At 46.4% G+C, this 72089-nt stretch overlaps 1 non-coding gene and 1 pseudogene across 1 annotated transcript; both read left to right on the top strand.

Moving 5' to 3' along the window:
* Positions 1-23940: 23940 nt before the first annotated feature.
* LOC147665149 (5S ribosomal RNA) lies at positions 23941-24059 on the top strand (annotated as a pseudogene).
* Positions 24060-25521: 1462 nt separating this feature from the next.
* On the top strand, positions 25522-25626 carry LOC147665150 (U6 spliceosomal RNA). Its single transcript, XR_015305026.1, has one exon. It is a non-coding gene; the product is annotated as a U6 spliceosomal RNA (small nuclear RNA).
* The last annotated feature ends 46463 nt before the right edge of the window (positions 25627-72089 follow it).

A 72089-nucleotide genomic window follows, 5' to 3' on the forward strand; every position in this document is an offset into this window, starting at 1 on the left:
GGAAGTGCATTGGGTCTTGCAGCTTTGGTTCCATCAAGATGGCTTTGGGTGTGACACACTTTTGTCATGAATACAAATGTCACACCAAATATACAAAGGGGTTTGCCCAGATAACCCTCCACTCTCTAGGCTGTAAATATGCATGCAAAAGATGATGTGGAGGAAAAATTATCCTAACAAATCATAATAGGGTACATTTAATTACTCGTATACGTTGGGTCAATATCCCATCAAATTCACATATATTTCAAGTTCATATATTTCAATAACGTCACATCCCTTGCTCATCCCAGGTCAAAACCACATTTTATTTCTTTTAATTTTATATCTGGTTAGGACCTTTCCTTTTGTAATTTTTTATGTGTTGTAAATGTTTGTTGTACATATATTCTTTGGATTATTGCATCAAGGTCGACATATAAAATGATTTTTGGTCCTAACAAGATATGAAATTAAAATGAATAAATTGTGGTTGTGACTGGAATGAGCGAGAGATGTGACTTTATTGAAATATATGTGAATTTGATGGGATAATAACCCAATGTATAGTAGTAATGAAATGTACTCTGCTATGAATTGTTAGGATATTTGTGCCTCCAAATCATTCTTTGTATGCATTAATACAAATGTCAGCGCTCCAGTTGTAGATTAGAGCACTGCAGAATTAAGGCCTCATTTTAGCTTTCCAGAGCAATAATCTTAGTTCTATGACAAAAAGAACCCTGTTATTGTATATAATTTTTTAAGTAAATACTTTACGTTTTATAGCTTTGCTTTCATTAAGACGGCTTCAGGTGTGCCACACGTTCATCATAAATACAGACACACTCATTTATACTTTCCTTTTGCAGAAAACATACGGAAAATAGGAGGAAATAATGCAGTTTGGATTTGCAGTTATTCCTTATATTCTCAGTCACGCAGTTGCAAAAAATGCGTGGTTTTTTTACTCCAAAGGTTGAGGTATTTTGGAGTAGAAAGTGGGGATAATGTGCAGAGAAATTACAAATGCCATCTATGCAGTTTTTGCTCACATTATCCTCTTCCCACACATTTATTGAAGAAGCAAAGACTTCCTCAAAGGTCAGAGAGTGCATTCTTAATCTGCGTTGCAGTTGCAATAGGCGAAACATACTTCTAGTCCACACCCTGACCTATGTTGCTTGCCAGGAGTGCCACAGAACAAAGTGAGGAAACCACACTGTGGCAGCTCTGATGGTAGCGCCACCACCCTTTATAACGCATGTGCACATATGCAAACTTCTACTCGCGCGAGTTGCAGGGATTATCCGCCAACCTAACGCGCCAATTTGCTGAGGAGAAACTTGAAAGAAAACTGCATCTTTTACTTTAGATGTACTTTTTTTGTTAAATATGATGGAAAGCCATGGTGCACTCATGCAGAATCATTATCTCCACATGAGTGCACAAAGGGTGGAAAAAAGAACCCATGTGTGACACATAAGTATAAAAGAGGGTGAGAAAGTTAGAAGTCTAGTTGTTCATTAGAAGACTGTGGAATACTGGGTAGTTAACTGAAAAACTACTATTAGTGTTAAAAGAACACGTTTCAGTCAGCATGTCAAAAAGATTTACTGACATAGATGAGGAAGAAATTTAACAATTCAGAAAATGTGTCCTCATTTTAGGTTTCTAATGCATTAACCACAATTTCTATGACAAAATGAACCTCATCATTTTGTTCAGTTCTAAAGGAAATGCTTTTAGTTTTACAGCTTTGATTCCCAATGTGCGTCACACTTCAGCCACAAAAAAGAATGGCAGCACTCTAGTTGCTCTTTGGAACTCTGTTTGAAGCTGCTGTAGAATCCTGAGAAGTCAACTGACACGATGCTGCTGTTGGAAGTACAATTTTACTCAACATATCAGAATATATTCTCACATGGCTGAGAAAGATAGTGTGAATTTATTGAAAATGTGCTCTCAATTTGCATATCGTAGCACTTTTCATAACCTCTAAAATAGAAAACAGTTTTCTATAAAACATGGTTCACCAAATCCCAGCATAGGGTAAGGATTTTACACATGATAAAATCTCATGAGAACTAACCATAATTCCTAAAATGAGTATAACACCACCAGCAATTGATTTATATTATGACTATAATCTCCTGAGAACCTTGATTGTTTATTTCTTTTTAAATTTGATCTTTATTGGCATTTAGCTTCAATGGTAAGACATATTATTGTACCACAAGTCACCGTACTATGATTGTCCATATTCCAAACACAGTTTAGTGCCAATTAACAGGATTCCCATGTGAAGATATTCTCGTACATTATATAATCAGAGATACATACATCTCAAAATATTGTGGTGTATAACAATTTCAATGTCATAAAGGTGTATAAACATAAACAGTAACCCTCCCCGCTTGTCGTGTCGTCCTGTCCCTTGTAGCAACCTGGCTCCTAGCGGTAGTCGGACCCTCAATGTAATCCGTGCCAATTACTGATGTACTGACCTTTCCAGGCATGGGCTAATTATGCTCACGCCTACTATGAGTCATGTCCTCTTGCTCTGCTGGTAGGGAGGTCTGATCCTGGTACCCTTAGAGGTCGATTATCATGGCATTCCACAAAAACCTGTCCTCTTCTGCCTTGTCATCATGCCTCACAAATTTCATTCTGATGAGCTCCGCAATTGCTGACTCCTTTATATCTATTAGCCAATCAGTATGTGTCAGTGGTTGGGGTTGCATCCATCGTATAACTACTCATCGCTTAGCCAATACTAATCCCAGATTTACAAATTTCCTACTCAGTGCTTTATTTTGGGGCCTGGGTAGTAGGCCCAGGAGTACCTGCCTGATTTCCTGTGGGATCGTCCAAACCGCAGCTTCCTCTAGACATGTCAGGACAGCGTCCCAGTAAGTCTGGAGTCTGGGGCATTGCCAGATTATATGTACAAATTTGGCTCCTCCTGTAGCTCACCTGGGGCAAGCGTCCGTGCAGTGTGGGTATATCGTATGGAGGGTGCGTAGGGTCAGATAAACCTGATGAATGACATTGTAATGAAGAAATTTAAACCTTGCATTAGCATTCACCTTGTGAACCCCTTCATGTACTTTCCCCCATTCAGAGGGGAGTGCAGTGTTATGTCTCATTTGTGTTGCATACCCAAGGGTTCTTGCGGACTGCATTTTGTAATGCTCGTAGAGGTGAGATATGAGGCGTCGCCCCTGTGCCAAGTACAACATTGTTACTAGAATATTAGTGGCGGTGGTTCGGAGGGAAAATTCGGTCCCAGCCCCCGGGCCAGGAATTGCCCCATTCCCAATCCAAACCCAACACAAGCATCTTCCTGAGTTCTAAATTGCCCCTCCCTATAAAGGTCTCCCAGAATTAAACAACCCCCTCCTTCCACCGTCTAATCAACAAAGAGTCTGCGACTTCGGCAAAGGGTCAGATTTCCTGCAGGGGCATGTCCGGCGCGAATGGAGCGTGCCAGACTACCCGTCGAACTGACATTTCCCATAGGGTAGCAACATGGCATATTATGTATGGGTAGCTGTTTGACTTGGCCCTTTTGGCAGGTTCACCCTGTTTCTGTAACCTGATGTTGGTGATTTTAGGCCTCTGCACATTTTAGCACTGTGGCCCAGTGTAAAGTGCATGCGCTCTCTCTGTATGTGTGGTGAGACTGGCCTGCCCTCCCATAGAAATGCATGGGGGAGATGTGTGTCCCTGGTAGTTCCTGATATGAGAGGAGTGCAGGGGCGAGTTTAGTATGTGTGAACTCGTGAGAATAAATGCTGCACGATGGTGTGCACAGATTTATTGTGACTAGTATAGAAGTGCCACTTTTAGAAGTTGGCATTCCTGTGTGCAGTGTTGCTGCCTGCCTGATGTGAATTGCGTTTCTGGCTTGTGATTGACAGGGGCTGGCTTGTGTGGTTGGCTCCAGGAGGAAGGATGGGTTTGCCCGGTGATGAATAGGGAGATCTGCATGTAGATAGGAGGGAGGAGTTGCATCTGGGACCTGATTAGGGCAGTGTCTTCCCTCCAAAATGCTCGCTCCACCCCCTGCGGTGTGTCTAATGTCTCTGGCCTGTCCTGTGAAAGGGAGAGAGGAGCCGAGCAAACAAAGTGCTCAGGAGCTCCCCTGAACTAGTTGTATATGGTTCTCCCATGCCCTACACTATTAGCATAAATACTGTATAAAAGAAGGGGCTGTGGCCCCATGTAAATGTTCAGTTCTTGGAGTGTGCTGATCCTGCTGGGGGCATGCTGCTGGGGCTCAGGGGGGGCTGCCATGAGGGCTTGCCTCCCTGGGCCCTACTTTGCCCCTTGATGCTTCCAGGACTTATCCTTTCTTTTGCTACAGGACCTTTAGTGCTTGGTGTTCTAGCGCCCTGGGAGCGCTTTGTTTCCATTGCAGCCAGGCGTTGTAGTTGTTCGAGGAAGGAGCACGAGGGTTCCGCAGCACAGGGCTGTCTGGGCGGGAGGGAATCCCCGGCGTAGGGATTCCCTCGCGTTCAGCCGACTTCGCAGTGGGTTCCCACCCCGCTTCATGGCCGCATCTAAGGTAGAGAAGTGTGGCTCAATGGTAAGAGCAGCAGACCCTGATGCAGAAGTCTAGCCCGGGACCAGGGTTCAATTCCTCGCCTCGGCGGGTCTTGGGCTCAAAATTCCATGGACCTGACAATTCTCGCCTCGGTGCCTATTCCAATCATGGAGTCCCACTCTACAACTCTGGGCAATAGCTTGCTTAATCTCCACAATGGCCCCCACAACGCTAAGGATGCCTGGCCTCCACCTTGGGGGTGCCCAGGAGTGGACGCCTCACAGGGAAAGCCAGGATGGGTTCCACAGTGGTATTCGTACAAGCGCCTTCAGACCCTTGCGGGTGAGTGGTGCGCTATACAAGTATCAATTTACATTTACATTACATTACATTACATTTACATTTACTCTTAGACGCGGGTGCCCACCCCGCTTATTTTGCCTTCAATTTGGGTGGCCATGGGGGGCGTGGCTAAGCGCCCGATCCGAATGGCGGTGCGGCGGTAGGGCTCCGTCCGCGCAGGGACTGACAGGCGGGCTGCGCTCACCATTCTTCACCGCGAAAACAGCGTCAATCATGGGACAGTGCCAGGCTTCCAGCACGAGATCTTATGCAGTGGTTTGAAGCCCCTACTCCCGCAGGTTTACATTTTTGTCCCGGTCGCGGCTCTCCAGCGGCCGCGACCGCCATCTTGTCTGCCGCCACGGAGCTGCGCACCAACGCGACCTTCCTTCGTGTCTGCTTTCCAGCACCACGCAGCCTCCTGGTTTCTCCTCATCTTGTCTGGGGTTATTGGGACAACGTGTGAATTACCTCAGGTGACTCTTCATTGATTTCTGGCTCCACAAATGGAACATACTTGGCTTTTCATATTCTCCTCAGAGCGAGGCGCCATTTTGTAATGCGCTTCTCTCACTGCCACTATTATTGCGCTTTATATTAGGAGCTTCCTTTCTCCTTTGACCATTTTTGATATTTTTACTGCTCCTCTATACGCATTGACTCTTTTTTGGGCTTCCTGCTTTTCTTTTTAGACGCCTTTTGCTTCTACTACCCATTTTTTGCTTGTTCAGACTCTTCTGTAATCCTTTCCACGCACATTCGCAATTACATCAAAAATTCCAAACTGTTTTCAGCGTTAGCTCATTTAGAAGATTCCACATCCGTCAACACCTGTGATTCAATGTCTACGATGGATCCTTCTCCACAGGCCTCCTCTAAGACCACTCCAAAGAGATTAAAGAAAACCCCCCCTTCTCCCACGACTCCCTCCTCAGCCATCTCCATGGAGCTTTTACTTGAGATTAGAGCACTGCGCCCATACATGGAAGAGACTAACGCCAAGTTGCAAACGCTCACTGACAATTGGTCTCAGATGAATGCCAGGGTCTCCACTGTGGAACAGTCTATCTCAACTCTTCGAGAGTCAGCCATCAAAATTCACCACATGGATGCGCAGCTGTCTTCTCTCCAGAAGCAGGTGGAGGACCTTGAAAATAGAAATAGACGCAATAATCTTCGTCTTTACGGCCTGAAAGAAGGTTGCGAGGGGAGTGATCCTATCACTTTCTTCCAGTCCTTTTTGCCCAAGCTTCTGCATCTACCCGAAGGCACCACGCTCAACATTCAGCGTGCCCATAGGCTTGGCCGACTCCCCTCTTCTACTTCTCCAACTGCGAAGCCCAGAGGAGTTATTATGTATTTTCTGGAATACACAGATCTTTTGAAGGTACTCTTGGCTGCTAAAGCTTCTCCACGCTTAACTTGGTCTGACTCCATCCTTTTCTTCGCCCAAGATTACGCCAAAGCCACAGCAAGCCGACGTAAAGCCTTCCTGGACATGAGAGCAGAACTTCGATCTATTGGAGCAAGATATGGCCTATTCCATCCCTGTTTATTCAAGGTTACCCACAACAACAAAACCACGACCTATGAAGATCCGGTGCGCCTTCGCAGTTTGCTCAATTCCTGTGGTCCTGGTAACATGGAATTCTCCAGCTCTGGTTCTTCATCATCGTTTCCTCCGTGACTTTTTGCATAATTGTCTTTGGATTTCCTGATGCTCTGTTACCTTTTTTATCCCTGTTTTTCTCGTCATTCTGCTTGTTACTCCTTCACCCGGTTCATGACTGGCCTTTTTTGCCAGAATCCCTGTTTTAAGAATCCCTGTTTTGATGTTTCTTGCAATTTATGACACGTTTGTCTTCTTTTCATTGTTTTCTTTGTGATATTTCTTCTCATTTAATTATGCTGTTTTCCTTCTTTCTGCAGATGCCTATTCTAGCGTCCCGTCTTGTCTCCCTGGTTGGACGTTTCGTTGCCCCGTTTCACGCCTTCGTTGGTTGGCCTTACCCCCCTCGTCTCGTCTCCGTTTTCATCCCTTCCGTCCTCCTTCCAGATTTTGTACCCTCACTTCTTCACCCTTGTAAGTATCTGGTCATTCTTCTTTTCTAGTTATTAGTCTCCTCATCATTGTTCGTCGCTTTTGTCTCCCTAAATCTGTTCTTTACATGCTCCTTTTTCATGCTCTCTCCCTTTTTTTACTCTTTCGGTCATTTCTGTATCTCTCTTCTAGTCATTTTCACATTGAACTTTCCGCATACTTCCCTTTGATTCTTCTCTACAGTGACCTCTTTTCCTTTTGATTCACTTTTCTCTTTCTTTCCTTCTCACAACTCCATTATCTTACCGTACCACTCTTTTTTTTCCTCTTCTTTCTCACATTTCTCGTTATGGCTTTTCTTGTTACTCTCTTATTCTGGATCTTTTCCTTTTCCTCCTTTTCACTCCATCAGTTTTCTCCACTTTTCCCACAGCCTTTGTTCTCCTCTGTCGTCTTCTCTTGTATTACTTATACTACATTCTCCTATGAGCTCTCTTGTCTCCCGCCATTTTCTTCTCATCTTTTCTCCATTTTCCTTCCTTTCTTATCCTCCTTTTTCTTCTTTTATGAGGCTTTCTAAAGTTCCTTCTTTTCATTTCCACTTACTAATTATTCTTGATGTCAGTACGCGTTATTTCCTGGAACGTTAAAGGTTTACATTCGCCCATTAAGAGGCAAACAATCCTTTCCCATCTAGCTAAATTGAATATTGATGTCGCCTTCCTGCAAGAAACCCATTTATCTGATATTGAGGCTGCTAAACTTCAAAGGGGTTGGGTTGGAAAGGTTTTCTCAGCTCCTGGTGATGACAAAAGAAATGGGGTTGCTTTGTTACTCCGAAAGTCTTTCTCCCATTCTGTGGTGCATTTCGAGTCTGACCCTGATGGTAGATGGTTAATTGTCAAATTGTCCTCAAAAGGTGTACCTATTTCCCTACTTAATGTTTATGCCCCCACAGGTGGGAACCCTATTTTTTGGAATGCATTTGCCTCTCGTATTACTGAATGTATTGATGACAATTTTATTTTAGCAGGTGATTGCAACATGCCATTGGATCCCTTTTTGGATAGACACTCCAAATCTTTTTTTACTCCTAACAAGTCCCATAAGCTATTCACACACGCCATCTCTCAACATAACCTAGTCGACGCATGGCGTATTTGTAACCCAACCAGTAAAGAATTCACATTCTATTCCCCGGTTCACCATTCCCAATCACGTATTGACTATATTTTTCTTTCTCACCATATCTCTCAATCCCTCACCCATGCTGAAATTGGTCCCATTGTTTTTTCTGATCATGCCCCAGTTCTGATTCAGATTGACATTTTACCCAAATCTACCGGTCCTAAGAGATGGCGTTTCAACAACACCCTCCTTCTAGATCCCAAATTTTCTGCCTCCTTTACTGAGTTCACTACCGAATTTTTTGCCATCAATTATACCCCCTCCTTAGCTACTCATACTATTTGGGACGCTTACAAAGCGGCAGCCAGAGATTTTATCATCAGACATGTTGCCGCTAAGCGCAAGCTTGCTCGTCAACGTACCACCGACCTGTTAGATCAAAGCTCTAGAACATTCCTTCTATACCTCACACACCCAGAACAGTTTAACAGCCCTTGTGAATGCAAAAATGAATTTCAACAAACAGTCTACTGAAGATGCATCGTTGTACTTATTAAAATCCAGTTCTAAATTTTATGGGGGGAAAAATAAGGCGGGGAAAGTTCTTGCTAATTATCTGAAAGTTAAACAAAACAAATTGAATATTGAGTCTGTTTTTGATGTTAATTCTGTCTTGCAACATAAAGATACTGCTATTTTGGAGGAATTTTCTCGTTTCTATTCTACACTTTACTCTTCTGAAACTCAACCCTCTGCTCAATCTCTTTCCACCTTCTTTACGAGTATTCAACCTCCTCCCAACTTTCCTGTTGAATTGTCATCCCTTGAAACTCCCCTCACCATTCGAGAATTACATGCTGCACTTCACTCCCTTAAGAAGGACAAGGCCCCCGGTTCAGATGGTTTTACGGTCGAATTTTACCAACACTTTGCCAAGATTTTATTACCCAAACTACATCACCTTCTTGATTCCTTCAAAACCAGTGGTGCCTCCTCCGGTACCTTTTCAGATGCCTATATATGCATTATACCGAAGGAAGGGAAGGATACCCAACACTGCAAGAATTATAGGCCGATATCACTTGTCAACATTGATTATAAATTATATGCCAAGTCTTTAGCCATCAGATTGGATCCTTTTCTCCCAGATCTCCTAGGTCCTGAACAGTCAGGATTTGTTAAAGGTCGCTTTATCTCAGATAACACCAGACTCCTCTTTAATGTTCTCTCTAAATCGTCACGATTTAACGATTCCTTAGCCGCAATCGCCTTAGACGCCGAGAAGGCATTTGATAGGGTTGAATGGTCTTTTCTTTTCTCCGCATTAAAATGGTTTGGGTTCGGCCCTAACTTTATTTCCCTCATCTCCTTCCTTTATACCAACCCCAGAGCAGCAGTTTGTGCTAATGGCCTGATCTCCTCCTTTTTAACCTTGGCAGAGGCGTTAGGCAGGGCTGTCCTCTTTCTCCTTTTCTTTTTAACCTTGCCCTAGAACCCTTTCTGTCCAAGCTACGTCAAAATCCAACTATCCACGGTTTTCCTTTGTCTCATTCACAAGTTAAGTTGGCTGCCTACGCAGATGACATTTTACTGTTCATTTCGAACCCATCTGTTTCTATCCCAGCTTTCCTTGCCGAAGTTAACGTTTATTCTCATCTCTCCGGTTATAAACTGAACGATGATAAGTGTGAAATTCTTCCCCTCACTAAATTCACCTTTAAGCCGGACTTTGTGACATCCAACTTTAAATGGACTCACATAAAATATCTCGGTTTGTATATCACCCCCTCTATCCCAGATACTATCTCATTATGCCTTACAAAATGTACCCAGAAACTATCTGACCTTACATCCAGATGGCACCCCCTTTATCTCTTTTGGTGGGGTCGTTTTGACACCATCAAGATGATGCTCACCCCAATTGTCCTCTACACCATATCTAATATCCCTATTTCTGTCCCTGCCAAATTTTTTGCAAAAATCAATACAACTTTATCTTCCTTTTTATGGTCTGGCAAGAAACCACGCATGTCTATATCACGATTACGTCTCCCCAAATCAGAGGGCGGGGTTAATTTCCCACATTTCCCTGCTTATCACAAAGCTTTCCTCCTGAAACAAGCTTCTATTTGGCTTAAAGATCCTATTGAGCCTCTTCCCCTTTGGGCTGAACTTGAACGCCTTTCTCTTTCCCCCTTCTCTTTTGCTGAATATCTTTCCTTCTCTCGTAAACCCCAATTCTTATCCTCTCCCATTCACAAATATACGGCGAAACTACTTTTAGCTTCCGCTCCAGCTCCTCCCTCTTCCACCACTGAACTTCTTACCACCACTATATGGCATAACAATAGCATTCTCATCAATTTGAAACCTTTTTACTGGAAAACTTGGAGGCAACGCGGTTTGATCTGGGTTTCCCAACTATTCACGGGGTCTGCCTTTACTACTTTTTCTGATCTTCGCCGTACTTTCTCTCTTCCTTCCTCCTTTATTCATAAATATACCCTACTCAAGACTGCAGTTATGTCTGTATTTGACTCCCTCCCTCACTCTTCTCCACCTACCATCTCTAATACCGCTATTTCTTCGCTACATTCTCAACTGCGCTCTAACTCTTCAGCATCCTCCATCTACCATTCTTTCCATCATCCTCCCTCACCTTGGCCAAAAACCTCAGTGGAAGAGCATTGGGAATCTGACTTAGCCGTCTCTTGGCCCACCTCCCTATGGGATAAAATATGGACCAAGCTTCGCAAATCCTCTAGAGCTGCCTCTCTTACTCAAACTCTTTTCTTCCTTTATAATCGTCTCCTTTACACACCATCTATCCTTCACAAAAGATTCCCTTTGGTCCCGGACATCTGCTGGTCCTGCTCTACCCCTAATGCCACGCTTTTTCACATGCTCTTTCTCTGTCCTTTCACGCACGCATTTTGGATTAGGGTATGGAACCAAATTAACTCTATTTTCCACACTTCTATCCCCTTTTCTCTCCCTGACCTTTTCCTTGGCTCACTCTCTTCTTCCTGGTCCGCAGTTGACATGAATGTTCATATTATTGATTTGTAATTAGCTGTTGCGTTTCAACAGATTACTGTGAATTGGAAAGACTCAAAGGGTATTACTTTCAAAGCTTGGTGGTTTAATGTATGTTATAATCACAGACTGGACACTGCCTCTGTTTATCCCATCAATCTAGCCCCGAAAAGACATGCGCTATGGCTTCCTGTCACCCTCTATCTGGATGTTTGTGCCAAGCGTACCTCTCACTTGTCCCCATTTCAGCAAGAAGTTTCGAAACCCCCTTGAGTTGCCTTTCGTTCCTTCTATTTTCTTCAGTATTTACTTCTTTGCGTATATATGCATTATTTCCCTTGTTATTATGCCTCTTACAATGTACATTTTACGTCTCTAGCCTCATTCCCTTCTTATTTCCCTATTCCCTTTTTCTTCTTTTTCTTCCTTTTCCCCTTTCGCATTCTTTACCTTTTGATACTTATTGTGCCACTCTAATCCATTATACTGATTGATGATACTGTTTATCTTTCATTTTTGTATTACCAAATTTGTTTCTCCTAATAAAATTTTACCTGAACTTAAAAATAAAATTTGGGTGGCCATCCTGCTGTTATCGCTGTTTGAACTAAGAGGGAGCCTACCCCTCATTGTGACCGAGAATGCCGCCGCAGCCCAGCCACGGCCGCCCGTGTCCGTCTTTCGAAACACGGTGACCGGGAACACACAGAGGAGGGATATCACAACTTTGTTCGCAACCTACAGAAAAATCGAATCTTCTCCACTGTCCTGAAACCTTATTGGATCCCCTCCCGGTACGACTTGGTACACACACGTATCCAGTATACCTTTGCGTTCATCCACCATATCTGGTTTGGAGAACTTACAAACAGATGAAAAACCAATTGCTCTAAACTCAGAGCGGAGATTCATTGTTTATATTCCGATGTCTATTAACCTCATATACTGAACTATCCACCCGAAGTCAAAGTGTCCATTAAGTCCGACCTATTGATCAGTGGATCATACCACTAGCCCTGAAGAGTCGTGTTGACTCAACTTTAAACACGACGAAACACGTGTCGGCTGAATGAGGATCAAATAAACAACCTTCCTAAGGATAAAGATACAAGGATCTGCTGTTGCTTATTACTGAACTGTCATTTACTTTGTTGAAACGTTTTCTATTCCTGATCACACTAATTTGTGGTTGCGAGAGCTTTGCTTCTTTACGGCCGCCCGGAAGTCAGGCAAGTCTGCCTGTGACATTGGCGGGGCTGTGGCAGGACCGGCAGCAAGAGAGCAACCAACATGGCAGCGTCGGGTCCAGCATGGCTCCCGTGGGCAGATGAGAGCCCTGCTGGTGTGCTGTAAATTCCCGGGTTCCAGGAGGGGCCCGGGTGAAGAGGCAGCGCGGGAGAAGAATCCGGAGCAGGATTCCCAGCGGAGCTCATGTAACGAAGACGGAGCCCCGCATGCTGCCCCGGTGAAGCCCCGGTGAAACCCAGGTGAGTAGTGCCGAGGAGGGGGGCAGCCTTGCGGGAAGTCTGGAGTCCCCATGGTGGGAGCTCCCTGTGCCCAGTGTGGTGCCCTGTGAGGCACAGCGCCGGACTCCCCTGTTTCTGAGCGGGCCCACCATTGCGGGTCGCTCCAACGTGATGGGCATATTTAATTAAAGGCCCCAGTGGGGGTCCCCAAGCACAGTGGTGCCAATTCTTTATGTTTAGATATCAAGTTAAGAGGATGATTCAATTAAGGTGAACAGAGGCCAGAATCAATAATCAAAGAATTTAACAACAGTTTTACCTCTGATACCATAAATCATGCAAAGTTTTTTTGAACATAGATGTCCCTTTTATTGACTCTGTGATTGTGCTTCTTGTTTGTTTTACTTTGACAAAGATTTCTAAACTCCTAGGTAACCCTACATCTAATACATAATGATCTCAACAGTGTTTCATGTCATAGTAATTCACAACATATATACAAAACATAGGGCCCGATTCACAAAATGAACTTTACTGAATCGGAAGAACAGTTATTGACAAATGTGTACACAATCAAAATACATACACAGAAAAAAATCAAATAGTCAAAGACAAAATATGTTCACCCAGGATTCTTTTGAGTTCTACTATTTTTCTGCCTGAACCATACATTTTTTGTATAAATTATTTAATTTTCATGATATAGAAACAATGTACTTGCGTCCTGTAATGGCTTCCACAACATATTGTTGATTGTCCAACGTAACAGCCTCAAGTGCAACTCGGATAAATCAGAGGTACTCTTCTTCGGGTGCAGTTCGGATCCAGATTGGCAGGAGTGGTGGCCAGAAAACATGTTCCTCCTGCGGGCTCTTCCCAGGTGGCCAAGAGCCTGGGGATTAAGATCGATAATGGCCTAACAATATGCTCCCAGATAATCGGTCTCACTGGCGCCTGTTTTGGTTTGCTCCGGATGTTGCGTAAGTTCCTCCCCTTATTATCGGAGGAGCATAGGAAGATAACAGTGCAGGCTATAATTGGCTCGAGAATTGATTACTCTAACATCCTTTACCTCGGGCTGCCAGAGTATTTGTTACAAAGGCTGCAGGTGGTACAGAACTCGGCAGCACGGGCCATCTTTGGATTATCTGGCCGTGCTAGAGCCTCGGGCCTCCTGCAGTCATTGCACTGGCTTCCCGTCCGGAAGCGGATAATTTTCAAGGCCCTGACTCTGGCGCATAAAGCTCTTTATGCCTCAGGAGCAAAATACTTGCAAAAAAGGCTAGCCTTTTACCATCCTGCCAGGTCCCTGAGGTCCGGGTCCCTGTTCCTGGCCACGGTCCCTCGTATAAAACGGGCACGTATCGGAGGCCGTTCTTTTAGACTGCTGGCCCCGCAGCTTTGGAACACGCTACCAGTGACACTGCGCAGCACGTCGAATTTATTAGCGTTTAGGAAGGGTCTTAAAACTTGGCTTTTTACCTCTTAGTTGTCACCCTTGTGGTTATTTTGGATCTCTTTCTTCTCTGTCTTTTTCTTGTTATGTTGTGATACAGGTGTGCATCCAAAGCGCCGGGACACTCTTTGAGTAGCTGTGCGCTATATAAAACCAACATAACATAACATAACATAACATATTGTGGACAGTCAATCATGATTGACCAGTCCCCTTTCAGTTCGCCAATCAGAGCATGTTCGAACAGAACCAGTACCTACATTTTTAGCCCCTTGATGACCTTCTGCGCACCAATTTAAAAAAAACAGCTGAACACATTTAAACAAAATCACTGTAAGCATGCAGTCTCAGTACAGTGCTGAACGTTTTGCCAAATTTGGTCTAATGCTATTCTGACTTTTTTTTGTAGCTGTGACAGAATTTCGCTTGAGGAGTTGCATAGTAATTCAATGTTTTTGGAACCCTACGTTTTCTTGACCCTCACTTGATGAGTCAGCCTGAAACTTATTAATTTGGTACTGGGGTTGATGAATTTAAAAAAATGTTTTGTGAGGATTTGTAAAGCAGTGCCAAAGTTATTAGCAAAACAGATAATATTCTACCTATAGAAACTCTGACCTAGCGATAATTACAACATGGTAGAATATACTGGATGAATCTCCTCCACAATACTATGCCTGTAGTTTGAATATTGGAGGAAATTCAGCTGATAGATTCCACACTATATATTTCAAGTTAAATTCACAAATTGAAGAGTTTTTTATTCCCTCCAAGCTGTAAATAAGACCCTAAATTATTAAGCGGAATATTGTCCTGGGTAGAATTAAGCAGTAATCATTGCAGTTTTAAATTGTGTTAATTCTGGAAATAGTGAGCAAATAAAAAACTGAGGCATTACAGGAGATGCTTTCACATAACATATTACTTACTTCTAGTGGTAGGTTCCAGGCAATGTAAACATGAGATTTGTAATCATCCATCCAGACTTCAGCTACCCTTAAAGCATTCCTCTTGGTGTAGAAGCCAATGTTATTGTTGTAAGGTTTTTTCTTACGTTCAATGTGAGCAACTCTTGAGCATGGCAGGACTTCCATGCTTCCACCACATAGCCATACCTGGAAGAAGAAAGAAAATTCAACACGTAAGCAATCATAGTTTTATATTTATTTAAAGAATCTGTTCAAACCAGGTCAATAATGAGTGTGCTTGAAACATAAATACATAGATTAGTCCATAATCTACCATGTGGAGCACTAAAGACTAACATTTAGAGTTTGACACAGTAGGATCATTGCAAACCTGCGCCTTTGATATGCTCAATTTAGGGTTTGTGAAGTATTGTGTTTAGACTGCTGGAGACTCCACTGGGACTGCTGGTGTACACCACAGTCCTGGTAGGCTGTCCACCAAGGTCAAAAAAATGGCTGCCCCTCCACATTGAGGGCAGGATGACCGTCACTCCTTCTGTCTTCTCTTGTCTGCTATGCAAGGCATGCAAGACAGTTGCCACGAAAATGTAGAATGGCCCTCTAGCACAGGGTGTGTCTTGGCCTTGTGTTTTTATATTAAGCTAAAAAAATGCTTACAATAGAAAAAGGTTGCCATGCAGGTGCTTCAAGCATAGTGCCCCACTCTGCAAACCTTCAGTGCAGGAGCGGGAGCCTTGCCGGCGTTGCCCGTCTTTAGTTCACATTGATCGCCACCTTGTTTTGGCATGATGCATGGTGCATGGATCGCTAAACTGGACTGTCTACCAAGCCCTAAATGGTCTCAAAGCAACAGATCATAGTAAAGAAAATGTGAAGTGCATCTTTTTTGTGTAGTCACCCTATTTTCTCTGTCTGTATTGGCATATTTAACTCTGAGCACCGGGGACAGCCAAACAGATCCCTGGGCATTTGCTCTGCCACTGAAAAACTGCTCCAGTCCTTAACAATACTTGGCATACCTAATTCTTTGTTAAAGCCACAGTAATGTAGTGCAAATTGCACCAATGGTATAATGCTTAGAGGTCACATGCGCATTGCTGTGTACAATTTCACCATACGCCAAAGTAAACTGTTTTGGCAAGTGACAGAATTCAAAGTGTTATCTGAAATATAACCCGCACCAGCCTTTTCCCATTGTAAGGTCCAGAGATTAGTAATAAAAGTCACATTTTCCATAAATTAGCCCAAGTCCAAGTTCCCAAGCCCAAAAAATATTTGAACACTATAGGGTCACATGCATCAACATGGCCATTTGCGATTCCTTATTAGCGAAAAATAAGGAATCGCTAATAAGGAATCGCAAATGGCTGTGCATTAAGAAATTGCTAAATAAATTGCGATTTCTTAAAATTCCTTAATTGCGACTCGCAAATTGAGAATCGCAATTAAGGAATAGCTTATACACTGCATCTTAGGGCCGAAGGCCTTCTTCAGGGGAAGTGTAAACTCTACCTAAAGTAAGGCCAAATAGTTAAGATTATTGATATATTCACACCTCTAAGGGTAGTGATCTCAAAACTGGGATACCCTAGTTATCGGTGTTTAACTCCTCATGCTCAGGAGGAGGGGCACCCTCTGTAGTAAATTCTTCTTCCAAGGTTTGTGCTTCATTTCTAGCACAGGTTTCGTACCCTTCCAATATATAATAATATGCTCAGACTAACTTTACAGCTTTTCCCACTTTTTATGTGTGCAGTGCAGCACGCTTGCAAAGTTTGAAAAGGTTGTAGAAAAAAACCTTTTCTCCTACATTGCACCTGTCCGAAGAAGCAATATTTTCTGTCTCAAAGCCCTGTTTACTATTAGTATCAGCAAGGGAGTTGCCTGAAAAAACAAGCACTGGCGTTGCCAATAGGTCTCGCAGTAGGAAAGTTGGAGCTATTACAATTGCAAATAACAATGCCTTTTATTTTTGTTTTCATTTTAAAAACATAAAGGGCTTTGTCATTTACAAAACCAATAGCTCCAACCTTCCTACTGCGAGACATATTGTGACCTGCACAGTGTGGGTGTGAGTGGCGTTGCGTGGGTGAGTGGCGTTGCGTGTGTGAGTGGCGTTGCGTGGGTGAGTGGCGTTGCGTGGGTGAGTGGAGTTGCGTGGGTGAGTGGCGTTGCGTGTGTGAGTGGCGTTGCATGTGTGAGTGGCGTTGCGTGTGTGAGTGGCGTTGCATGTGTGAGTGGCGTTGCATGTGTGAGTGGCGTTGCGTGGGTGAGTGGCGTTGCGTGGGTGAGTGGCATTGTGTGGGTGAGTGGCATTGCATGGGTGAGTGGCGTTGCGTGGGTGAGTGGGGTTGCATGGGTGAGTGGCGTTGCGTGAGTGAGTGGCGTTGCGTGGGTGAGTGGCGTTGCATGGGTGAGTGGCGTTGCGTGTGTGAGTGGCGTTGCGTGTGTGAGTGGCGTTGCGTGTGTGAGTGGGGTTGCGTGTGAGTGGGGTTGCGTGTGTGAGTGGCGTTGCGTGTGTGAGTGGCGTTGCGTGAGTGAGTTGCGTTGCGTGTGTGAGTGGTGTTGCTTTGTGTGAGTGGCGTTGCGTGGATGAGTGTCGTTGCATGTGTGAGTGTTGTTGCGTGGGTGAGTGGCGTTGCGTGTGTGAGTGGCGTTGCGTGTGTGAGTGGCGTTGCGTGTGTGAGTGGCGTTGCGTGGGTGAGTGGCGTTGCGTGGGTGAGTGGTGTTGCGTGGGTGAGTGGCGTTGCGTGGGTGAGTGGCGTTGCGTGGGTGAGTGGTGTTGCGTGGGTGAGTGGCGTTGCGTGGGTGAGTGGCAAGTTGGAAGTTCGGTGGTATTATATTTACATAAGGCAGAGTGAAGTTCCCTCCTAATTCTGGCATATAAACATATATTCCCAGCATAGGTTTTATTTCAAATGCAGTGCTACGATGAATGAGCGCCAGGTCTGCTGGTGTTTTGAAAACACTGGCTGATTTGAGTCTTGGGGTCAAAAACAACTGTGTAAGATGCTAATAATTTAATTCACTTGTGGTGGGTGCTGCACAGATGATGAGACAACAAAAAAACACACGTCTGTGAAGAATAAAGCTCTAGAAAGACCCTGAAAAGAGATGCGGCCCTGAGTCAGCTTCTTCAGCACAGCAAAGGACAGTTGACTTCCCCACACTGGCAGATCTTCAGGCACCGCCGACTAAGGGGTCATTCAGCTGCTGCTGCAGGATTATACGAAAGACATCCCTGCCTGCTTCACAATACTACCAGGGAACCCTTGTACTCGGATCTCTCTTTGGATAAATCAAAGGCACAAACTGATCACGGTGAAACATCCTTGGCGAGCACGAGAACAAGATGAAATCGAGTCAGAGACCTTGGGGAAAACAAGCTCATGGCATTGCTAAGATTAGGGGGGGGGGGGAGAAATGCGGCTCGGGAGCAAATGGTAACGAGCGCGTGAATGGGAAGAGCCGTGGGAGGTGGGAGGGGAAGTCTGAAAGTGCGAAGTGCAGGCGGGGGGCGGGGAGTGGAGCCTTTGAAGTGTGTGTGGCTTTCATGTGGAGTTGTGGGTGGGGTGCAGCCTGCGTGAGGAGGTGGTTGGTGTGGTTGATGCATAGATACCGGCCTCTATCTGTTTGGTAGGTGTGCGGGCAGGTGCATGTGTCATGAAATCGTATGTGGCCGTGTCCCTGCCTACCTACTCTGGAAATCGGAATGGCCCGAGGGTGGGGAGTGTGGGCCTGGAGGGGTTTGCCGGTGATGGGCAGATGAGTCACTGCTGTGGATGAGCTGTGCCAGCGTCCCTGAGATAAGCATTAACCCTTCACTGCCCAGGGCTGCACGAGGAGGATACTGCCAGTGGCGTGAGGCTGCGAGAGTGGATAGCAGTAGAGAATCGAGGTCTGCTGCGGGGGCACTCAGTGGTGGGCGAGGGGAAGTTGAAAGTTCTGCGCAGCACGCGTGCCTCCGCCTCGAAGCGCTTCCTGCCCTCGGGCAGGCTGTGTTTTGGCCCCGCACGCGCTCTGGCCCTGGTCTCGGGAAGGCCCGGTATGAATGGATAGGAGGAGGGCACTGTCACAGGCTTGTGAATGGACCTATCGATTATCAGTGACGCTGCGTGTGCTGACGTCTGGCACCGCTTCATTCACCCTGTAGAGCGGTCTCGCGGCTCGACGTGGTGCATCCCGCGCACTCACGTCTGAGGAGCGCCAAGAACAGTCAATCAATGCGAGCTACGGAAACCCTGGAAGCAGCAATGATCTAGTTATTGAATCTGCACTACACACACGCAGCTGTGCGCGCAGGAACAATGCCACAGTCCTGCCCAAGTCTCTGATGGTAATAAAGAGTTGAAATGAATCCATATTTCTTTAGTTTTCCATGCCCGTCTTGCATGGTAGGGTGGTGATAGCTACACAGTCCTGCCCCCGCCCAAGTCTCTGATGGTAATAAAGAGTAGAAATGAATCCATATTTCTTTAGTTTTCCATGCTCGTCTTGCATGGTAGGGTGGTGATAGCTACCCATTCCCCCTGACGGTTGTAAGTCTGAGAACTGTGCTGGCAGAGGCTGACGGGTGACATATTCTGAACCCCAGGAAGCCGCTCTCAGGGCAAGGCTGTGTTTGCGGGGAGAGAGAGGGGATGTGCTGGTGTGGGAGGGGGGAGGTGCTGGTGTGGGAGGAGTGCTGCTAGGGCAAGGCTGTGTTTGCGGGGAGAGAGAGGGGAGGTGCTGGTGTGGGAGGGGGGAGGTGCTGGTGTGGGAGGAGTGCTGCTAGGGCAAGGCTGTGTTTGCGGGGAGAGAGGGGAGGTGCTGGTGTGGGAGGAGGGAGTTGCTGGTGTGGGAGGAGTGCTGCTAGGGGAGGAGAAGCCCTGGCCGTGAATGCGCGTGCATGTTTGCTCACGTGATTCACGTGAACTGCATGAAAACCGCGGGGCTGAAAGCCCTTGGTTTGACGATGATTTTCGCCACTTGAATTCTCGCTCCGCTCGATGCGCTTGCTTACATCGATAGGTCGCGAGACCTAAAAAAATAACCAAATTGACCAAATTTCTAAGTGGTGCGAAGCAAGTAACCCGGGCCCTTTCTTTAGTAGTTTCTGTCACCCTTACATCCACTCATCTATCCATCCATTCTGCTGCGCTTACACCCCTCTATCATCTTTTTATCTTACCAACCTTCCTCAATCCTCATTATTCAAAATATACACTGATATTCCATCCATCTGTTCCCCATAGAATCCCTCCTTTCACCTTTCCATGTTTTCATCCATCTATCCGTCCATCCAATTACCACATTCTTCACACATTAATCTATCCATACTTCCAATCTTCTAGCTATTCATCCTTTCACTCTTCATCCCCTCAAACATCAGTCCTTGCATTCATCCTTCCTTTTTTCTTTCACCCACCATTCCTTCCACGTTACATTTCACCTTGCCTCCCTTCCAACTTTCCCCTTTGTCCATTCGACAACAATTATTTCTTTTCAGGCAATATTTATTCTCACTTGCCTTTCGCTCTCTCACTATTTCCTGCTCTTTCTGCAGGTTGTTTCCTTGTTTCCATCATTTCATTTTGCTTTACTGAACTGGGCTTACATGAAAAATACTTGACCCGACATCTCAATCATGTCCTGCTATTCTATCAGATCGTGTTTTGTCTTTTACTGGTTTCCTCTACTTAATCTGCGAAAGTGGGCGCTTCACAAAGCCACTTGTTCTGGCTCTTTATCAAAACACATGGATGGTAGCATGGAAAGGCCCATGTAGTATCCACAGCCCATCTCCTTGATGCAAAGTAATACATGGTAGCGTAAAACTCTATTGGCATTACATTTAGACCAGTTTCCGACTAAAAATAAAATGAAAGTAGTTTAACACGATTTTGAGCTAGCTTGCTTATTTCTATTGGCTTTGCATCTGGCAAGAACCTTGATAAATCTGCCTCTTTTTCAATATAGATCTTGTAATCCTACCCAAATATACCCGGGGTTCTCGTTTGCGTGTGGCAAAACTTTGATATATCTGCACGTTTTTTTCTATTCTATATAGATCTTGTAATCCTTTTCATAAATATTCTAGGTTCCTGTTGACATATGAGTTGCCAAAACTGCAACTTCTCTTTTGGAACTATCTATTTACTCCTTATTTTCATGTCATACTTTAACCTACACAGAGACATTTTTTTTTTTATTTCAGACAGTATATAATCTCTAAATTTCTTATAGTTACATTTGTATCTCATACTGTGATGCTTTTCTGTATTTAGCCATTGTTAAACAATTCCTTTAATTTTGAACATTCCCTGGTTAACTGGCTATGGTTTTGTTAATAGGAACTGCTCTCTCTAGATATATTTATTACCTCCTCGTTAGTCTTCCTCGCCCCCTGAGTTACATAGTGAGCTTCAGCTCCACAACAGAACCCTCCAAAGCAAAAAGAAACCACCTCCCACCCCCTCCCAACATGGCCGACCAGTCCCACCTGACCTCTATAAGAGGCGGGCCGGCCCAACCAATCAGCCTGTTTTTTTTGTTGTGCACGATTCTCTCCAGAGCACTGTTCAGGTAAGATGGGCCGGCGTGAGCTGGCCCTTGGGGTTTAGGGTGGAGGACCTGCTCTAGCGGTCCCTAGTGCCTTAGGCCTACTAATCCCCCCCCCCTCTTCCTTCCCCCGGTCCAGGGGGCCGGTTAGGTGCTGCTATAGCGTGCCATGGGTCTACAGGGGGGGGGGGCGGCCGGGGATGATGGGGTGTTTAGTCATTCCTTGGTTCCCCAGGTCGTTACTGAGGAGCCCTGGCCACTATGTGGGCATTTGGGTCCTACGCAGCAGATTACTTCGTGTGTATGCTCATATGTGTGTGCTGGTCTCCTGCTCACAAACGCAGCTGTTGTAAGTAACCTGAATCTAACATTCTGGCTGTCTAATGAGTTGCACAGGGTATTGGTCTCGAGCTGCTCCCCTGTCTGCCGGCAGTTTGTCGATCACGACATGTATTATTGCTGTGGTAGGGGGATGTATTGAGAGGGCTGGCTAGGCGTGCCAGTTTCCGCCTCTCCCGTAGAGAAATTATCAATTACATAAATTTTTTTACGGGCAGGGCATTTGCCGGCTCTGGGCTTCCGTGGTAGTGGCTCAGTGGTAACGTAGCTGGGGCCATGCCTGGAGCGGCAGCGCCCCGGCAAGGCGGGCGTAATCACTGGACGCGCAGCGTGTGTTACCCGGCCTCGAGGCGCTAACACTCCCTCACGGAGGTGTTGGGTTTCTGCCCGTTCCGGTTTCGACGGTCCTTCCTGATCACGGATGGCCTACCTTGCCTGCCGACGGGTCCTCGGGGGCTCCGCTGTCCGGTGCCGGTTGCTCTCTCCGCGGCTGCTGTGCGCCGCCGCCTCCCAGCGTGTCTTTTGGCCCTACGGGCCGCGGCGGTTTACGGAGCTGAGGTTGACTCCGAACGCCCCCCGCCCCCCGGGGGCGGGGATTGGCTGCGCGGCATTCCCCGGCTGTCTCAGTTGGGGGAGTGTTAGACCGACCATCTAGGGTTCAATCCCAGGTTGCGGCACTGACGGGAGGTTCCTAGTTTCTCACGAAGTAGGTCTGGGAAGCAGCTGTGGTACTTTTAACGCTGCGTGCAACAAAGGAGCTATAGCTCAGAGGTACGGCTTGTTCCTTTGGTGGGGACAGCCCGCACAGGCCAGGGTTCGAATCCTGCCAGTGCAGTAGAATTATCCCAAGGGGGGAAATTTTCAGGACTGTGATTTAGGGCGCGTCTGTCTCCTCCTCGAAGGGTCCGGGGTTCATTCCTCGGTGAGGGCAATTTTTTATTTCTTTGCTGCGTCACTGGCACGATGTGGTTGCTGTTTCACTACTGTTGAGGTGTCCGGCCCAGCATGGTCTGGCTGTCGCAGGCAACACAATGTTTGGTGTTAGCATTGTTTGATGTGGCGTTTACTACTGACAGTTGGAGTACGGACTTTGGTGCTGACAAACCACGGTTCGATCCTCGGGGTCGAATGCACATCCTGTACTTCTGAGCTACTGTCTTACTTGCCTTGTGTAAATTTGAACAAGGTGTCATGTCCTGCTTCTCTGTGGTTCACTGGCGCGACCTATGCGTGCGCGGTGCGACGTAGGGTCAGATCCCTTGTGTCTGTTTTCCCATTCTGACGCCCTGGCTCTTCCTAGGCCGTCCGGTTGCTCCGGACCCGAGGAGTTTGAGTGGCCGGGTGGCTGGCCTTCTGGTCTCCTTGGGGGGGGGAAGATGGATCCCGTCTGTCTCCATCTGCGGGGTCTCCCTGTTTGACGACGCTTGCCCTTCTGGCCTTGTGCGGCGGGGGCCCCTTGACCCCTCCTCGCCTCGTCGTCCAGAGGGGGGGTGGCCCGATGGTTGGTGCAGCGGTCCCGGGCAGGCCCGGGCCCTGTAGGCGGTTCCCCGCCTCGACGGATCTTGGGGGTCGGTGGCGTCCCCGGTCCGGGGATTTCTAGGCCTCGGTGCCTAAACCGACCTGGAGTCACGTCCTGCGGCTCTGAGCGTTGTGGTGCAGTTCGGCAGGGCCCCTACGCAGGGAGGTCACGCGAGTGCGTGTTTTTTTTGTCCCGCGTTAGGGCGCGTATTTCCCTCGGCCTGCGGCGGGGGTATTCCCGGGTTTTTTCTCGGGGTGCGTTCTCTGCGCATGGCTCCGGTCTCCCGGGCCTCTGTCTGCGTCCATTGTGCTGGGCGTTGGGGAGGTGGACTTGTCTCCTTTGCACGCTCGGACGCAATGCTGGGGAAGGATATGCGTCCCTGTCGACGGTGACGGCTTTTCCTTGGGGCCCGCTCCCCCGGACCTTCCTTCGGGCTCCCCATCCGCCTGTGGATCCGGGCCCGAGTTTCGGCTCTCCCCGGTCTTCCTTGGGTCACCCCTAGGTTCTGGCTTGCGGCCCTCTCTCTCCTGGGGGTTCCCGGGGGGGGGGGGGGGCCGTGGCCTCCATTCGTCCCGTCTTGGGTCGCGGCTGTCCCCGGGGCGTTTGCCTTCTCGACGGCTACGGCCATACCACCCTGAAAGCACCTGATCTCGTCTGATCTCAGACGTTAAGCAGGGTCGGGCTTGGTTAGTACCTGGAAGGGAGGCCGCCTGGGTATGCCAGATGCTGTAGGCAGGGCGCCGTCCTTGGTCTCGCCTGTTGGTTTGTCCGGACACCTGGGGTCGGCCTGTGGGGCTGGCCGGCGACTGGGGGTTCCCTCTCTCAGAGGCGGGTACTTCCGTTGGCCTTGCCTCCCGGCCCGGGGGTGGGAGCTGTGCTCCTGGCCCGCCTGGGGGTTGTTCTTCGCCGGGTGTGGGTCTTGTCGCGCCCGGTCGGGAGGGGTGATTCCTCTCGGCCTCTTCTTTTTCGTGGACTTCACATCAGGCGGTGTCTCTCCTCCGTCGGGGTCCCTTCGGATCCCGTCTCTGGCTTGTGCGCCTTCGGGGGTCGTAGGGTGCTCGCTTCGGCAGCCCATTTTGCTGTAGTTGGGGGCCTGGCGGAGAATAGCATGGCCCCTGCGCACGGTTGACACGCGATTACGTGAGTTCACGCGGCTCCTCGTGCTTCGGTGGCCGAGGGGTCTTGGGCGCTGTGTTTCGGCCGCAGTCTCCTCTGGAGGCGTGAGTTTTGAATCCCACTAACGTCCCTCCGGGCCTGCCATCTGTCGCACCGGTGCTTTCGGTGTCCCCAGGTCTGGGTCGGGTCGGTCGTCCGGCTGGTGTAGGTGCCACCGGCTTGCCCCTTCGGGCTATCTTTCCCCCGGGGTCCGGCTGGGTGGGGGCGGTCCGGCTGGGTCGGATCTAGCCTTCGTTGCCTGGTCTCGCTGACCCCCGTGGTGTTTCGGCGCCTGGGGCCTCGACTCAGTCTGCCTCCAGTGGCTTTGTTCACAGGGGGGGCCTCGGCCCTCCGGCCCGGATTCTGCTCTCTCCTCCCGGGTCCTTGTGGTTGCCCTGTCTGTCGCTTGACCTTGCGGTCTGTTGTTCGTGTTTCCCCCGTGCCATCTGAGCTGCGGGATTCGCTTGGGCAGGGCCGGAGTGCTCCTGGGCACTTCGGCAGCGCATGGACTTCTGTTGGACCCCTGTGCGTTATCTCGCATCCTCGGGGGGGCGTTTCCGGTTTGTGGCTCCCAGCGGGGCCGCCGCCCATGGTACCCGCTCCTTTTGCGTGCAGGCGGTTCAAGCCTACTGGCCGGGCGGGGCTCTTCTCATTCCAGGGTTGGGTCCCCCGCTCCTGGAGCCGGGGATGAGCCGGCCCTTTCTGCCGGCCTGCCTCCGTCGGCAGGCCTGATTCTTGGGCGGTGGTCGCTGCTTGCTCGGGGCTGAACTTCTGGGGCGGTGGTTTTGCTGCTGGGCTACCACTGATCTTCCACTCGTCTTACTGTGCCTGGCGGAGGGCTTCCCTCTGGCTTTGGTGCGGTCGGCTTGGTGCTGTCCGCGCCTCCGTGGACCCCTTGCGGGGCTTGGTCCCGGTGGGTCCGTTGGGCTGCCTTGCGGGCCTTCCACGGTCCGATGTTCGACGGGCTGGTCTCCCTGGTGGCTCGCTTGGCTCCGTTGTTATTCTCCTTTGCCCACGGGCGCTCTGCCGGTCTCCCCCTTGGGGGCTCGCTTCGGCTACACATATACTTCTGTTGGAACGTTACAGGAGATTTGCAGGGCCCCTGCGCAAGGGTGACTCGCAAATTCGTGAGGCGTTCCACAGGAGCTTCTCGCTCGTTCTACGAGCTCTTCGGGGTCCGCCCGGTTGGGCCCCGGCCCTCGGTGGCTTTGCGGTTCCTCGCCTTTCGGGTGATTTTCCCTGGTGGCGATGGTGTCTGCTGGGCGGTTGGGCGTGCGGGGGTCGTTACTCCGCTCCCCGCCCTTCTTGCGGGTTTGCCGGACGGGGTTGCTCCTCCGGCTTGTCCCCCGTGTCCTTCCCGGGGTCCCTTCCCTGGGGCCTCGGACTCAGGGGTATCTTTGCCGCTTTTTCCGGCCAACGTGGTTTCTCCCTTGTCCGGGCTGGTTGTTCGGCGTGCTGTTTTGGCTTCTCTTAGCCGCACGTTTTTCCTTTCCCGGTGGGAGGACCTGTGTTCTGCCTTTTGGGCCCGGTTCGTTCGGGCCGCTAGCCCTCGTTCCTCCTTGGTTCGCGGGCTTACACAGGCTGGCGTCCTTCCCTACGCTTCGCTGGGTTCGGTGGATCCGGCGGGGGTCCCAGGGTCGGTCCGCGAGGTGTGGCTCTGTTCCCTGGGCCCCCTTAGTGGGGATCTCCTCTGTGGAGTTTTGTCTGACTCCGGCGTGGTCATCACCCGCCTGGTACGTGGGTCTCTAGCAGTCCCGGGGGGGGACTTCGCTGGGGCCGTTCTGTGTGCTGGAGCTACGACTCCTGGTTGGCCTTCTTTTCCTGGAGGTCTTGATTTCAGGTTTCCTGTGATCCCTGTTCTCTTTTCTGTTGTTATACATCAACCTTGGGTTGGTTTCTCTGCATCACCGTGTGGTGTTGTTGTTATGGTGGTCAATGAAGCCTTGTTGGCTTGGGTATTTGCTCACTATGTAACTCAGGGGGCGAGGAAGACTAACGAGGAGGTAATGCCCCGGTTACTTACCGGTAATCTTCATTACTCCGAGTATAGTCTTCCTCGCCACATGAGTTCCCTCCCCCCCTCCCTGTCTGGCTATCGGCTTCATTGTTTGCTTGGTAGATCAGGCTGATTGGTTGGGCCGGCCCGCCTCTTATAGAGGTCAGGTGGGACTGGTCGGCCATGTTGGGAGGGGGTGGGAGGTGGTTTCTTTTTGCTTTGGAGGGTTCTGTTGTGGAGCTGAAGCTCACTATGTAACTCATGTGGCGAGGAAGACTATACTCGGAGTAATGAAGATTACCGGTAAGTAACCGGGGCATTATTTGCAATTGTTATTCTAAAAATCTTTACAGTCAAGTCATGTTTTCTATTGTAATGTATTTTCAGTTCACTGAAACCGGGTGGAGTGGAGCTAATAATATACTATAGAAAGCAATAAACAAAACTTTTTTTTCGCTACATACAAATCAGCTTTAATATTTTCTTTACAATTATGTCCTTTTAAACATAGAAAAGGGCAATTCCATGATGGTGTCCTCAGCCATTTATATTGAAATCATCATTTATTCATGTATTTCATATGAGTATTCAAAGCAGGTGTAACTCATTGTTACTGTAGTTGGATGATCGATTAAAAAAGGGAGTTATAATTTATTTATATCAACCTTCACCAACCTTTCAAAATGCATGTGTCTTTAAAACCTATCTTCTGGCCTGTTTATTGTAATTCTCTTATGCGACTCAGGATTTTCATTTTGACTACATTTCTAGTACTAAACTATCATTATTATTTTAGATTTTAGGTTGTTAATGCATTTTCTTATTTGATATGCTTTCATATATCCTCATGTATGCTTCTGCTGCTCCCATTTATTTATCTATTGGGAAGTTGTGCTGCATGTATCCTATTGGTTACTTCTGAGGTCTTTATAAATGAAAACAAAATTGGCTGTGCAGGGGAGACTGGAGACTATCCAGTGAACATTGTCCGAAATGATTGCTTGTGAAGTCTCCTCTTTTATATACTTAATTGGAGCTCTGCCTGAAAAGATCAGTTTCAATATTGTTCTGAATCTGAAGTGGTTGGGTTCAGATCTAAGGTAGGCTTAAGGTGCATTTAAAAGTCTAAGTCATTGAGGCCACAGAGTCCTGCCTCTATGTTTCTTCCTATTGAATGACTGTAGGCGGATGGGTGTAGGTTCAGCAGAGGACTCTGACAGGACTGTAGTAAGGTGCCCATTTCTGGAGATGTGTGTTTCATTTGCTTCAGGATGCTTTGTACTGAACCAAATTCTATTGTCTACAGGGAACCAATTGATTGAATACATGACATGTTTGATGTTGTACCACAGTGCAAACAAGGCTGCAAAATGGGAGTTTAGCAGTAATTTGCGGGATTTGTTGGAGTTTTGAAAGGCCCTGCATAGTGTTTTCAAGAAACTATTTAGATGTGAGAATTTAGCATGTGTATGCGATAGTAGAAGGAGATAGAAAACATCTGCAATATGGAAACATCAAGACCGAGTCACATCAGGAACACTGTGACAGATCACACCTCATATCCATTAATCTCAAATATATTTTTTGGACACATTTTGTTGCCGACTTTGATTTACAATATCTTGATTCACCGACATTTATGTAAGCAGATGTCAATTGTGTGTGGTGTGGGTGAGGCGGTAAGTGTGCAAGTAGATAGTGGCAAATGAAAATGATGTGAACACTAACAAACTTATGACTTCGTGAGTATTCTACCGTTTTATAAATGCCTTTCCCAAATGTATTGCACCTGTTATGTTATGTTATGTTATGTTAAAAACACTTTTATAGCGCACAGCTGCCGCAGCCAAGGGGCGTCCCGGCGCTTCATAGAAAGTACCCAAACACAACACAGCAATACAAGGACGAGAACGCACAGAACAGAGTACTAAACTGAATGGGGAAACAGAAGCGTTTTGATAGCTCTCCTAAACTTCAGGAGCTCATCCATTTCACGGATATGGAGCGGAAGAGAATTCCACAATTTGGCAGCCAGAACTCGAATGGACCGGCCTCCAGCTCTGCATAGTCTAAACCGTGAGACAACCACCAGATTTTGCCCCAGAGATCTCAAAGAACGCGAGGGCACATAAGGCACCAAGAGATTATCAAGAATCTGGGGGGAGGCCAACTTGAGGATCTTGAAAGAGAGGCACAGGGTTTTAAAATGGACCCTCTGTGCCATTGGCAGCCAGTGCAAAGAACGGATGGTACCTACCAGGGCTCTAGCTGCGGCGTTCTGGACATGTTGCATCCGGGCAATTTTGGCCTGGTTGGCTCCCAATATGAGAGAACTGGCGTAATCGAGCAGAGATAAAATGGATGACTGTATGACCAACTGCCGGGTGGAAGCATCAAAAAACCTCAAGATAGGTCTCAACCCTCGTAAGATGCCAAAACAGGTAGCCGCCACTTTTTTAGTGTGACCACTAAAACTAGGGGCAGGATCAAGCCAAACCCCCAGGTTTTTTTACCTCTGAGACTGGAATAGGAGTTACACCCAGCTCAGGGGGCCACCAAGTATCACCCCAAGGTCCGTCCGCTTGCCCACAATCATGACCTCAGTTTTTTTAGCATTCAGCTGGAGACAGTTAGCGTTCATCCAGCTAGCTACTGCCAACAGTCCTTCCCGGAATCTGGGGGCATCAAGGTCGGAGTCATCACTCAAGGTGACTGCCAGCTGCGTGTCGTCAGCATAAGAGACCATAGTCATGCCCCAATGCTTGACGACAGCCGCCAGCGGTCTCACATAAAGACTGAATAATGTGGGACTCAACGACGAACCCTGGGGCACACCCAGCTCCAGTGGATAGGACTTGGATCAAAAGGCGGGGTAGCTACTTTAAAGGTCCGATCAGCAAGGAAGGAGCTAAGCCAATCGAGTGCAGTGCCCGTGACGCCCGCCTCTCCAAGACGTTGGAAGAGGATCCTGTGCGAAACCGTGTCAAACGCGGCACTAAGGTCCAGTAGGACCAGTGCCGCAGTCTGACCAGAGTCGAGCACAGAACGAAGATGTTCTGTCATTGAGAGCAAAGCTGTTTCAGTGCTGTGGCCAGCACGAAAGCCATTCTGGGAGGGGTCCAGAATGGCTGCTCTCACAAGATGTTCAGACAACACCCCATTCACAAAGGCCTCAATGATTTTAGTGGCCCAGGGGAGGAGAGAAATCGGGCGATAGCTCTCGGGTTTAAGGGGGTCCATGGTAGCCTTTTTCAGGATAGGTGTCACAACCGCCTGTTTCCATTAAATTAGAAAAACACCGGAGGCGAGAGAAAGATTTATAAGGTGGCACAATGAAGGAAGACAAATAGCCGCAGAGTCTCTGAACTGGGCTGGTCTCAGAGGGTTCGCTGGCGAACCAGATTTTATCTTATAAGCCAGCTTGAGGAATGTCTCCATTGGCAGACTAGGAAATGAGGCTAAGGCCTCACATGTGGTCGATAGTACCACATGTGAGTACCACCTGTAGATGTACTTTCGGATTACTCAGGCATAAGTGGTACAATAGCCGTGGGAAGGGGCATTTACCGGTCCCAATGCCAGGTATGGTGACTCAGTGGACTAAAACATCCACTTCAGAGGCCTGTGTTCAACCTCATGGTCACTGGTTCAAATCCCACTGAGTCCACTCAGCCCTTCATCCATTTGAGGTCAATACTATGAGTACTGATGGGTAACAATTAACATCTGTTATTCCGCGCCATACCCTTCTGGGTGAACGTGTGCTTTACAAACACATATGTTGAGTAATGGGTGTAAGTGAAGGGTGGTCTTGACATAGAAGAATATTTTTCAAATGTGGAAAAAGTAGAGAAAGACTAGACCCAGAAAAAAATTAAATTATGCGGGCATTATTCACATAATTTTCAGGAATTTTCAATTAAAACATTCTGCCACATATTGTAATTACACTGCAGTTTGTCACAAAATTATAGTGCGGGAGCTTGAAACAATACAAACAACGAGAATTCAAGTGGCTGATGTTTTTGTAGATGTTCTGTTTAATTTGTTTTTAGGGGAAAATGCAGTCTCAGGGCACAAATGACTGCAAAGAAACATTTGTTTGCATTAAATGTAGTGCTAAGTGATGGATTTGCGTTTTCGGTAATTATGAATAATAATCGTCACAAAACATCCAGTGATTACACAATAGTAAATCACTCACATTTTGGACTCCCCTAAAACAATAGAACTCTCAAATTCAAGTGCGATGCTAACATAGACTTGAAGGGAAACTGCTTTCCAGATGACTTGTGTAAACAGGGTTGGGCAAATTGAAACAATCAATGGTTTCAATGTCTTACAATCAGGAAATTGTGAATCAGCAAAGTCATAAGTCTGTACAGTTTGGAAATCCATTGCTGCAATGAATGGGAGGCTCAGAGACTGCTGTTATATTAAATATACAATCAAACATGATCATAACTCATACAATCCATGTAGTAAAAAGCAAATATATATATATAATTATACAATTTCAAATGCAGTTTTTTAAATTGTGAGTAAGTGAATTATTAACTCCAGTGGATGGTAGTCCACCACAAGTAATACATTCAGTGTCTTGCTAGTTCCAGTTAAAGTTTTCAGTAATTTAACCATGAGTTGCACCCCTAGTGCTATGAAACAGAGCAGGCAGGAGTACCTTTCATAAAATGTGAACAGCTTTTAGAAGTACCAACGCAATGAATATGTTGGATACACAGTACAATAAAAATCCTACTCTAATTTATGAAAATAGACAATAATGTAATGAACCAACTGGCACCAGAATTACAAAAATCCGATAAGGGGAACCTTAGATATAAATGTAAAACTTTTAAGTAAAAATAGTGCCAAAAAGTGTTAAGCACCAATAATAATCATCTAGTTGTGCTTGACCAGTAGCAAGGCACGATTTAAGGTCCAAAAAAGATGGTGCATGAACCATATATACCTACCAGTTTCGACCCAGTCAGAGGTTTTACCTTTTGACTTTGTCTTTTTTGCTACAAGTGAAAATCCTTCACCCAGTCAATGAAGGACACTGTATCCAAAGAGGGCTCCATATTATTGGAAAGGTGTATAACGAGTTCCCAATAAACCTTTTGGTTTTGGCAGGAAGAGTCCTGAGAAGAAGAAATTAAAATGGTGTGCCCAGGTGTTAGAACCGGCTGTCTCTAGTTGGCAGAGGTATGCACTTCTGACAAATAGGGACACTCCTTTTCTAGTCAGGGCAAGGGGATCACACCCTTCGATAACCCCTGCTCACCCCCTTGGTAGCTTGGCAGAGCAGAACAGGCTTATCTCAGAGGCTGTGTGTTAAGCAATTATGACCACATACAGTAATACAGTGAATACACTACAAATGGACACGACACAGTAGTATTATAAAAATAAGGATTTTTATATAAGGTTTAGCACAAGACCAAATAACGACAAGACTGTACACAATCGGAATAAATACTCTGGGAAGAAAAAAGGGATAGTTCAAAGGTAGTGTCTTCTTCAGCACAAAAAGTCTTTAGTATCAAGCAATCTTCTTCTTGGCAATACAGTTCTTAGCAACAGGGTAACCCACACGGGGGCTACACGACGTGGAGGCAAAGTTAATCCAAGGGTTCGGCGTCGACCGCGAGGAGCGCTACGTCGAGCCCGGAGTCACACGGACCCCCAACAACACAGTACCTTGGAAAATGAAGCACACGAGGATCAGCGGCGTCGAACGATCCGGCGTCGCGCCGTCGGTGTCAAGCAGGCCTCAGCAGGCGTCGTCGATGATGCAGTTGCACAGAGTGTGCAGCGCTCACGGCGTCGGTGGGCACACGGTTGATGCGATCAGCAGCGGTGCAGACACGAGGTCCTCTGGAGCTAGAGCCGTACTCCCACTCACTCGCGTTGCTGCTGGCGTCGGTCGGGCCCGGCGTCCGGTCGTCGTGATTGCTGGTTCTTTCAGAGGCGCTGGATTCACACTTCCAGCAAATAGCACTTTAGCAGGTGAAGTCCTTTAGCCCTGTGACTTCAGCAGGAGACTGGCACTCTTCCAGTCCTTGGAGATTTTCTTAGCAAGCGTGAGAGTACACACACAGTTCCTCTCTCCTGGTTCCTTGGTAAAAATAAAGAAGCACTGCAGTATTCCCCCAACAACAGCACTCTGGCAGAAGGGGTAGGCAGTCCTTAGATCAGCAGGCCTCTTGTCCTTGGTTACAGGGTTCCTTGTCAGAAGTGATCTGATTTCCTAGTTCAGGGGTCCTTCTCTTATACCCCTTTCCGTCTTTGATCCCTTTGTCTATGCCGGGGATTTCCCAACATCCTGGGTCTGGGGTGGGTGGAGCTAGGCAGTAGCACCTGGCCTATTCATTGAGCAGGGCTGGGTCCTCAGACGCCCAGCAGGAGGTGGAGCCAGCATTGATACTGGCAGGAGCAGAGCTATCGCCCTCCTGGCAGGAGGTGGGGCTAGGATCGTCCATGGCAGGCACAGAGCCATCAGTCTCGTAGCAGGAGGTGGAGCCAGCATTGTATCAGGCAAGGCAGGCTATCAACAACTACTCTCCCCCTACTCTCAACTCAAATGTCCCACTCATCCCACACTGACTCATCCAGACCTGTGGAGCCACCCAGCTCCTGTCACACACACGCAAGACCAGCAGAAACCAGATATGATTAGACAAGAAAATAGACACTTTCTAAAAAGTACTATTTTCGAACCCAGAGTCCAAACACCATCCACACCAACGGATGCGTAATTAAACCCCGAGTTCAGGGATGCCAAACTCGACATTGCAACATGCTCCCCGAGCCAGCTAGGATCATAGCGTTAATGATCCCGGCGGCCCATTCTATCCAACGGAGAGCAGGCTACCTCGCAATAGTGAAGCACGAAGATGGCGGTACTTCACTATCAGGACATGCCAACTTGGTCAGGCGTGTCCTACCTTAGACGTACAATGCACCCTGCCGGTGGGCCTACCATAGGGGTGACTAAAATGAAGTCAAGGGAAGGTTGGAGGGGCTGGCAAGTAGGTATACCTGCGCAGCCTGCGTGACAGTACAAGACTGCACGTGGGTCTCGCAATGACCGACCCGTAGACATTCTTTTACGAGGCCGCTCTTGTGGGTGGCACAACACGTGCTGCAAGCCCACGAGCGGCATTTGTATTTACAAGCCCCGGCACGCCTGGTGCACTAGACTAGGGACTGACAGTAAACCAAAATAGGCCAAACATGGATACAATAGATACATCAATTTAACATCGGGAGCACTTGCGCTATGGCACTGATCAGCAGTGACACGGCGCCCAAAGCATATACCAGCAAAACATCGTAAAACAGTAGAGGCAACAGAAAAAATGGAGGAGAGACTCAAGCCAATGATGTCAGGTCTAACACGTGTCCCCTCCAGCTGAAATGTGGGGAGAACTACCCTTGACCTAGGGAGTCCTCAGCACTAAGGCGGAAAAATCTGGACAGACCATCAGCATTGGCGTGATCTGTACCAGGGCGTTGTTCCACCGTAAAGTCTATCCCCTGTAGGGAAATGGACCACCTCAACAGTTTTGGATTCTCACCCCTCATCTGCATCAACCATCTGAGGGGCCTGTGGTCTGTCTGAACCCGGAAGTGAGTCCCAAACAGGTAGGGTCTTAGCTTCTTCAGCGCCCAGACCACAGCAAATGCTTCTCTCTCTATCGCACTCCACCTCGTTTCCCTGGGAAGTAACCTCCGACTGATGAAGGCTACAGGTAAGTCTCGGCCCTCTTCATTCACCTGAGCTAGAACAGCCCCCACGCCATGCTCTGAAGCGTCCGTCTGAACAATAAATTCTTTCGAAAAGTCGGGTGCCTGGAGAATGGGTGCTGTACACATTGCAGTTTTCAGGGTGTCAAAGGCCGTTTGACAGGCATCAGTCCAGATCACATTTCGCGGCTGCTTCCTGGAAGTCAGCGAAGTCAAGGGGTGCACAATGTTACCATAATCCTTGACAAACCTCCTGTAGTAACCCGTGAGACCTAAGAAGGCTCTCACCTGAGTTTGGGTTTTGGGCGGTGCCCAAGCCAGGATGGTATCAATCTTGGGTTGCAGGGGGGCCACCTTACCGCTCCCTACTTGGTGCCCCAAGTACACCACAGAACCCTGCCCAATCTGGCACTTACTGGCTTTGATTGTGAGGCCTGCTCCGCGCAGGGCCAACAACACTTCCTGGAGGTGGCGCAAGTGTTCCTCCCAGCTGGCGCTGAACACTGCGATGTCGTCCAGGTAGGCGGCACTGAAATCCTCCAGTCCAGCCAAGACCTGGTTGACCAACCTCTGGAAGGTGGCAGGGGCATTCTTCATCCCAAAGGGCATCACCCGGAACTGGTATAGCCCATCTGGTGTGGAGAATGCTGACCTCTCTTTTGCCCCATCAGTCAAGGCGATCTGCCAGTACCCAGACGTTAAATCGAACGTACTAAGGTACCGGGCAGCCCCCAACCGATCTATGAGCTCATCAGCTCTGGGGATGGGGTGCGCGTCAGTCTTCGTGACCGAATTGAGTCCTCGGTAATCCATGCAGAACCGGAGTTCTGGTGAAGCACCAGGCGCTGCAGCCTTCGGGACCAAGACCTCTGGGCTGGCCCAAGGACTGCTAGAGGACTCAATCACCCCTAACGCGAACATTTTGGAGACCTCCTCCTTAATGTACGCTCTGACCTTGTCAGTCACCCTGTAAGCCTTGTGCTTCACAGGAGGGCTGTCTCCGGTGTCAACGTCATGGACACACCAATGAGTGACACCCGGAACCAAGGAAAACAGATCCGGGAATTGTCCCAACAGGTGGCGACAATCCTGTTTCTGTTCAAGAGTCAGTGTGTCAGAGAGGACTACACCATCCACTGACCCGTCTTGCTCTTTAGCACACAGGAGGTCAGGAAGAGGCTCACTCTCCTCCTCCATTCCATCATCTGTCGCTAGGAGCATGCCCACTTCGGACCTTTCTAAGTGGGGCTTCAAACGGTTGACATGCAGGACCCGCAAGGGGTTCCTGGGAGATTTCAAGTCCACCAGGTAGGTGACATCGCTCTTCTTCTCCACAACCTTAAACGGTCCAGTCCACCTGTCCTTGAGCGCACAAGGTTCCACAGGGGACATGACCCACACTTTCTGACCAGGCTGAAGCTCTACCAGAGTGGCATTCCGGTCGTACCAACGCTTCATCTCCTCCTGGCTGGCCTCCAGATTTGCCTGAGCAAGTTCTCTGAAGCGCCGAGTCTGGTTCCGAAAGGCCAGCATGTAGCTGTATACATCCTGGGGAGGTTTCCTGGGAGATTGCTCCCAGCCTTCCTTGACCAGACTCAAAGGTCCTCTTACCGGGTGACCGTATAAGAGCTCAAAGGGGCTGAACCCTAGAGACTTCTGCGGCACCTCACGGTAAGCAAACAACAGGCATGGCAAGAGGACGTCCCATTTCCGCCTCATTGGTTCTTCAAGACCCATAATCATGCCTTTTAGGGTCCGGTTGAATCTCTCAACCAGCCCGTTTCCTTGCGGGTGGTAAGGAGTGGTGAACTTGTAGGTTACCCCACACTCCTTCCACAGAGACTTCATGCAGTTCAAAATGAAGTTGGTGCCCCGGTCGGACACCACCTCTCTGGGGAACCCCATCCGGGAGAAAACACCCATCAGTGCCCGTCCCACCACGGGGGCCGTCACTGTTCTGAGAGGGATGGCTTCCGGGTACCTCGTGGCATGGTGCACCACGACCAGGATGAACCTGTTGCCCAGGGCTGTCTTGGGGTCCAGGGGCCCAACAATGTCAATACCCACCCGGTCAAAGGGGGTGTTGACCACTGGAAAAGGTTGGAGAGGAGCCTTCTGCTTCCTTCCGCTTTTCCCACTTGCCTGGCAAGTGCGACAAGTCTTGCAATGGATGTCTACATCCCTACGCATCTGAGGCCAATAAAAACGGCTGACAAGCCTGTCATAGGTCTTGTCCTGCCCCAGATGTCCAGCTAAAGGTAAGTCATGAGCCAAACCCAGTAGGAAGGCTCTGAAGCGCTGGGGTACCACCAGCACACGGGCTGACCCAGGCTCAGCAGCCTTAGGCTCGCTATACAGGAGGTCGTTCTCCCAGTACACAAAATGTGATCCTGCCTGATCACCTGAGGATTGGGCTGAGGCCTGGTGCCTCATGCCCACAAGAGAAGGGCACACTTTCTGTTCCGCACAGAATTCCTCCCTGGAGGGACCCCCGTCCTGCTGCCAATGGGTCAGCTCGGGCAGATCTCCCAGTTCGGAAATGTGTTCCCGTGTGGGCTCCAGGGCATCCCCCTCAGGGTCTACCTCCTCCTGGACCACGGGAACTACGGGGGCCGGTTTCCCGCGCCTCCTGCCTCTTCTCTTCACAGCTGGGTCCTGGGCCGTACTTTCAGGCTCCGGGACCCCATCAACACCCTTACTCGCTGTCATGGATCGAGTGGTTGCACACACCCACTCTGGCACACCCAACATTTTCAAGTGCGCCGCTCTCTCCACCTTAGCCCAAGGGGAGTCTTCTAAATCATTGCCCAGGAGACAATCGACAGGCATGGCGGGCCTCACAGCGTCCTGAAGAGTACCTGAAACTCCCCCCCATTCAAAGGAAACCTGAGCCACCTCACACTCTTTCTGGGAGTTATCGGCAGCTATCACGGGGTAGAATGCGTGGGGAACCACCTGCTCTCTGGACACTAAGTGACACTTGACAGCTGTCACACTCGCTCCGGTGTCTCTGAGAGCTTCCACTCTATGGCCATTAATGGTCACCCACTGCCTATATTTACTAGTGTTACTAGGCAGAGGGGGTGGAGGGACCATTTGCATGTCTCCTAGCGAGACCAGGGACATTTCTGCGGGACCCCTCCCACCATGGACAACCATCTCCTCCCCTCCCAAGGCTACACTCGCCAACTGACGAGGGGGTGCACGCGGCGGTGCATTCGAATCCTTTTTGGGACACTGGGGGTCATAAAACCGGTGTCCCACCTGCCCACAACCGTAGCAGGTTAGGGGGCCCCTATGAACAGGTTTACCCGTCGGGGCCCCTGGCTTCTTCTCAGGGGGAGGCTGGGAACCTTTCCCTTGGTTCCCTTGGGGATTACTTTGGGGCCCTTTCTGAGGCTCCTTCTGTTTACCCTTGTCCCCCCCACTCTTCTGCTGGGGACCCTGCCCACCTTTGGCTGAGTCTCCCACTGGACCCTTGTGGACCCTGGTACTGACCCAGCGGTCCGCCTCCTCAGCAAGTTTTCTAGGGTTAGATATCTTGCTATCAATCAGGTGCTGGCGCAGCTCTGGAAAACAGTTATTAGACAAGTGCTCCCAAGCAAACAAATCATAAAGAGCTTCATAACTTTCCACTTTGCTGCCCTTCACCCAACCATCCATGGCTCTGCAAAAATAAGACACATATTCCACGCACGTCGTACCAGGCAACTTCTTACATTCTCTAAAAGCTTGTCTGTACTTCTCGGGGGTTAAGCCATATCGCAACATTAAAGCATCTTTCATATGAGCATACGACATCCTATCCGCAACAGGCATGTCTAACAGGGTATCTCTTCCCTCATTCACAAAGCGACCCCACAACCCCGCTCCCCAATTCTTCTCAGGGACCTGGTGGGCCAACAATGCTAACTCATATGCTTTAAACCATTGACCAATATCCTCATTCCTATTGTAATCTTTGATCACATCTTTCGGGAAGTAAAACTTACTTTCTGCAGGCTCGGATGGAATGCTGCCACCAGAGGGATTCAACTCTAACTTCTTAGCTTGGATATCCAGTTCCCTCAACCTGGCTTCACGCTCCAAGGCTAACTTCTCTCGTTCAAACTCCAACTTTTTGATCTCTAAATCAGCTTCCCTTCTACCTCTTGCATTTTCTAACTCCAACTGCCCATTTATTTTTAGCCTTGCCATCTCCAGGTTGTAAGCTCGCTCTTTCGCCCTTTCTTCTCTTTCTTCAGGGGAAAGACCTTCGGAGGAAACACTGCTTCCGGGAGAGGGCACAGGTCCATTCACTGGCACCTCCTCATCCCCTTCCTCTGTGGGTACCACCACCACATCAGAGGGATTTCTGGACTCACACCAGGCCTGTAATGCTTTATAAAAATCATCTTTTCTCGAGAGGCCTGTGGTAGGAACTTTAAACTGGTCGCAAAAGTGTTTCAGCTCATCTTTCTTGTATTTCTTAAGCTTGTTCCTCTCGAACTCCTCCACAACAATGATAGCAGGGGCAGTGACTCCGTTGTCACTCATGGTTAAACTGGCAGTGTTAAAAAAAAATCAAGTTTCAGGAAAGCGGAGAACAAAAATAGGATCCTTCCGAATTAGATTGTGACTGCGTTATGGTCTGCTTTCACTACGTAGCGCACACTAATCACTGTACATGGGTCATAAATGCAAGGTCCAAATCCTCACCGCTGACCCACCAATGTTAGAACCGGCTGTCTCTAGTTGGCAGAGGTATGCACTTCTGACAAATAGGGACACTCCTTTTCTAGTCAGGGCAAGGGGATCACACCCTTCGATAACCCCTGCTCACCCCCTTCGTAGCTTGGCAGAGCAGAACAGGCTTATCTCAGAGGCTGTGTGTTAAGCAATTATGACCACATACAGTAATACAGTGAATACACTACAAATGGACACGACACAGTAGTATTATAAAAATAAGGATTTTTATATAAGGTTTAGCACAAGACCAAATAACGACAAGACTGTACACAATCGGAATAAATACTCTGGGAAGGAAAAAGGGATAGTTCAAAGGTAGTGTCTTCTTCAGCACAAAAAGTCTTTAGTATCAAGCAATCTTCTTCTTGGCAATACAGTTCTTAGCAACAGGGTAACCCACACGGGGGCTACACGACGTGGAGGCAAAGTTAATCCAAGGGTTCGGCGTCGACCGCGAGGAGCGCTACGTCGAGCCCGGAGTCACACGGACCCCCAACAACACAGTACCTTGGAAAATGAAGCACACGAGGATCAGCGGCGTCGAACGATCCGGCGTCGCGCCGTCGGTGTCAAGCAGGCCTCAGCAGGCGTCGTCGATGATGCAGTTGCACAGAGTGAGCAGCGCTCACGGCGTCGGTGGGCACACGGTTGATGCGATCAGCAGCGGTGCAGACACGAGGTCCTCTGGAGCTAGAGCCATACTCCCACTCACTGGCGTTGCTGCTGGCGTCGGTCGTGCCCAGCGTCCGGTCGTCGTGATTGCTGGTTCTTTCAGAGTCGCTGGATTCACACTTCCAGCAAAATTCAAAATGGTAAAACCATTCTCTCCTTCCTCAGTGCCTGCGTGCCCACCCCAAAGGTGTGGCTGGGGAAATGAGAAACCACTACTCTGTGGACACTTCAAACCAATTCTGAGCGCAACTGCGTTCCCACTGCGATTGGATCTACCTGCCTAGGGAACAAAGATAAGGCCTGAACATGTGTCATCTGAGATCTGCCTGTGACAGGGGAGGCCCCTTTGAAGTTAATCAAGTTCCTGGCCACTGGCCTAGTGGTCATCCTTTCTGAGAAACAGAAACTCCTTCCCCAACTCAGACCTTTGTCTCTGCTCTGGGAGCAGTTTTATTCCTCATTCAAGTCTTGCGCACTCAGGGGACTGCACCTGGAGGCAAATGCAAATCAGCCTCCAGGGACTTTAAGCAGGGTAAAGACAACTTTCTGAAAGTGCCTTTTATTTAATATTCATTCAAATCCAACTTCACTAGAGAGTAGGACATTTAATAAATATTCCACACAGCCCAAAAATAATATGTCTAAGTGTTTAGTAACCACAGATAACATTGTTAAATGTAATAGTGCACCTTAGTGTTTTTCTATGAAAATACCTTTTGGGTGCTAGTCACACTAAGGATATGTCAGCTTTAAAAGTCTACATGACCTGCTATTGAATAAAATGTACCACACCTTGTGGGCTACAAGACCTACATAAGAATGACTTATTAATCTTTCAAAGGACATTTTTTTCCCCATCTAAAGGGTTTATTTAGACAGGACGGCTTGCAGTTTTATACTGATGTGGTTTGCCTGATAACAATAGTGGTTGGTAAAGTAGATCTGTAATTCATAGGTGACATTCAACTTTCCATACAATAGGCATACTATGAACACTATAAACAATGGACTTACAGGAAACTTAAATATGCCACTTAGGTGTCAGCCAATTCAATATGTTTTAAGGAACCGATCACATGCACTGTGGCCTGGTTAGCAGTGTCTCAGTGCGCAGCGTAAAACAAACAGTGGTATCAGTACAAAAGAAATGTGGGGGACCAAGCAAAAAAGTAACACTTTCTCCAACAAATGTCATCAGAATTGTCCCATTTAATACCATCAGAAAAGGCTCTCAACAATCACAAGGTAAAGCAGGGGAAAGTCTAGCCAAATCACAGATAAGTACAAAGTAGTACATTTTGGTGTGTGAGGCGAGAACAGCATTGCAGAAGTGTGGCAAACGTAATAGTGAAACACTTTGCAATCTTTGTGTATTTTTCACTTCTCTCATGAGAACTACAAAAGGGTCATGGGAAAAGAAATTGGTGACATTTCCCAACCAATCAACCCTTGGATTTATGGTGCCACCAGAACTTCTTGATGGCAATTTTAAACCATATCACACATGTTTATATCACATATATAAAGGGTAACTGTGTAATATAGTACAATATTTCTATTTCGGAGTTATGGTGGCATTAAAAGCCCCAAGTTTAAGAAAATGGGTTATTGGTAACCCTGTGCAAAGCACTATGCTACGCTCACGTAGTTTGCGAAGTTTGCTCAACTTTGCACTATGTGAACTGCACGTAGCACAGTGTGAACATGCGTAGCGTAGTGCAGCAGGCATTTTTTGCTTGCTCGCGGTCCTCAACGTCAAGTTGGCGACCGCCAGCAAGCAAAATGACATCCTTGCGAGACTTTTTCCTTGTTCGCGATCTGCAACATCAAGTTGCCGATCGCGAGCATGGAAAATAAACCTCCCGGCGAGATTCTCAATGTGGGGCGGTCAGGTTTCTCATTGCGAGTGGTCGCGCATGCTCGCGACCGCTCGCGATGAGAAACTACCATTCCACGTTGAGAAAGCTGCAGCTCGTGTAAATTTCTACTCGAGCAGCAGAAAAGTACAGCTCGCACTGTGCAAGATGCCGTTTTCAATGATTACACAGTGCCGGATGCTTGTCCGCACTGTGCAATCATTGAAAATGACATCTTGCACAGTGCAAACATGCTACTACGCAGTTTGCTTAGTGCTACGCCTAGCTCGCACAGTGCGAAGTGCACTTCGCGTAGCTTCACGTAGCGCTACTTTGTGAACTACGCCCACCCCTAGTTATTGGTTGACTGGAGTGTGAAGCCTGATCAAGCAGCGACCACAACCCTTGTTAGTGTAAGGAACAAGCAAAGCCTAAATTAACCTATGCACAACCCCCTGGTAACATGGCTCAGAACAGTGAGGCTTAACTTAGAGACAATCTGTACTGTATTTGTGCAACACTTCAAACTGTGACACAGTGAAAATACACCACAACAAGAGCCCAAAACAGAGTTCAGAGTTAAAAAATAGAGTAATGTCTATCAAATAAAACAGGACCAAAACAGCAAAACTCCAATCTGTAGAACAGAAGATATTGAATTTTAAAATGATTGGAGTAAATACAGCAAAAGGCATTAAGCACCAACTGTGGCTATTTAGTCGCACCACACTGGGACAAAGTCATAAGTTTAAGCAGACCAGGAGCTGGCTACAAGAAAATATTTAGGCATGCTGAACAAAGTACCTTCAATCCTGGTTTTCTGAGCACTGTGTGGATCTTCTTAAAGGGATGCATTGTGCAACTGAGGTGATGCATTGGTTCCTAGATGCAGTGAGGCTGTGGTGCTAGGTCCTGTTGTGGCAACAATGAGGATTCCGTCAGCGGGACTTGAGATGGGAAGTCCAGTGTTGGGGATGCGATGAGCATTCAGGCGATGCATTGGTTCTGAGTAGCTGAAGGCTGCGAAGTGAAGTTTATCGTTGCAGCTGCTGTCAACAGGGGATGCAAGGCCTGAGTTGGTGTAACGTAGTGGCGGCTCCGACGGTGATGTGGGTTGCGGTGGCGATTCAAGTCTTTTGCGATGGGGCCAATCCACAAAGCATTGGAGATTCATTGGTTCTGATTGGGATTGCACTGCCCAGTAGAGGAGATGAGTCAGTTCCGCTGGATGCACAGGCTTTCAGAACACCATACGCCCACTTCCAAGGGTCCAGTACTGGAGCGGCACCCCTTGGCAGGTTAGACTCACAGATTGCTGACTCACTCGGGCAAGAGGGCAGCAGGTCAGCCCAGCAAAGAAGGTGAGCAGCAGAGTACAGTCCAGCAAAGCAGTAGTCCTTCAGCAGCACAGCAGTCTTTCTTCCTGTGCAGATTATCCAGAGGTCCAGAAGTGTACTGAAGTGGTGGTGCCTGAAGCCCATCGTTTATACCCTGGTGCCCTGGTTCTGTAAGGCAGGAGAAGCTTCTAGACAATGGTTTTAATGTGCAAGGAATTCCCTGCCTCTCCTGCCCTGGCTCCAAGCTGGCTAGAGAGGCAATGCAGGGTCATTAGACACTCTGTATGTGGACAGGACACAGACTAATGAGGTGTAAGTGAGACTCTGCCACTCTGTCCAGCTCATCCCTCCCATTCTGCCAGTAATGGCCCATCCAGTGACACCTATGCCTCCACTGTGTGTGTCTGTCTGGGAGAAATACACAAAGCCCAACTGCCAACTACACCCAGTCATACGACCAGAGACATGCTGCAGGCACCAAATAGTAAGGGCAAAAAAATGCCAAGTTTCTAAAAGTGGTATTTTAAGAATGACAATTTAAAATACGACATCACCATACATTAGGATTTTAAATTGTGATTCCAGAGGCACCCACAATGAACTGGTTTTCTCTTCCCATTTGGAAATTACAATTACAAAATGTGATTAGCAACTCCAATGTTATCCTGTGGGAGATACAGGCGTTGCAGTGGTGAAAAAAAGTATTTCATTACCAGGACACACACAAATTAAAAGTGCATGTCCTACTTTTTAAATACATTGCACCCTCCCCTCTGTACAGTCCAGGGCCTTTCTTAGGGGTGACTTATATGTATTGAAAAAGAAGGTTTGAGCTTGCCAAAAAGATCTCTTTTGCCAGGTTGAAATATAGTTTAAAACTCCGCACAAAGGCTCTGCAACAGCAGATCTGAGACATTTTTAAAGGGCTACATAAGTGGGCGAAACAATCGGTCCTGCAGGACCACTAGCAGCATTTAATTCACCGTCCCCTGGCCCCAGGCACAAGTAGTGTCACCTTTACAATGCCAATTGGTTATAGACCAATATTGCCATGTTTAAAGTAAAGATTACAAGAACTTTAGCACTATTTAGCAGTGGTAATGTGTGCAGAGTCTTAATACCAGCAAAAAAGTCAGAAAAATTGGAGGTTGAAGGAGAAAAGTTGGGCGGAAGACCACCCTAAGGCTGACATGTATGACACCAAGGCTAAAGTCTGAGTGGTTTGTAAATTTCATCAGAACCTGGAGATGGCAATATACATGGTGCTGTTATGTAATTTTTATATTACATGTTTATTTTATATGTATAGTTAGCTTGAAAACAACTCTTTTCTTCAAAGTACAGCTCACATTGGGCACCAATTGGAATTAGAATGTTTAGTCTTTGTTTATTTCATTTTTTATAAGACAGCAGTCAAAGGTGAAGTCAGAAGATTGTGATTCCTAGGCTGCAATGTTTACTACATCTGCATGGAATCTCTGCCTTTGTCATATTATTTGACACATAATTTGCATATTTTACCTCAAATTTATTTTTCAAATGAAATGGTTCAAAATAATAGAGCAACTACTATGCAGTATAACTTGCACTTTTTAACTCTATTTTTTAGATTACCACAGAAAAGAACAAGAAACAATTGCATACCCCTATCAAATAGCGTACTTGTTAGGTTGTCATATAAAGCTTCAACTGAGTTCATGTTTGGATACATTTTTTCCTGCATTGCTGCTTCAATCCTTTGACCCAAGTGGCATCTCCCCTCTTCATTTGAGGCTTTGTTGAGCCCTCCCACACACCCTTGCCTGGCAGAGGGCCACCCAAGGCACAGTCTCTTATTGCCCCTCGTCATACACTCCTTTCCACAGGCCCCTTATTTTTGTTAACTTTTTGGCCATTCTCTTGCCTTATATAACTTCTCCTGAGCCCACATGCACCAGTCCATTTTAGTCTCCCATGTTTCCACCATTGAAGGCTTCTCCATTCCCCATCATTTTATAATGTTGTGCCTGGTTATCATTAGTGCAACATTGCAAAAGTTTGCTCTCTCAAGATTCCTAGGGACATATTTAAAGGGGGAGTGCGTCACAGGAACATCACGTTATTGTGGCACGATGCCCTGCTCCATATTTAGAAAGTGGTGTTAAGCCACTTTTTCTTGCTTAATGCCACGTTGTAAATATGGTACCCTATAAAGCAGTTTTCTGCATGAAAGGGACGTCCAATGGGTGTTGATGTGGGCGTTCCACCATAACACGCATTTCTTTTTAATCAGTGGCGGCTGATAAAATTTGAAAGTGGTGAGGCGTACAATTATTGCCATAGTGCACTGCGGTGAGCGAGCCCCAACAACTTCCTGGAATTCGGGGGAGGGGGGGGTTAATCCGGAGAAAATATTGAATAAGGAGTGGATAAATGGTGCATTTTCATGCAGATTTGAGGAAGCAGGAAGATTACTAAAGCAATACCATAGAAGTATTTATCATTTAAGAAATTGCCAATTTTTATGAGCTATACAGGGCAATCTTTGCATATGCTGATGTTATTATTTGGCCATATTAACTTTTGAACACACTGATACACTTGACTGCACACAGCAACTCAATTCAAATTTAGGCCTGGGTGTAGTTCGTGGTTTTGCTAGGCGAAATTATTCTTGAGTGGCGGAGTGCAGTGCAAACTGCTGGTATTTCTGCCGCTCGGGTAGAAATTCTACCCGAGCGTTAGCTCGCGCTCGCGAACTTACTGTTCGTGATCGCAAACTTACCGTTTACAATCACGAGCGGGGAAAAAACTCAGCTGCACATTGCGAAGTGGAGTTTTCTGACCTCTGCGATCTCCGCGACGTGCGGAGTGAAGAAAGCTCTTCAAACTCTGCAAATTGAGCGAAGTTCACTGCCCAGGCCTATTCAAATTACACACTAGACATGAGCAATATGCTGTCAAAAAAAAAAAACAAGTAGCAACATCCTGGAAAAAGCAAACACTCATAGCAATGCAACATTAAGTAAAGCATGAGAGAGCGCAAATTTGAATAGAAATTATGTATAGGGCATATTTACAAGCACAGTGTATAACGTAGGAACGAAACGTATATCGTAATGTGACGTGACACATATAGCATAAGATAACCGATATAATCCAAAGTAATATAGGAAATGTAACTGTATTCACTTTAGAACATGTATTAGATTTAGAAGGCCCGTATATGTAGTGGGCTGATGTAGAGATGGTGTAGAAATGCTTACGAAATGTAGAACGTGCCAAGTAGAATTCATGTACGTGTGTAACTTTTAAACGGAGAAACGGCGAGAAATGAAACATGGAGAGATGAAACGTGAAGAAATGTGTAGCACATATATAAAACGATATAGCGAACGATAAATATAAAGTTATGCTTTACGTAGTTTATTCTATGTATAATGTATTCTCATATGTATAACTGATTTTTGCTAAGTACGAATATATATATAAGTGTGTTAAAGGTTATACTGTGTAGAGGCCTTTTTGTGAGAATGCTAGAAAGTTTAGGTCATTTGTGATTCTAACCTGACTGACCGAGGGTTAGCAGGAGCACAGTCCAATGTATATAATTTAACGGACTTACAGGAGTCGTAAATAGTTTGATGTAGACGTGAGAGCCGAGAAGTCTAGCACTTGTTAGATTTAAGGTGACAACGCTGGACGAGGTTTATGGCCTGAACGTGATGAGAAGCGCTAAGAATCTGAAACTTGTTTTTGAATGACCATTCACAGGACCTAGAAGGTCAGAGAATAGCAGTTGTAAGTTAAAGTCTTGTTTAAGTTCATATGACATTTGATGTGAAAGTGTCAGTAGAAGTCGCCAATAAGAAGATGAAGATGACATCTAAAGAAGAAAGGTCAACTTAACGGACGGCGAAAGGGATGAAGCAATGGAAGAAGCCAGAAGCTGACATCATCGGGGAAAGTCCGTGGTGGGCGTCAAGGGGCGTTCCACCCACACTGTGATTGTGTATTTTAGGGACAGCACCCCGGGGTGAAGATAGCAATTGGAGATTAGGAACAGCGAGACGAATTGCTCAGAGCGAAGGCAAGGGTAGATGCCTTGAGCAGATGCGCTGAGAGAGAGAGATCAGAGCACAAGGGAGCAGTAGCCAAGGACCCTTCAGAAGAGTGGATGGGTAGGCAGAGAGGGTACTGCTTCTTAAACTTCAGTTACCTTTAGAGGCTAAGAGAGTTTGAACTTCTTTGGAAGTCAAACTGCTGACACCTTTTTAGGTTAGGAACGGGCGAAGTAGGGATGTCACATAGCATAGAGTAGGGACAGATTTAACGTGATACTTTTCTCTTTTTGTAGATGACGCCAAGGAACCACTTCACATCGAAGCTTTAAATTGCTGATATTGGAATTGATTTTGTATTCTTTTATATACTTTGAGGTTTTATCCTGAGTGGATTGTATCGCATATAAATTTGACTTTTATATAAAACTTTTAAACTTTATCAGTTGTAAGTGGTTCTTCCGAGTGGCGTCAGTTAATGGGGTTTGTCTAACCTATAAGAGAGTTGTCTTTTCCTCAATGACAGATACTAGCGGTCCAAAATAGATGAATGAGATAATTTATTAAATTGATCATAATCATAAATTGATATCAAAATCTCATTCCCCGCAGTTGGTAGCAGAGTATGATGGTTATCTTCTTGAGGAAGACGACCTAGGCCAGGTTTAGTTTACCCCAAGGTCCCTAGCCATCGACGACCAGAAGAAGAATTGCAGCCGAAGACGGTGCTGACGGTGCGACTAGAGAAAAGCAGCAGAGTCGGTCGAGAGTGAGTATAAGGGCCATGCGTTGTAAGATTGCGGTGTTTTATGTTGTTCCTGTGTTGTAATGTCAAGCGGAGTTGAATGCCTGTAGTATGATTGAGGGAAGGTTGTGAGCGCGCGCAACCGGATGAAATCTTATGTCCAGAGGACTTAAGTGGTTCGGGTGTATCGAACACCCAGAGTAATTTGTCTACCATTGAAAGGGGGTCATGAGGTACCATTGATTTCCCGACAGACCGATGATAGGGGGAGCGTATGAGTGAGTGAATGAGTAGCGGACGCTGGTCGTACGTTTACTGTGTGTAAGTAACCTATCAGTTGAGGCGATCGTCGGACCGTAAGAGGGAAGACGTTTCGTCAGTTGAGGTGACAATTACAGGTAGACTGTGGCCGTACAGTCAGAGAAAAGTGATCGCTTGGACGGAAGTAGTCATTTTTCAGTGTATGAATGAAAACGCATGTGAAATCGTGAGACGAGTTGAGAACGGAGGAGAACTGCTGCAGAGGGAACAAGTGACGTCAGCATAGAACCGCGCTGAGATTGGTTAGTTTGTCAGACGTCAACAAAGAGTCGCACAGAGATTGGTCGGTCAGCGAAAAGTCGCGCTGAGATAGGCCGATTAGCGAGAGCCGCGTAGTGATTGGTTGGTGGTTGTCATCGGGACGTAAACAAGGAAGAATAAAGGGAAAAATTGTAGATTATCGAAAATGAAGTGCTTTAAGGGTTTAAGAAAAATCTTTAGGAGAAATAGAAGAAACTTATATGCCGGAGAGGAAGCTCCACCAGAAGGCACACCAGCTTATTATATGGCAGTGAATGTAGGCTTGCACTCCATATTATTAATTTCTGAGTGGAATAAGTTAACAGAAGGGAATAAGGAACTGGCGTTTCCAAGATTCGGAACATTTAAGTTAGATGTGTTGAACGAACTAAAAGCAGTAATGCTTGCAACAAGACCTCTACCGAGGCCAACACAGTTCGAAGCACTTAGCGTATGGTTTAGAACAGCACACGAAAAGAGTGTAAAGAGACGCCAGGAAAGGGTAAGAAGATCAGTAAAGGCAGTACAGGATGCTAAATGGGATGATGAAGCCAAAAAATGGAGAGTACAAAAGATAGAAGCAGAGAAACTGTACCCGATGCTAGAAGTTACGGGAGAAAGGAAACCTCTAGAGGAAGAAGAGGAAAGCGAGGCAGAAGAGGATTTGATAGAGAGGCTATTGACAGATAGACCACCTCCGTACAGCGGAGGGGCCGCAAGTCCTATATTACCACAAGAGGACGGAGCTAGATGGGGAGAATATAAATCGATCCCAGTATCAGAGTGGGATGCCAAGAAAGAGGAGGAGGTACCTCAATCTAGTTCCGAACAAAGAGTAGTGGGAAGATTCGTGGTCCAGAAGGTGCCTGAGACGCAATGTGCAAGGTCGTACCAAATGCCAGACGCTTTACAAGTACCGGTTACCATAGGCCCTATTGTGTCAATCTACAACCCAGAAGGGGTCCAGCAGGAGGAACAGGCACGATGGGACAGGGAAAGGGCAGAGATGGAGAATAGAGATACCATGACGAATCCTCAGAGACAGAGATTGGCACCGATGAGTCGGAGTACCCCATTAGATGCAGCAACAGGTCCCTGGGTAGAACAAGGGCGTCAAAGAGGGCCAATGGACTTAAGGGGACCAAAACCGAAGTCCTTTAAGGATTTAAGGGAATACCTGAAAGAATGGGAGACTGCCGAAGAGATCCGGAATAAGAGTTTAGAAACTGGAACGGAGTGGAGAGACCAAGATAACCGAGTTCTCTCTCATTGTGGAGCTGGCGAAAGCAGCCCGGAGTGGGAGAGAGGGAGTCAAGAAAGCAGAATAATTAATTGTCCTACTATTAGCGGCAATAGGCAAATGTGCGATGACAGGAGTACAGGGTGTGGCGAAGTGCCTCGCGTCACCTTTAGTGAAGGAGAACAAAGGACGCAGGAGTACCGTAATACTTTCAGATGCACTCACCATACCCCGGGTGAAACAGTGCAACATTGGAATCACGGAAACATGGAGAGTCGTGAAGGGTCTCGCCATGCATCCGGTGAGCGCGAGCGAAGTCATGAGAATGTAGGGAGTCGCGAAACGTCTCGCCATACTTCTGGTGATCAAGAACGAGATCACGGGAACATGGAAGACCGGCAAGGACCTTTCATTTTATTGAGCGACACCAGACAGCAGGCGAATTATAGTGATTTTGAACAGAACGGTGGATCCTATCTCGTATCTGGAGAAACCGAGCCAAAAAGACGAAGTGTAGGGATGGGGGATGGAGCAATGTTCCACCACACCCCACGAGAAGATGGAAAGGCTTGGGATCTAGAGAGGTGGGAACAAAGAGATGGAAGGAAAACTCCTCATAACTCACCTGTGTTCAGGCGTAGGGCGCATAGTGGAGGTGAGAGAGGTATGAGCGAACCACCTAGGACTGATATGCTGAGAGCTGAAATAAAAGCAAACCGGCTCGACGTAATGAGTTTGAAGTCAGACTTAGATGAAATAATTGACGGCACAGTGAAAATAGAGAGATTAGAATTGTACGCACCAGATGAAATATTGTTTTTATCCAAGGATGTTACTCGGAGAGCGAGGTCAGCGCATGAAAATTTATCGAATTTAGCAAATAGATATATGATAGACCTATCACGAACTAAAGCTTTACAGGGTAACCATAGGCTAACTTGCTCAGATCAGGATCTGGATGAGCGTAGAACGATCGCGCTGAAGGTACACATAAGGGAATTGATTCAGAGTATTAGAATATGGAGAGATCTGGATAGATGGGAGGAAAGATGGTCTAAGAAGGGATCCGTAAGAAGGAGTTCACTTACAAGGTCCCCGGATACAGACCTAATGCGAATGGAAGCATTCCCTTTGCGAGAAATCGCGAACGGAAATTACGTCCATGTACCATGGAGTAGGGGGGATTTGGCGGCATTTACCAATTCCTTCCCAAAGCTTAGAGAAAATCCCGTCGAGTGGTACAAGCAGGTAGAAAGATTTGTGAAGATCTCGAAGGTACTGTGGATCGATTTGAACACATTGTTCGATATCGTAGTACCCGGAGATTTGTGGACGGCATGCAAGCTTAGTGTTGAATGGCCTACTTGTGAGCCTCCGAGAGATACCCGGACGAATGGTCCATCAGTTAGAGTCATGGAAAAATACGAGAGAGTAATAACATGGCTAAAAGAGAAAGTGCCAGTGCACGATATAGACTGGGTTAAGATAGATCGAACTACTCAGGAGCCGAAGGAAACAGTCCATGAGTTTTATGAGCGATTGCTGAAAGCATTCAAGCAGTACAGTGGGTTAGATGTAATGGATCCTAAGGACATAGGGCAGTTTGTGTCGAAGTTTGTTCTCGGATTGAGACCAGACATAAGCCTAATGATTCAACAGCATTTGATCTGTTGGCAGAACAAACCTTTAGATGAAATTCTGAGGTATGCAAGGTACTGTAGTGACGAGATAGATTCGAAGGCTAAGAAACTCAAGGAGAAGTTAATGCTGGTACAGATGCAAGCAGCTGGAAAGGGTGGACAGCGGCAACAGGGAACAGGAACGCAAGCAAAGAAACAGAATAATCAGAGCAGAGATGAGGAAGAAAGACCGAGACCGAGAATGGATATTGCGACACTGAAAAAGACAACTAGATGTCATCAGTGTAACGAAGTGGGACATTGGCGACGCGAGTGTCCTTACAATGTTGAGACAGGGGAATTAGATCAAGAGGAGGAAGAGGTACAGAATAACGTGGTTAAGGGAGCCGCAGCCCCAAAGGGAAAGTTTATCAAAGGGGGGACTCAGACTCCTCGAGCCCCATTTCCTCAACCACCTCGCATCACAAACGGAGGGAAAACCTATAGACAAATGCCATTGTTTGTAGGAGGAGAAGAATGTTATTACGTTGACCCTCTTACAGGGCAACGAGTAAGCAGGGAGGAAGACTGTACTCTAGGAGCCGCCTTGGAAGTAGATCAGAGAGGACCATACGTAGAGGCTGAAGTAGCTGGATGTCCTACAACCTTTTTGGTAGATACGGGTGCTACTCGATCCACGTTGAGATCAGCGGTAGTCCCAGGTTTGCCAATATCGGGAGAGACGATTCAGGTGGTAGGAGTCGCAAACAAGAGGATGACTAATCCTCTGACCGAACCAGTGTCAGTAAAGATAGGGAATTACAGTGACGAACATCAGTTTGTGATCTGTGATTCTAGCCCTGTGTGTTTGCTAGGAAGAGATCTATTGTGCAAACTGAATTGCACAATACATTGCACACCTGAAGGAGTAGAAGTACAGACGAATGATGAGGACGCTGATTTCAAGGTTGTAAATTCGCAAGAGTGCGTGGAACTATATCCTACCTTAACAGTGGGAGAACTTCCACAGGAGCTGAGGGAGAAAGTGTCAGCTGAGGTGTGGGATTTTACTGGAGAAGAAATAGGACTGATAAAAGGAGTAGAACCAGTAAAAATCTTGGTAAGACCCAATGCTGAGTATCCAAGAACCCCACAATACAAGTTGACTCCAGAGACGATTGCAGGAATAAAGCCTGTGATCGAATCCATGATTAAACAGGGAATACTGAAGGAGATCGTGGGAAGTCCATGTAACTCCCCGATTATGGGTTTGCAGAAGCCTAGTGGAAAATACCGAATAGTGCAGGATCTTCGAAAGATTAATAATATTGTTGTCTCATGTTGTCCAGTGGTACCGAATCCATCAGTGATATTATTTCAGATACCGTTCCAAGCTGAATGGTTTACAGTGATAGATTTGTGCCAGGCTTTCTTTTCGATACCTTTAGATGAAGAGAGCCAGTATCTTTTCGCTTTTAAGCTGGAAGATCGCGTCTTAACATGGTGTCGTATCCCTCAGGGGTATACCGAAAGCCCATCGATCTTTAACCAGTTATTAAAACGAAATCTTGAAAGTCTAGTACTGCCCAAGAATTCGGTTCTAGTCCAGTACATAGACGACCTCCTAGTTGCGTCAGAAACTGAGGAAGCTTGCAGAGAAGACACCATAACCTTGTTAAATCACTTGGCCGAGAACGGTCACAAGGTGTCTCCAAGTAAATTGCAATATTGTAAGACTGAGGTGCAATACTTGGGTCATAGGATTGAAAAGGGAAAGCGGAAGGTGTCTCCAGACAGAATAGAGGCGATCATGAAAATGAACGCACCTACAACACAAAGAGAAGTCAGGATGTTTCTAGGCATGGTCGGGTATTGTCGGCAGTGGATAGCCAATTTCTCACTGAAGGCAAAACCTTTATTGCAACTGACGCACAAAGGAGTAAGTGATCCGGTACCATGGGACAAAGATTGTTTGATGGCGTTTTTGCAGCTGAGGGAGGACTTATGTCGTGCCCCGGCTTTAGGAATGCCTGATTACACGAAACCATTTTTGCTTTACTGCTGCGAAAGAGAGGGATGCGCTTTAGCAGTTTTAGCTCAGATCCATGGAGATGCGCGTAGACCAGTAGCGTATTTTTCGGCTACATTAGATCCAGTAGCCGCAGCGTTGCCCGGATGTCTCAAATCCGTAGCCGCAACGGGTGTCAGCATTGAACGATCTGAGAGCGTAGTCATGGGTCATCAGTTAGTTGTGTATGTACCTCATTCGGTAGAATTGTTAATGACCAGGACGAAGACTCAGCATCTGACAAATAGCAGGCTCACACGCTACGAGCAAGTCATACTGGCTGCCGAGAATGTGACCCTAAAAAGATGCTCTGTCTTGAATCCTGCAACTTTGATGCCACTTCCGAATGAAGTGGATGATGAAAATTGTACAGATCATGACTGCCTTGATGTGACTGAACTATGCACCAAACCGAGACCCGATATTGTGGATGAGCCATTGACTGACCCTGATGAAATTTTCTTTGTTGATGGTTCATGTGTAAGAGACAATGTCGGTCAGCTGAGAGCAGCTTATGCAGTTTGCACAATTACGAGAGTAATAGAAGCCGCTTGCCTGGAAGGAGTACACTCCGCACAGGTAGCTGAAATTGTTGCTTTGACTCGTGCTTGCTTAGCGGGCGACAAACTTCGAGTCACCATATACACCGATAGCCAGTATGGTTTCGGGGTAGTTCACGACTATGGGCAGTTATGGTCTCAAAGAGGTTACATGACCTCCTCGGGTTCTCCTATTAGGAATGGAGAATTCGTGAGACTTTTGTTAGAGGCATTGCAAAAACCGATGGCCATAGCAGTGGTCAAATGTGCAGCCCATACAAAGAATGTTGACTTTGTGTCACTAGGAAACCGCTACGCGGATGAAGTAGCGCGTTATTGTGCAGAACAGGGATATTCTCACACTGATGTTAAAGTGGGGGGAATCCAGGAAAGAACTGAATTGACCATGTTATTAGATACTGTTGATACGTGGGATGAATTGAGAAGTGTTCAGGAAAATGCACCAGATGATGAGAAAAAGAGTTGGGAAACAGCTGGTTGTTCTAGAAGTGAGATGAATTTTTGGATATCTGCAGATGGGAGAGCAGTTTTACCAAATGAACTTATTAGTCCAATGGCAAGGAAATTGCATGGATCAGCACACATAGGAAGAGATGCTATGGTGAGAGTATTCAGACAAACGTGGTTTAATCCAAAGTTTAGAGTAGCGGCAGAAGCTGTGTGTCAGCGATGTACGATCTGTCAGCAACTAAATATGGGAAAGAGGACACCAGTTACATTGAGTCACATTGGGAGGTCTGGGGGGCCTTTCAATAGGATGCAGCTTGATTTTATAGAAATGCCTAAATGCAATAGACTCAGATACGTTTTAGTGATTGTTTGCATATTTTCTAGATGGGTTGAGGCTTACCCTACACGTAGGTGCGATACACTTACAGTAGCAAAATTGTTACTTAGAGAGTTAATACCGAGGTTTGGGGTGCCATCCTCTTTGGAATCGGACAGAGGAACTCATTTTAACAGCGAAATAGTAAAGATGCTATGTTCAGCTTTGAGTATCGATCAGAAGTTACACTGCAGCTATCGACCAGAAGCTTCAGGGATTGTGGAGCAAATCAACAGCACAATCAAGTCCAGACTTGCCAAAGTTTGTTCAGCAACATCCCTGAGTTGGCCAGACGCACTTCCAGTGGTTCTCATGAGCATACGTAGCACACCTGATAGAAGAACAGGCCTCTCTCCACATGAAGTGCTAATGGGGAGAGCCATGAGATTGCCATCGGTTCCGACTGCAGCTCTAGTGAACATCACAGACGATTTGATCTTGGACTACTGTAAGGGACTATCTGATGCCGTTAATTCTGTGTCCCTCCAGGTCCAGGCTGCAGAGGTTCCATCAGCACAAGACTTGTGCCACGACCTGAGTCCGGGAGACTGGGTCCTGGTGAAGAAGCATGTCAGGAAGAACTGCTTAGACGTGCGCTGGAGAGGACCGTTTCAAGTTATACTTGTGACGAATACCGCAGTAAAGTGTGGAGGTCTGCCGAACTGGATACATGCCTCACACACCCGAAGAGTGCCAACACCTCCAGAAGAAACAGCTCCTCTCTCGGATGAGAATCCAGCGGAAAGCGGAGAAGCCATAGGGGGGGAAAGCCAAGCTGTAGAGGTGATCGAAGAAACTGAAACTGTGTTGGAACAGGACAACGAAGGTCAGGACACTAGTGGGACCGAAGTCGCCTCAGGAGAAGAAAGCAATTGGGAGTCCGACACAGATATCGAGCAAACTGAGAGTGACCAAGAGACGGGTCCTAGGACAAGGAGCGGAAAGACAAGGAGTGACGAAGCCAGTTGGCCGGAGAGAAGGAAAAGGCCAAGTTCGGAAGGAAAGAAAGAAAGAACACTTGTCCCGATTGCAGAGGAATCGGATCAGGAGGAAGAAACGACAGACTCAGGAACAGAGAGTCCACGAAGATCGAGAAGGGTACGTGTGCCCTGCAGAAGGTACGCCACCCCAGAGTGGACTTATCTAGCAGATGTCTTGGGGACAGAAATCTGGGAGAGTGAAGAGCGTGAAAGTAATCGATCTCGATCCATTTGTGGCAGTGGAGATATGGATGTTGACGCCGGGACTCGAGACTGAGGGGTTACTGACTTTCACACTTCCCATACCCCCATACTTGAGTCGGATTAAAGATTTAGTGTTAAACAAATTGCAATTTCCAACATTTGGTCATCAAATATCAGAGGAAGAAGATAAAGTCATTCGTTTTGAATTGTTGGAACTTGTTGCACGAGCTGCAGGCGCGAGAATAATTGTTGATGCATAAAAGACTTTTGTATATAAGCTATAAAGAAGAAGATAACCTAGCGCCGAGTGGAAAGAAGAATAAAATTAGGGATTACATTTAGTGGACGGAGAAGGGTTAGGGTTGTCTGTTGCGAAAAGAGAAAAAGACATTGTTGTGAAAAAGAGACTTTTGTTAATAAAAAGCACTTTATAGACTGAGAAAGCAAATACAGCAAACGAAGGACAAACTTTTTCGCAAAAGAAGGAGGGAATTTGTTTTGATAACATGGAGAACGGCAACCCAAACCGAAAAGCTAGATGTATAATAGGTACACTGATAGCAGTAGTAATTTTTCTCATAATTACGGTAGTGACCATATCATACATAATAGGACATGAAAGTGATAAGGAAACAGCAGATGTAAAGCCTGTAACGACTTTGAGACCTGCTCTTGTGGGAAAGAACGAGGAGAACAATGTTATACGTGAAAAGGCGTTATTGGCAGATGAAGCTCGTAGACTACATGTAGACGAGTCACAGGGAAACTTTAGGTCAAATGCATATGCTAAACTATTGTACGAGTATATCGATGCCATGGAGGCCAAAGATTGCTACGTATGTATGCAATTGCCGGCTTCTGTAGACGAAGGCATTAGATATCATCATCTCCCATTGACTTATGGGATAACATGTAGTTTACTGCTTAGTATATTTTATGGTAGAGAAGGATTTGAGTACTACTTTTCAAATTATGATTCGGTACTGCCTGAAGTTCCGAATTATAAGCAAATGAATAAGTGGGACTATTACAAAAAGGAGGATAGACTAGCTAAGTTCTTTCTTCCTTGGGATACATTAGATACGTCATATGCACGCAGAAATAATCTAACTTGCAAAGTGTCAGAGGTAGAGAAAAAGTTCATAGGACAAGTGGACGATAGATACAGAAGGCAGAAGATTCTAAAAATGTCAGGACAGTGGAAAACGGATTGGACCGAAGAAGAGAAGGCACATAAAAGGAAAGGTAGCAATGGTCCAATAGCATTGGATAGAACGCAGAAAGGAAAGTTATGTTTAACTCGAAGCAAAACGTATTACGAGAGTGTATTTGTAGGTGAAGTGAATTGCGAACATGCTTTTCGTTTAGAGTACTATACGAAAGACTTTATGAAAGAGATGCAAGTTATTCCGAATGTGTATTTTGTATGTGGAAGAAATGCCTATGTAAAACTACCTGACAATTGGTATGGTTCGTGTTACTTGGCAATTGTCTTCCCCAAAAAATATCATGCAAAGGATGTAGCGATAATAGAAGGAAAGGCTTCGAGAAGAGCGAAAAGAGAAGTAGGAGATGCGGAAGTAGTAGGAGATGTATTCGGAGCGATGTTTCCTATGTTAGGTTTAATACTTAACGACGTTAAGATCAGGAGACTGGCTACAGTTGTGGATAGATTATCCGCAAGTACTGCAAGATCATTAATGTTAGTAGAAGGCGAGATGCAGTCGATTAGAGCAATGGTTCTTCAGAACCGACTTGCTTTAGATGTACTGCTAGCAAAAGAAGGCGGAGTTTGTAAAGCTTTGAAGGTTCAGGAATGTTGTACTTATATTCCTGATAATTCAAAACCACTTGAGAAAGTCATACGGAACATTACACAGATTCATCAGGAGATCGAAGATTTATCAAAAATAAATGTTTGGGAAAAAGTTGGTCATGGAGTAGGAAAGGTTGGAAGTTGGTTTGCCAACCTTGGTAAAAGCATAGTATGGTACATAATAAAGCCTGTATTGATAGTATTAATCTGTATAATCACATTGTTAGGTTTAGTAAAATTGTATAAATGGTATAGATCGAACCGGTTACAAAGAACAATGAGAGAGCAAGAAAGGAGATTAGCTGCTTTACAGGATCAACAGTACAAAAGTTTAAGAGCTCTCGAAACGATGAAAAGAGGGAATATTGTAACTAGTTCTGTTTAGAGATATGATTCAAATTGCATTTAGTGATGACTCCTAGAAGTCATCAAAGGGGGGACTGAGAGAGCGCAAATTTGAATAGAAATTATGTATAGGGCATATTTACAAGCACAGTGTATAACGTAGGAACGAAACGTATATCGTAATGTGACGTGACACATATAGCATAAGATAACCGATATAATCCAAAGTAATATAGGAAATGTAACTGTATTCACTTTAGAACATGTATTAGATTTAGAAGGCCCGTATATGTAGTGGGCTGATGTAGAGATGGTGTAGGAATGCTTACGAAATGTAGAACGTGCCAAGTAGAATTCATGTACGTGTGTAACTTTTAAACGGAGAAACGGCGAGAAATGAAACATGGAGAGATGAAACGTGAAGAAATGTGTAGCACATATATAAAACGATATAGCGAACGATAAATATAAAGTTATGCTTTACGTAGTTTATTCTATGTATAATGTATTCTCATATGTATAACTGATTTTTGCTAAGTACGAATATATATATAAGTGTGTTAAAGGTTATACTGTGTAGAGGCCTTTTTGTGAGAATGCTAGAAAGGTTTAGGTCATTTGTGATTCTAACCTGACTGACCGAGGGTTAGCAGGAGCACAGTCCAATGTATATAATTTAACGGACTTACAGGAGTCGTAAATAGTTTGATGTAGACGTGAGAGCCGAGAAGTCTAGCACTTGTTAGATTTAAGGTGACAACGCTGGACGAGGTTTATGGCCTGAACGTGATGAGAAGCGCTAAGAATCTGAAACTTGTTTTTGAATGACCTTTCACAGGACCTAGAAGGTCAGAGAATAGCAGTTGTAAGTTAAAGTCTTGTTTAAGTTCATATGACATTTGATGTGAAAGTGTCAGTAGAAGTCGCCAATAAGAAGATGAAGATGACATCTAAAGAAGAAAGGTCAACTTAACGGACGGCGAAAGGGATGAAGCAATGGAAGAAGCCAGAAGCTGACATCATCGGGGAAAGTCCGTGGTGGGCGTCAAGGGGCGTTCCACCCACACTGTGATTGTGTATTTTAGGGACAGCACCCCGGGGTGAAGATAGCAATTGGAGATTAGGAACAGCGAGACGAATTGCTCAGAGCGAAGGCAAGGGTAGATGCCTTGAGCAGATGCGCTGAGATAGAGAGATCAGAGCGCAAGGGAGCAGTAGGCCAAGGACCCTTCAGAAGAGTGGATGGGTAGGCAGAGAGGGTACTGCTTCTTAAACTTCAGTTACCTTTAGAGGCTAAGAGAGTTTGAACTTCTTTGGAAGTCAAACTGCTGACACCTTTTTAGGTTAGGAACGGGCGAAGTAGGGATGTCACATAGCATAGAGTAGGGACAGATTTAACGTGATACTTTTCTCTTTTTGTAGATGACGCCAAGGAACCACTTCACATCGAAGCTTTAAATTGCTGATATTGGAATTGATTTTGTATTCTTTTATATACTTTGAGGTTTTATCCTGAGTGGATTGTATCGCATATAAATTTGACTTTTATATAAAACTTTTAAACTTTATCAGTTGTAAGTGGTTCTTCCGAGTGGCGTCAGTTAATGGGGTTTGTCTAACCTATAAGAGAGTTGTCTTTTCCTCAATGACAGATACTAGCGGTCCAAAATAGATGAATGAGATAATTTATTAAATTGATCATAATCATAAATTGATATCAAAATCTCATTCCCCGCAAGCATGTGAAATGTAAGCAGAAACAACATGGTTAACTGAACACTTTTACACTCACTATTCAGAAATCAGTGAGTGTCTTTTTGCTTTTGTTTGTGATTGAATACTTCATGTTCTATATTTTTTTTCTTTTTTTTTTGTAAATTGAAAAGGTTTTTTGCTTTGTGTGTTCCTTGGATGCAAATAAAAACTATTCAAAAAAAAAAAAAAAAGAATACTTCATGACCACTCAGGCTTGCTTTATTTAGTTTTAACAAAATTCTTGAGGCTACGCATAGAAATAGAAATATGTCAGTAAAAACACATTTCCAGCATTTTTGGGATACATTTTACTGGTGAACAAATAAACTAAAGGAGGAAAGAAAGGGTGAGACCCATGTTTCGAACTCACCGTTTTCAGGAAGTGAGGAGGAGCTAGACAGAAAGAGGGAATTTAATGAAGAAGAAAAGAGGGGGGACAGCTGTCAGTGGCAGAGCAGAAGAATTGGGCACTGTCCTTGTCTTCTCTGGACAGAGTATTTTTCCTTCTCTCTGGCATCCATGTGACAAGGTTGGGCAAGGCCCTAAAAGAAGCATATCACTTCTTCCTCCCTGCTGTGTCTGCATTTCCTATCGATATCTAACCTGTAATATTAATCCCTTGGCAGCGGGGGTATTTCCCCCGCTGTGCTGATGGGCGGGGCGCGTGCACAGTGCCCCGGTGCTCATGACGAACTCAGCGCGTCATGAGCCACGGTGCTCTTGTGCTCATGATGAGCTGAGCTTGTCAGGACCACACCCGTTTGTGTGGAACGCTCGGCACAGCGGGGAAATTAGCCCCGCATCCTAGCATTAGAACCGTTATGACGAGCTCAGCTCGTCATGAGCACACGAGCACCGTGGCTTTGAGCACCGGGGCATTGTGCACGCGCCCCGCCCATCAGCTGAGCTCGTCATGAGCATGGGAGGGGTTAACCACTAAGCTCTGTACTTCTTTATCTTATGAAGTGCTTATTTCCTATTGGTCATCTATAGTCTTTCCTTATATCCTTTACTTTCTGTTCAGACCACTTCCTGCGACCAGTCAGTGATTTACAAAATGCGACTCTAGACCCTTTCTCTTTTTGAGTTTCCTTTCTCTCTCTACTCGTCTTTGCTTTCCTCATAACCCTTTTCCTCCTCTCCCGAGTCCCTTTCTTCCCCCCTCTTCACCACCAAACCACATTTCTCCTTCCTTCCCTTCTTCTGTCACATCATCGCTCCACCAACTTCCACCCTCTCTTGTTCCTTCCATCCCCATAAGTTAGGAAAATGGCTGCCGCCGTGCCTTTAAGGCATTGCCAGCCTTAGCATTAGGGAAATGCAAGAAGGAAAAGACAAGTTGCCAGGAAGTCCTCTGCTATGCACTCACAGAACGAAGCACCATTACAGTTCAGATCAAGCAGTCCCCATCCCTTCTCCACTTCCTGAAGAAGCTGAAGATTCCTCTATTTAAACAATTCTCACCACAGCATATTCTCCACGATGCCATGAGTGCACCTCTCTCTACAGTCCACCTCGTTCATCCCCCCCATCTGGTGTTTTGTTTTATGTTTTTTGTGAAGAAGTGCACCCTTTCAGGAAAGGTTTTTACAAACAGCAGCAAACGTGTATTTCATTTCCATTTGCTGTACATAAAGCAGCATCAGTGCAAACTCCTAGCTCCGAAAACTACTGTTAGCAACAGTGCTGCATGCAGCCTACATAGAGAAAAGGGAGAGTGCGTGTGACTGGGTTGGTCGGCTCTGGCCCGACCAAACAGTCAGTACCCACAACAGTGGGCAAGCCACTCCCCCCGCTCTTGAGCTGGACCGCCCACCCACCCGCCCCCAACCAGGCACTACTGCTTTCTCACAGTGCGAGAAGCAGAAACATAAAAGGGTAGTTTTACCATTTTATGCTTCTGCTTCTCGCACTGTGAGAAAGCAGTGGGGCGACGCCCCACACTCCTATGTAGGAGTCGCCACTGTTTTTAATGCTGCCCCAGATTTAAAAAAACATCTGCAAATCTGAGGCAGCGCCAAAAACAAACTTGATGCAATACAGCTGTTAGAATGGAGCATTCATGGGAAACACTTTTTATTTATCCTCGTTTTTGTATTTTTTCCAGGTGTGCTACATTCTACAGCACACTTAGAAAGAGCAAACCCCCTAATGAATTGTTGTATGTGCAGGAAGGTGTCCCCATACAATTATTGAATAATGATGATTGCTTACCTCTATGTGGCAGCATACATAGAAGTAATAAATTGCTGTTACTGATTGTTTATGTGCAGGAAGGGAAACCTTCCTGCACATATACAATCATTCCCTGCGACACAGGCACCCTTGCACTATGGTGCAAGGGTGCCCCTGTTGGCACTACGCAGTTATTTCTTGCGCCAGCCCTAGGAAAAACACAGGGCCGTTCCTACGGTGCAGCCCTGCGTTTTGGAAATGGCAGAGTATGGGGTTGCAAATTTTGCTGCAGCTCTGCGCTCTGCCATTACATTGTAAATATGCCCCCTAGGGTGACCCGCCCCCTGGGTAAGCTCCACAGAGTCATTGATAGCATTGGACATCCTGCGATGTATACTGAAGCCTTGGGCATTCCTACATCACATAACTTGTATTTTTCACTGTATAATTTAGATAACCTTCCTGCATAGTTTAGTGCTCTATTCCACATAATCCTAGAAGTCAGGACAATGTTATAACTCTGCAGAGTGGTTTGGGGCTGTCAAAGTGATGGTGAAATTCATATTTCACAGCCAACCCCAAAATATGTTCTCTATTTCATAGGTCACTGTGACACATGGGTGTTTATACTACTCTGTTCTGTGCCATCAAAATACCTAAATATGTAAAAAAAAAGACACACACTCTCATACACGCACACACTCACATGTATGTATAAAGTGCAGAGATAAAAACTATGGAATGTAAAAAACGTACACAAACACTCACATATGTTTATAATGTGCAGAGATAAAAACTACGGCAGGTCTAGCAATCTTTCAGTTCAGTGTTGCAATACTTCCCCTCTGATCTAAATATTAGTTTATTTAGCCTGTTTTTCACTCTCCATAAGCTTCCGGCTTTGAAATACTCCTGCTGCAAAGCGAACGTCATCTGTAATGCACTGGGCTGCTTCTGATGGGCCACGCCAAAAGCAGATTTATGTTCGCCTGGAATTCTTTTTGTCGATGATTCGGTCTGTTCTTTTCCCAGCTGGAACTAAACTAAGTTCCAGAAAAAAAGATGGACTTCAATAACAGGCTTTCCGACTTTTACGTTTGGGGTCTCTTTTTCGCATGAAAGAGTTACCTGGGGGCATATTATCAAGGGGGTTTATCTCTTTAAAAGCCAAGAAAGCGGAGATAAAATTATCTCCCTATTACCTAGCTGTCGCTAACACCAGTTAGAGACAGCTAGTAGGAGATAGCGACCATCTTGGGCCCCACTTTGCATGTCAGTGATATTTATCACTAATGATATGCAAAGTGGGCGTGCCAAGATGTTAGCGACTGAAAACAGTCGCTAACATCGCTATCTCCTATTACCAACTTTTGGAGATATTCGCGCTAAGCGCAAATATCTCCAAAAGCTAACACCTGCCCTGAGCAGTTCTTAGCCATGTTATCCAATGGGAGGTGGATAACATGGCTAAGAGCATTAGCTCGGTAATGCATGAATATCGCTGACTTTTCAGCGATATTCATGCATTGCGGCGATTGTTATCGCATTTGCGATAAACCTTGGTAATACCAAGGTTTATTTGCGGTAAAAATCGCCGCAGCTCAGCGGTAAATTTTTGTCTCTAACCAAGCAATAGCGATAATTATCGCTATTGCTTGGTAATATGCCCCCTGGTGTTAACATTTTACACTTAATAAACGTCGCCATGATTCTAAGGCCTGGTTCTTCGCATCTCGTCATCAGATACATTTAGCTTAATTTAAAAAATAAGACGCTTAAAGGATTAGGCGTCTGGGTCCATCGCAGCGCTACATCTCCGTAACGCGCCCAGTCGTGTTCTGTTCCAGGCAGAGCGCTACAGAAGGAGACTGGAGACGAGAACAATTAACGGCGCACTAGGCGGCGCGCGGAGATGGCAACACTCACACATCTTCTGATCAGAACCGTGAAGTGAAATGTTCAGAGCAAGAAGCGGTTCGCAGTTACATCTCACCACGAAAAGCAGAGATGTAGCAGCAGTAATTTGGCGATTTATTCCTCAAGAAGAAGCGAAAAATTGGAATCTGGGACAACGAAAACTAATCTGTGCGAACAGATGAGAGTTTGTGCAGCCCACACGGCGAATCCAATCATGCAAGCATCTGCGGGCAGTTAGGACGGGCCCTGAGGGGCGTGCACAGGTGGGAGCATCTCAGTGCTAGCAGAGGGTGGGGACATTCGCCTGCACGTGCTAGAAAACAAATGTTGACCTTTGGATATTAACTTGAATTGGTGACGAAAATGTTAATCAAAAGTCTGTGCTTGGGGCCGGCTCCATACCATACTTCAAGATAATCTCTGACCATATAAATGAGATCCATTTAGGATCACTGCGAGTAAATTTACCTTATGTGGATATCAGTGGCGGCTGGCATCTACGAGGAGGAGGGCATGCAAGTGGTTGCGCGCGAAAATAAAAGTAAAAAATTAAAACAAAACCACTTACCTCACACGTTCACTTCGATTCCGACCTCTTCTTCCAGGGGCGGCCTTAGGCATGTGCAAGCTGTGCACCTGCACAGGGCCACCAAACCCCAGGGGCCACCACGCCAATATATATATCCTTAATATATTAATCCTCGGAGGATGGATACATATTTGCGTGGAGGCCCCTGGCAGGGATTTGGTGGCCTCCGGCTCAGTTCCACTTCTAAACACCCTGACCCCCCCTCTTCACTGGCCTCCGCGGTCCGCCCTGCTCGGACCCCCTCTTACGGGGCCCCCTACCTACGCTCCCTGGCCAGGGCCGCCATGAGCCTAGAGCCACCCCTGCTACTTCTGTGGGGCCGTCGACTGCAGAGCAGGCACCAGCAAATTCCCTGGCCTAATCCAGGCGCTGCTCACATGCAGCATAAGAGCAGCGCTCTGGTTGGTGGGATTAGCCTTTCTCGGTGCTCTGCAGGGCACTGGAGGCCTGCACTTGCTCTCAAGTGTGGTTGAGAGGTTTAAAGTGCGCATGTCTGGCTGGCCACTGCAAGATATCCCTGAAATTAGATACGGACATGGTGTAGTTGTTCGAACCCAAAAAGTGGGCATGCGTGTTATCAACAATACTCAAGTATGCCACAATAGTCGGGTGCTGTCACACAGAACGTTTTGCTGTCACTCATCTTGACTGACTTTTCATTGACGCAGAGGCCACAGTAACAGCAGTACAAGTGCTATTCCTGGACTGTAAATAAGGAGGTGATAGAAGTGGCTGGTGGGGATCAAGAGTTTTGCCCTTTTGAAATGGTGGGCAGATCACATAACATTTTTGACTGGTGCTATCGAGACAGTATTTGATCTAAACAACTTTTACCACCGTATTAGAAAGAAAAAAAATCTGGAGGTGGTAATGTTTGTCAGTAACATTTGTGCACATTTGCTGTGTGGCACTTTGTTGTTCTGGTGACGCATTCAGCTGATTCTATAGCTGCTGTCTTTTTGTGATGCATTGTTGCAATGTGATTTTGTTTATTTTAGTACTTAGTAAGTGGTACTAGTGGCACCCAGGGCATGGGAGTTAACTGGGTCACCAGCACTGATTGTGCCACCTGGAGTGACCCGAGTAAAGAGATGACAACTTGTTGCCCCAGCCTTTCTTGTACCATAGCTGACAGTCTGCAGCTGCTGCCACCGAGAGAGGGATCTGACTCCCTGCCAAGAGGTATGAACTCACTCAGGAGGCAGAATCAAAGGCTTGCCTGGGCTGGAGATGTCACCGCCCTCCCTGGCAGGATGGCTAGTGAAGTGGCACATCAAGGCAGTGAGCTTTGAAGCCCTTACTGCCTATGATATACAACCAGGCTTCCTCCCAGAGGAAGCAAAAGTGAACCCCCTCCCCTGGCACATTTACAACTTGGGCAGGTGGGAAAATGAAGTGGTTAGGAGACTCGTCCTGGACCAGATACGGGTTCCAAAGGAAAGAGAACACCCTTACCTATTCAAAGGCAGCTCCAGAACTGCAGTCTGCAGGTAAACCGCGCTCCAGAACCAAAGAATCACTGACCATCGGGCCGCCAAGGGATCACTAAAAAGTAAATGGTCTAGTGCATTGGGGAAAAGTAGTCCTCAAGCATGTTTCAGGCAGCTAATGTTTTCACCCAGACTCCAGGATGTCGACACATCCCAAGGCTGGGTTTGCTGTGACTAAGACTTGTTTGTGTCCAGCCAGGCTACGGGTACTCTTACTTGAGGCTGCACCATGAGGGAACTCTGCAACACCTTCAACTAGATGCCCAGTGGCCCAGTTGTCGAGCTTTTGCACCCCTTTCCTTACCAGCGCAGTGCAAGCATTAAAGTCAATACCCGTGGCTCCCGCATACTGCCCTAAGGACAGCCAACACAACTCTGTAACCGGGCTTAAATGCCACGTAAAAATCAACTTACTGTCGGACCCTGGTGCTGGGACCTGCATCACCTTACCACCCAGTGGTCTCCACTGAACAAGACCTGCAAGTGATCGATTGTCACCAATGCTTTTTCACGATTGACTACAATGTTATCGAGTGAAATGCTTGATATATTTTTCCTTTAAAATACATAAATCTGGTTATACTCATACAATTGTCTTCATTTTGGTGTCTAAATTTACATAAAACTAAGCTTTATTTTTTATAAATTCGTGTCGGATTCTTTTTGAGTTGTGTCAATTACTTATCATCCATGTTGGTACTTTGAAATGCTTAACACGTGTTCCTGTAGTAAAGCCTGACAGCTCTGTCCCACACTACCAGGATTGAGCTAGGGATTAAGAGCCAGATGTAGGAGCCCAAATACCGATTGGTAACGGCCGAATTTGGGAGGTATGAGGCAGCATACAAGGGACACCGCTACATAAGTAAAAAACTACGTGATATAGGTGAGACTGGAGGTGGGGTAGGTGAATATAAGTTTGAGGAGACCGCAGGACCAGAATCGTACTATGTTTAAAGGGATAACCTTACATGTGGTCTGCTTAACGTCAGATCCCTGTCTAAGCACCAAGTGGAGATTCAAATGTTGCTGGAAACACATGACCTTGGTGCACTGTTTTTTACACAGACGTGGACAACCTGGCTCAGATTTGGAGCTGAACTGGCTTCCCCTTTGGGATACAAAGTATTCCACAAGCCGCAAACTAATGGCAAAGGGGGTGGAATAGGGATTATTTTTAAAGAGATATGGGATTTTGCCCCAATGGATATTGATGAGACAGAGGGCATTGAACTTTTAGAATTCTCATTGAAAGACCTTAAAGGACATGTGCTGACCGGCATAGTATGCTATAGGCCTCCTGTGGCAGCCAGTCCTCAACAACAGCAGTCGATAATTGAGGTCATTAGAAAGATGGTGCTTAACTAGATTGCTTGTTGTGGAGAATTTTAACCTATTGTTAAATGGGAATTTGGACTCAGTCTATAAGAACCTCCTTCAATCTTGCGAGAGCCTAAACCTGCAACAATGGGTCACAGAGCCAACACACAAGGGTGGACGTATATTGGATTTAATCTTCTCCGAAAAACAGGTCAAGGGAGAAGGGGACATCCTGCCTGTGGGTTGGTTTGACCACCACCTGATTAAATTCTGAGTACATAACCCCAGGATGAATATCCCAACTATTTGTGTGACAAGGAACTATCAGAGTAGGGACTGGAAGGGTCGCCTGAAAAAGGCAACATTATCCCCTGTATTTCACATTAATGGCCTCTTTGATGTAGATAAGCAGGTGGAAGAGAATTATGCGGCCTTCTGTCAGTTCTGTGAACAGATAAATATAAGGCTGAATCAGACTGCCCCGCTAAAAAGTTATAAAAAACACAGGTAGACCTTCAGTCCCAAGGTATAATGAAAAATTAAGAAATTTGAAACAGGCGGAGAGGAAGTGAAGAAAGATATATGCAGACGAGGATAAAACCACCTGGAAGGCGACGATAGCTTATTATAAAAAATAATTTTTTATAGCAAAAGCAGAGTATTTCGCAGACACTATTTCGAAAGCGCCAAATAGTACTAGAAGTATATTTAAAATAGTGAATAATATTGCCAACCCGGATTGTTCTAAAAACGAAATTCTTCCCACTCAAGGTCTCTGTGATAGTCTAGCGACCTTCTTTGAGGATAAGATCAGAATAATCATTGATGGACTCAAAACGGGTACTATGAAGGAGGAAGATCATAATGGTAGAGTTAGGAGACTATTACAAGCGGAGAAAAAGAGATGGTCAGGGCCCGATAATCTGAGCTACCTAGATCACTTTGAGATACCCTTGGTGGAGGATTTCAACAGAGTAGCTCTGGGTGTCGCCTCAGGATCCCCTATGGACCCACTACCACACAAAATTTGGAAGGAATTGGGCCCAGAACTTTTCCCGATACTCTGTCAGATATATAATCAATCTCTGACCTGTGGGCTAGTGCCGGCTTGCTGGAAACAAGCAATGGTGACACCGCTCCTGAAAAAAGCAACTCTTGATCCAGCTTGCCCCAAAAATGTATAGATCATTTCCCTTCAACCCTACCCGGTAAAGATCATAGAGCGTCTGGTTAGTAGGACACTCTCTCAGTTGTTAGAAACTAACAACAAATTAGAGAATGTGCAATATGGCTTCCGTCCAGGACATGGAACAGAGAATGCCCTAGTGACAGTGTTGGACGATCTTCGAATGCGAGCAGACAGGGGACAATCAGCCATAATGATTCTGCTTGACCTGTCTGCCGCATTTGACACGGTTAACCATGAGGTACTTCTGACCAGGCTCAAAGAGGTTGGGGTAGAGGGTACAGCACTGAAGTGGTTTCAATCCTACCTATTTAATAGGATACAGGCAATGTCTCTTCCCCTTATCAATCTAAGCTTATTAACATCCTACAAGGTGTCCCTCAGGGATCTGCGATCAGTCCAATACTGTTTAATGTTTATATGAGCCCTTTGATTGCCGTCATAAGGGCTCACAATGTTAATCTTGTGAACTTTGCAGATGATACTCAGCTTATCCTATCTCTAGAGGGAGACCAATCCATCTCATTGGAAGATTTCCACGCTTGTATGCAGGACACGGAACATTGGTTGAAGGAGAACTCTTTACAATTCAATGCAGATAAGACAGAGGTTCTATGCTGTGCAGCTGGGAAAGTTCCTTCTCTATTTCCAATTAATTTTTGGCCCATTCCTACTGCCACCCCATTGGTACCCTCAGATACGATTCGTAACCTGGGAGTTAGGTTTGATGACAAACTGAGTCTAGAAACACAAGTGAACACAACAGTTGGGAGATGTTTCTCCCTAATTAGTGTACTCCGGAAGATTCTTCCTATGCTACCAACTTAGGCTTAGTATTGATAGTAAAAAGTATTATCTTGGGCCAGCTGGATTATTGTAATGCTTTGCTGATGGAGTCCTCAAGATATTTGATTGAGAGACTCCAGAGAATCAAGATAATGGCGACTAGGTTAGCCTTAATGAGACCACGATGCTCATCTGCCTCTCAGACTTTCCCGGAGCTGCATTGGCTCCCAGTATCGCAAAGGACACCGTTTAAGTCACTTTGCATTGTGTTTTAAGCTCTGCATGGTGCTGGACCGAAACCAATGCAGAACAAATTTGTATGGTATGTTCCCACCCGGAGCCTCCGTTCTTCTTCTGCCAAATTGGTGAAAGTGCACAGATTTAGAAGATCAAAATCAGGAGGTAGGGCCTTTAGCACTTCAGCAGCATGACTCTGGAACAAACTTCCAACTGATAACAGACTGTTGGAAGACCTACTTCAGTTTAGGAAAAGAATAAAGACATGGCTCTATCCTAGAGCTTGATTCCTAATGTTTCTTAGTCTTCCTTTGTCTACATTGCTCACTGCCAATTTTTATCATCTGTTGACTAGTTGGGCACACGTATCATTAGCGCCAGTGTACCCGTAGGATGATAGTGCGCTTCCCAAATGTTGATAACATTAACCTGGCTAGCTTGACATTTATGGGGCTCTGGCCACTGCCTCAGTACAAGACCCATAACATGAACCTATACCTCATATGCATGACAGTCACATCTTCTGTCCTATTCATGCTGTCCTTTGACATAGCTATAAAATGCTGCTTGCTGTTTTGAAAGCAGCCTTCGTGAGGTGAGGGGTGGGTGGTCCACCACTGCCATCTCTTTTCCTAGTTGGCAAGGAGCTCCTTGCAGTTCCTCTTTTCCCTGAACAGTGGGAGTGGAAACCCTGGAAGATCTATTTCTGATTACCTGCAACACTCATCAAATCGTAATGCACTCACTACCTGTTAATTTAAAAAAGGAAGTGAAAGCGCTTCTGATGAACAAATTCTTGCCCTAGAATCCCCTTGCCTCATATGCACTCAAAGTCTCGTCCCCTCCCTGTTTTTACTCGTATTAATATTGTATTTGTTGGAGAACCCCCTGTTATGATGTTGTAACATGCTTCGTGTACTCTTCTTCCTCTTTCTTCATACCTGCTCTGTCCTATTTTTGCTGAGACTGTTTATGAATATGTATGCCGTGCCGTCATTGAGTTTCTCTCCCCTGACAGTTCTGACAAGGATGGTGTTATATAGGTCATTTCACTTTTCCATTCACGTGTAAAGCGATCCGATACACTACTGGGTCTGGTTCGGCTATATAAAACGTCTTAAATAAATACCTAAGGTGCCCACTCGAGCTGCCTTGTTGTCACTTTATTGGGTTGCCAGCAAACCCTGCTCCCCTTTCCTCCTCCATTCTCCTCTCTGCCTCATCTGTGGTCTTCAGTTGCATCAACCGTACTTCAGACCTGTTGGACTTGGCCCTTTTTGCAGGGTCACCACAGACCTTTTGCCTCTTCCTCCTATTTTATTCCTGACCTGTTGTTGTTGTTCTAGGAACTTTACCACTGCTACTCAGTGCTAAAGTGCATATGCTCTCTGGGAAACTTGTGATTATAATTGGTTCTCCCTCATTGGCATATTTGATTTACTTGTAAGTCCATAGTAAAGTGTACTAAGGATGCCAGGGCTTGTAAATCAAATGCTACTAGTGGGTCTGCAGCAGTGATTGTGCCACCCACACGAGTAGCCCGTAAATGTATCTCAGACCTGCCACTGCAGAGTCTGTGCACAGTGTAAAACTGCCATGTCGACCTAGCAAGTGCCCCACCTCTCAGGCCCCAACCCTCCCTTGTCTTACATGTAAGACACCCCTCTGGTAGGCTCAAGGTACCCCCATGCGCAGGGTGCAGTGTATGTGAAGTGTAGGACAAGTACTGGTGTGTGTAACATCCTGATAGTGAAATACTGCCAATTTCGTGTTTCATTATTGAAAGGCTATTTGCCCCATAGGATAACATAGGAAATACTTTGTAACATTTTACAAGTAAAAATTACCATTGGGACTAGATAGAGACATAAAGTTTAGGCCCTCTGAACTCAGAATTTAATAACACATCGTTTAGTAAAGATGTTTTTTAAATTGTGTGTTTGAAAATGGAATTTTTAGAAAGTAGGCATTTTCTTGTTTAACTGGTCAGTGTGCCTCTGCCTGTCTGTGGATTGATTGTCGGTTTTGCAGTGACAGGGGCTGGGGATGTGCAGTCATTGTAGACAGCCACTAGGGGTGGGGGGACTGAGGTGTGCCTGGACATTCCTGGATGACTCAGAGCTGAGTTGAATGAGACTTGGCTACATTTAGAGTAGTGGGAGGAGATTTACTTGCACCTGAATAGGGCCTGTCTCCCTTGCACAATGCTGTCTCCACCCCCTGTGGTCATACTGCACCAGTGAGGACAGAACTGATTTGGACTGGGCTCAGAGACCCTTGAAAAGAGAACAAAGTCAAATAGGGGTATAAGTAGTAGAGCTTAAATCCCAAAACTTTAGATCACTTCTGGAATAAAGAGGAACTTTTGCTAAGGAGAAGAGCTGAAAAGCTGGGAGGAGTACTGCCCCTCTGCTGTGTGCTGTATGGGGTTGGCCTGCAGTTTCTTTTTCTGCCAAGGAAAGGACATAGACTGGAGCTTTTCTGTGAACCTGCTTGAAGAAGAATCTCGAAGTGCCTGTGTGTGCTGGCCTCCTGCTCTGTAGTCTAAGAGACACAAAGACTTTATCCCCAGCTCCCTTGAACTCTACTGCTGAGAGTTCTGACCTGCCAAGAGGTGCTTATTTCAGTTCCGAGCCTCTGGAGGTTGTTCCTGCTGTTGGGAGCTGGAAGAAGCCTGGAGACCTGAGAAAACTGACGCATCGCTCTTCTTACAGCTATTTTCCCAACATAGCACCACCGTGCCGCAGCCGAGATGATGCAGAGACTGTCGTGCCTGTAAGAACCGACACATCATGGGATTGAGGCTG

The sequence above is a fragment of the Lissotriton vulgaris genome, unplaced genomic scaffold (genome assembly GCF_964263255.1).
Source record: "Lissotriton vulgaris unplaced genomic scaffold, aLisVul1.2 SCAFFOLD_2958, whole genome shotgun sequence".
Lineage (NCBI taxonomy): Eukaryota > Metazoa > Chordata > Amphibia > Caudata > Salamandridae > Lissotriton > Lissotriton vulgaris.